Source organism: Rattus rattus, chromosome 1 (genome assembly GCF_011064425.1).
Source record: "Rattus rattus isolate New Zealand chromosome 1, Rrattus_CSIRO_v1, whole genome shotgun sequence".
Classification (NCBI taxonomy): Eukaryota; Metazoa; Chordata; class Mammalia; order Rodentia; family Muridae; genus Rattus; species Rattus rattus.
In genome coordinates, this window is record NC_046154.1 from 71,587,429 (window position 1) to 71,659,517 (window position 72,089).

The window sequence follows — 72,089 nt, forward strand, 5'->3', positions numbered from 1 at the left end:
AGTTGGAACTCACTTTAGGCATTGTGTTGGAAATTTTATCATTATTTGCAATTGAAGTATTTTTCAAATTTTAATTATACTTACCCTATGATGCGATTTGGGGGAGGGGTGCTCCATTACTGGCTTAGCATTTTAACATTTGCTCCTATTGACTCCCACTTTTTTACTGATATATGTGTGTGCGCATATTTTCTTTAGAGTTTTTTCCCTTCATTGATAATTAGAGATTAGTCATTTTATCCAAAGTGAAAGTCATTTGGTGAATAACTGATGAGCTCGGCTGATCACCAGAGCTGTAGCCCCAGGCCAGTCATCCCACCATCTCCAGCCAAGATCCAGGTACCATGGAGCTGAGGTAAGTGACAACAGTGCTGTCCTTGAACTACTCACAAAAGTACAAAGATACTAAAATGATTTTTGGCGCTATCGTTGCAGGGGTTTATTACATTATTAATACCAGAAGATGGGCTGTAGAGATGGCTCGGCATTTATGAGCACTGACTGCTCATATAGTGAATCCCAGTTCAATCCCCAGAACCCACCATGACCATCCATAACTCCAGTTCCAGGTGGTACAACGTCCTCTTCTGACCTCCAAGGGTACCAGGCACACATGTGATACACACATGCATGCGGGCAAGACAACCATACACATAAAAATAAATATGTCTTTAGAAATGTTTTAAATAGCATAGATAACCACTTACTCCATTTTACTCATGATGTCTGCAGTGCAATGCCTGTGGTTGCAACATAATTCTGACTAGTGAGCCTTTCACCCTCACAGACATCCAAGCTCAGATGACAAGTGTGTGTCCATCTTCTTACGAGCCGTACTGTATAACTGTGTCAGGTCTGGTGGATCAAGCCTTAGTGTTAGTGTCTGAGGAGCAGAGGAGATGGGCTGAGAGTTCAAGGCCATTGTGGTCTACACAGAGTGTTTCAGGTCAGCCACTGTAGTAGAATGAGACCTCACCTCAAAACAAACAAACAAGCAAGCAAGAGAAAATACATGGTCTGATGCACATGTATACTGTAAAACTGCTTTTTTGAAGAAAAAAAAAAGAACATTAAGAGAACTGTTTTCTTTATTTTTTGTTTGTTTTTAGACAGATTTTGTTTCATATCTGATTTTCATGAGTATCTGGAGTCTGACATATTCTCGAGTTACATAAACTCTGAACTTCAGCCTTAGTCCTGTGTTCCCAATGGATTCTCATTCTTTCTTCCTTAGTTGTTAAACTGTCACAGTGAACACAGCTGAGGACCTATGCTGGCCATTGGTGACCATCCCTGTCCTTCCTGCCCTGGTGGAGACTGAGATGGTGGGAGACTATACGTATGTATTTACATGTTACACACACCATGTTACATATATGCATGTGTACATATGTATTTACATCTGTATATTTGTATTACCACATGTAAATAATCAGAGAAATCAATGTAAATTCAAAATACTGGAAATAATAAGAAAACAATCTTCCAAAATTCCTATCAAATTAGAAATAAAACCTTAGTTCTGGGAATTCAGGAATGAATCCAAACAATCAAAAACATAAGGGGAAAGCAACAAGACACACGCAGTGTTTCTTGGCAGATGTGCCCGTGTTTCTCCTCACAGAACCCCTATGAAGGCTGTGTTCTCTTTAAGAGTGTGCAAGTGTCTTGGTAACTGCAGAGGGTTGGCCCTCGTGGCAGTGTTGTCAAAGGTCTTGGTCTTTTTTCCTTTTCAAGTCTATCCTACAAATCTCCTCCTGTCTTTCTCTTACTTCCTCCCAAATCCTCAGTGACAGGGACAGCTGCAGTCCCTTCCTCCCACTCTAGTATTCAGTGTGCAAGGCTGTTGCCATTGGAGACCTCCCCAGCTCCCACAAGCTCGCTCTGTCCAAGAACTTAGGTGGTGGACTTAAAGTAGCAGAAAACAGTCAATAATTAGGAAAACAGATTTTTCAGCCAAACTAAGTAACTAAGGCTTGGATTTCATATCGGAGATATTGGTTGTGCTAATTAATCAGCACAAAAATAACGGTCGGTAGGGAAACATGGCTGTGCAGACTTTTGGCTGGACCTAGCAGAAATGAACAATAGGCCCAGGAAAATGTTAATAGCAAAGAGGCATTCTAACAAAGTTTTACAGTATGTGGTTTAGGGTCCTCAGGGCGAACATATGCATTACACATCTAACCCCACACTGAGAAAATAATCTCTAATGCCGGTTCCTCAGCTACTCCTATTAAACATTCTCCAAAATAGAAAGCCTGCCAATTTCAGACTAAGAATAAATGGCTCATGGTTCCTTCTGAAACAGCATCCAAGATTCATGTTCTCAGCCTTGCACACAAAATCACTGGGGGAGGAACTGCTCTGGTTTCTGGAGAGCCAGAAAAAACTCATGTGTTGACGCAGGTCCATTGCTTTCAGGCAGGGCACCCAAGGGTCCCTGTCTGTTCATGAGGGTTTCCGTCTTGATTTCATATTAAAAGAGGCCAGGATCCACCTTTGCTTCTGTTAGTACGCAGCCAGTGTCTATGTAGAATTCATGATGCAGGGATATAAAATGTATTCTGAACTCTAGGATCTCACCTCGCAGAATACAACATCAACTTGCAGAAAGGGAGGACCCAGTCAATGTGTGACCATGGTGGGTTTTATGGTGGACCATGATGCCCTATTAATGGACCTGAAATTTGGAAGAATGGATAGTTTCTTTACATAAATTATTGCATAGTTAATAGATATTTGGTAAATGAAACTATACTGGTGAGCATATGTGAGGAAAGACATGGGAAAAATTTTAAAACTGTTTCAAACCTTTGTATGTGTGATGTGTGAGTGTGTGTGTGTGTGTGTGTGTGTGTGTGTGTGTGTGGTGTGTGGTGTGTGTGTGTGTGTGTGTGTGTGTGTGTATGTGTGATGACTGAAGAAAATGTTTGAAATGTAAAATTCTATATCAAAATCTCAGTTCACAGCTTTGAGAGTCTGATTGTTTTTCTAGCTTTCTCATGCCTGGATGTTCCCATAATGTTGAACTGTTTATCTCAGCCCATACAACAGGGAGTGAGGACCAAGCTGAAGGGATGATAGACTACTCTCAGACCTAAATTCTTTAATACAGATATAACTTAGCTTTTAGTGGCTAAAATAAGAGATGATGTTAAAATATTGCCATTATTTAATTTCTTAATTTGGGAGTTTGATTCTGTAAATACGTGACATTGACTGGATCCCCAAGGTTCTGAGAGACTCTAAATACCATCTGTCCTGGAAACACCCAGGTACTCTCCCATCCCAGGCTAAAAGAGACTGTGTTAGGAGTCCACATCTGCCCAGTGTTGACCTGCTTGTTGTTACACCTGGGCAGGTCTCCCTTGTACTAGACTAGACACTGTGAAGAAAAGTAGACAGAGCAAGACTCTGTCACTTCCCAACAGTTTCTGACCTATTCCCTCAACCTCAGAAGTAGACAGCAGCCCTACACATCAATGACTTTCAAATTATCAGTCCCACATTCAGTGTGACCTTGATTTCAAGGCTCTCCCAGGCAGCCTGTTACTCTTGCTGGCTCCTGGATGCTTTTGTACATGGCCTACAGCATGTATGACCCTGTCCCTTTGAGGCCTCTGTTCTCAGAAGTTAGAACATTTAGGCATGTTCCCATAACTGCTTTGCCTTGGGATTTGGCCTACAGAGAGAAACACTTTTTTCCCTTTTGGCTGCTTCCAAGCCTGTGTGTGGCTGCATGGTGTTATGTCTGAGTGTGAGCATAGAGAGGACAGGTCTCCAAATCCAAGAATAAACAATTACGCTCACAGAGGCAATCCAAGCAGTTTCTTTGGATGTGCTTCAAGAGGCCATGCCGGTACAAATACTATCCAGTATTTTCATTGAGTCTGAATTGGTCATTGAAAGTGTCATTTCACAAGGACTCTATTCTAAGTCAAGTTCCTTACAATATGACAGTGTACCTTTTTATTTCTAAGCCTGGCCTGTTTTATACCTTTGACCCCTTTTATGTGTAGCGAAGGGAATTACAATTCAGTTGTGCTTCACATGCTGACAATTTTGACTTCATGTCTTTGGAATTTTGCCTGGCAAATGAATGAAGGGCAGACATTAGGTTACATGTATGCTGTTCTCTACAATTAGAAAGACCCAGGGCTGTTCCACGGGCTATAACGGTATTTCATTTTCCTCCCACTGTTCTACATAAGGATCTGATTCTCAAGAATTATATCTGCTGTGGTAGTTTATTCAGAGTTTTAGCCAGTGCAAGATGGAGAGAATAAAATGAGCAGCCGGTACCTGCATTGGTATTATTCTCCCTTACGTTCTTTGTGTGTGTTTTGTCTTAAAGACTTAAGAAGGCAAAAGTGTCATTGATGAATGTCACATTCAAGTTTCCAAGAACTAGCTGGTGGGCTACTGGATGTGACAGGGATGCTACTGAATCTCACTGAACCTCTTGATCTGTCCTATATAGCACAGTTTTCTGGAAGGAGTCATCTCCTTACTCCCATTTATTATTACAATACTCACAGAAGGACAGGGAGGTAGGCTAACCTATGTAATAATAGAAAGTTGGAAGACCACTGTATAAATATGCAATATATGTTCATTTGGAGAAGGCATCTCTGAATAAAAGGAAAATGGTGGCATCAGATGAGGCAGAACTAGCAAAAATAAAGTGCAATATCGGTGCAAAGGCACCGATCTTTATTCTTGGTCCAAGACAAAGAAAATTTAAGGCAAAGGAGACATGGTGTGGCTTTATGGGCACATCCAATAACAAAGTGATGCAACATACCTCTGACCCAGATGCAATCTTCCCCTCTGTTCCAAATTACAAACAAGCTAGTCTGCAGGGACCAGTACAGTGGGAAGCCGATAAGAGCGTTTCGTCACCATCACCTGAGAAGGGTTAAGGGCGCAGCAATGCAGTCAACACATAGTCTGCCAACTTGGCACTTATGGTCATTACGGAAACTTTAAAAAATAACAAACAGGTAGACTTGGGCTTTATTCCTAAGGGATTTATGATCCAGTGGATCTGAGATGAAGAAAGAATTCTTTGAGCTTTTGGAGCGACTGTATTAGTGAGTGTTATTTGGAAGCCATTTGTCTAATTAAGCTGAACTGAGTGAGATCTACTGTCGTTCCAGTCTTCTGTAGTAATGCTATAGCAGGCCCCTCTCTTTTTTTCTTTATATAGTATTTTGTAAATCTCTTTCTAACCTTAGTTGTGAAAAAGTAGGTTCTGAGAAATTAAAAAATTTCTTTATACTGAGTGACAATACAATTTAAAAATACTGGCACAAATGTTTGAAGCTTTAATACCTCTTAAAACTGTTCCAACACAACAACCACAGTCCTACCCAGCTATGACTTCTATGAACCATAACAAGGACAAGCATGTCGAGATAAACCTTGGGTGGCAGTAGTGGCACAGACACCTTGGCAGTAAGCAACAATTATCTAATTTACCCGCTCAACAAGAAGGAAATATGCCTGCCACCAGAAACTTAGGCAACTACTTTGTGCTAGTGAAGTCATGGATCTTGGAAGAGAGCCTATAACCACCACTTTACTAAACCAGCATAATCTGAAACCCCATCCTGAGTATTTGCCATGATATCCACAGATAAGTATAGCCAAGGAAACATCTCTGTGCAAGAGAAGAAGGCTAGTTCAAAAAATCATAACCAATGAAAATGCGAGTCCTAACTGATACCTCTAGAAAACATTGGTATACTCAAGATTCAGGGAACACTGGGAAAGAGGGGTTGGGAAGACTGTAAGAGACAGAGTACTGAGGAGTTTCTGTGAGGTTGTGTCTCCAAGTGGATTCAGACTCTAAACCCATAAAGTCTTACAAACATGCCTAAATGTTTGCTGAGCAAGGGTAACATGAATCAACATGTCAAAGTGGAAGGAAAGAGGAGGCCAAAAGAATGTAAGACCCAGAGACCCAAAGTGATCTTTGTGACCCTGACAAGGACCCTGGGGTGGGGGTGTAAGAAGTTGTTGAGTCAATAACAGTATAACAGTCTCCAGGAGTCAGGCAAGTGGCAAAAGCAGGCCCCTTTATTATTGCAGGAACTGGGCAAACCTTTATACCAGACTCCCAGCATCTCATTCTCTTTCAAGTAGCCAGATGTCATGATTTCTCTTTCTCATTGGCTCACTCCATCACCTGATATAACGTCAGCAGTCTCTAGCCAGGCCAGCAGATTATAGGTTGGCTCTAGGAAGAAGTATCAGCTGCGCATGTGCCAATGTTGTAGCCGGGCATTCTTGGCTAAGTTCCTCCTACACCAGAGAGGAAGACAAACACCAAGGAAAGAAAGCCTCTAAATTAGTAGGATTGATGCTCCTATGAACTCACAAAGAATGATGCAGCATGCACAGAGTTTGCAGCCATCGAGCTAGAAGAAGTGAAGAGCTACTTCCAATGAGATCCACTTGCAAATAGAAATTTAGTTTTCTTCAAGTCTCACTGGACATACAAACTGCTCTTATTGGTAGGCTGCCTGCCCAGCGAAGATGTTGAACAGAAAACAAACTCAATAGCATCCGTGGAGTTTACTTGTCTCATAATGTTTTGTCAGGGTTTTTTTTTTAACGCCTTTTTAAATTTTATTTTTATTTTTACACGCTCCCCCGCCCCCGCTCTCTCTCCTCTTCTACAGACCGTTTGGGCATCTATTATGGCTTCCCATTCAGTGTTTTACGGGGCTCCTGAATGTGTGAATGAATGGATCTCTGCATCTATATCTGTTTCTTGTGCATTTTGGGGCCTCTTTTACTTTTGCGTTGTTCGATAATGATGGGTTGGTTTCTGTTTTATCTTATTATATTTAATTTTTTTTATTATCACTTAGAAACCCATTTGTCTTCTAATGAGAGACAGAAAGAGGTTGGATCTAGATAGGAGGGAGCTAGGAAGAAACTGGAAGGAGCAGGTGGGGAACTGTAATCGGGACTTATTTTATGAGGAAAAGAAATCTATTTTCAATAAAAGGAAAAGAAGAAATAAAATATTCTTACGAAGCTTTCACATCTAAAATAGATCAAGCATGAGAGTGTTGTTGGAGTGAGAAACCACTCCACTGCTCTAAGGATACAGAATAATGTTTGGCTTCAAATATTTGAAGTAGCCAATCATTGTGACACAGGCATAACTCCAGGACTTGGCAGTAAAGGACAGGCAGATCTCTGTGAGTTTGAGGCTAGCCTAGTCTTACATATTGAATTTCAGGATAGCCAGGGCTACACAGAAAGAATGTTTTTCAAAAAAGTAAATTGAAGCAATTTTCAATTTAAAATTTTCTGCTCATAGCAGAGTCTATTTTCTGATCAATATTAAGTATACTGAAAGCATGCTCAGAGAAGCAACATCTCAAAGATGTCACTCCAGTGTATCTTTCTTAGCCACTAGACTATTTTCCCATGAAAATAAGAGTAATTTGAGAAAGATAATGATGAGAGAGCCTGGATCCAATACAAATCAGAAGACAGGGAGATTGCAATGGAAACCTCTGAGCTAACAAAAGCGAACCAGCAAGAAGAAAACTAATATTCATTAAGAGAAAGGCGAAGAAGGCATTGAAGGAGTAATTGGATTTGTTTTTAAAATGTAGACAAGGGAAATTCAACTTGAAATAAAGAAAAAAAGTATTTAAAACTGTATGTTTCTGAGTGATTTACCTGCGCATATGTAACTGTATTGCACACATGAACAGCGCCTGCGGTTGGCAAAAGAGGGGATCTGATTCCCCAGGACCTGGAGTTACGGATGGTCATAAGCACCATATAGATGCTAGGAACCGAATCCAGGTCTTCTGTGAGAGCAACAAAGTGCTTCTGACTGCTGAGGAATCTCTCCAGCTCTCAGAAGTCGGTTTTCTAAGTGGTAGCTTTGTTATCTCCAGGAAACACAATGAGGTGCCCAAGGGAAAAAGCGTATAAGCATAGCGCTGAAAATATTTATACGATCCAATATGGAAGAAGACTGTGACCCAGGCAAATGGGATCAGGAGCCCAGTAGAGCTCGAATTCTCCTGGAGTAAGATGGATTGAAGTAGAAGTCTAAGAACAGGACACATCACAGTATCTGGGAGATATATGTATTCTTAAAATGGAGGGAAGATTTTAAGGAAACAATTTTAAAAGTTAATAATGGCTACTTTTCAGGGGAGAAAGTATTCAAAGGCACTGAGTGATTTCTCTAACCCAAACATCACCTTTTCTTGATTTTCATTTTCTTTTATATAACCCTATAATTATTGTTTTTATGAAACCACATATGATTTAAGACTCAAGTTTCAACTAGTGTATGAAAAGAAGGGTCAAGAAATTAAAGCGGTTTCCTGAATTTTATCTTTCAGCACCATGGGGGTAAGTTATGTTTGGTATGTAAATTTTTATTTGCTTTGACCCTTTAAAAATACCTTCCTAGGATTGGTTGTTTCAGGCCTACTCTGGGGCTGCATTTCACAAAGGAAAATTTACCTACTAAAGCTGACATTCTACAGGAAGGTATTAGTGAAAAGAGGCATTATATGTTTTGAAATTCTCATGTAAAATGAAGATATTTGATTGAAGGGACCTGGGATATGACAAATTGATGTAAACCACTATGTGAGATGAATTTGGTAGGAGATATCTCGAAGAATCCACTCAATAAAAGCTTACATAAGTATTTGGAATCGAAAAATGTTAATATTTCCCAGAAATAGACAGCTATTCATTCATCCTTCCAATATTTATTTGAGCATATTTTGGTCTCAGATACTATACTTGGAATTGAGGGCATGAACATTGAAATTCATATTTATTTGTTATGGAAATAAGACAAGGGTGTCTTGTATGAGTGAATCATACATAGCACAGTATCCCAGGGGCTATACGGGAGAGCTATTGGAGCAGTGAGCTTCTGCCTAGTAAACTATGTGAGCCTACGTCATCTGAACTTGGTCTGAGCATCCTTTATCCTAAGTGCAAATCCTACATTGGCCCCCAGCGAGAGTTCAAAAGCCTCGTGAACTTTCCCTCACTTAGATGCAGCTAGCAAATAGCCCTGCAAGCTTACCTTTCTCTAAGTGTAGAAAACGCTGACTACAACGAGCCCTCAAAAGAGGCTCATTTCTTTCATGTTTTCCCTTGGAACAAGTAGTTCTGTTCTCAGCTTGACTGCACTGCACTGTGGTAGTCAGAAACCTAGAATTGTCCTTACAGTTCTCTGTTCCACAGCCTGGCTGGGGGTACATGTGTTTGTTTCATTTGGGGATTACTTGATATTCCTGCTTACATAGTCTTTATCCAGTTTTTGTGTGTGAGGAGAGTTGTATCAGTCTGAAGGTATATGCAGATGATACATTTAAAGTGCCTGCCTAAAATGTCCAGATGCGTTTAGAAGTAGGAGCGGATTATTACATATATTCTCTCACTCAGAGTATGTGTATTCTGGCGGTAGTTAGGGGTGTGGGTGTTTGCATGAGTGACAAGAACAGTGTCAGAGAGGCAAATGGCATGAGGGAACATCTCTGAAATGTCTAACCCTCCCAGAGGAAACGGGTTCAGTTGTCGGGATCCAAGTTGAGCAGGTTGCACATTGGTCACTTCTTAAATTTTTTGCAACCAATGGCCAGTTTTTCTTCATAGAGGTGGTCATCCATTTTATGTCTAGGGCTATGCAGGAGATACTTAATCCTGTCACCTAGGCACTATTAAGAATATGGCCGAAAAAAGACCTTTGTAAGCCCATCATTTCATATTTACATGGAAAATTAGAGTAAAGGTAACATTTACTGACTATTCCAAGCTTGCATTAAAATAGAAAATGACATGGGACTTTCCAATAAACTACCCATAAAATAATACCAGTTTGTATCACCTCATCTCAGAAGATGGCCATGTGTGGCTAGTTGCAGCCATTCCATCTTCCCTAGCCAGACTTAGTCCACGAAAGGAGTAGCTGCTTCAGGAATGCCTGTGAAGATGAAGCCAGGTTGCTACAGTGACTTTGTTTCAGGCTGAGAGGATGTGAGATTGTTCCCTATGTGGGCCAGAAGAGGTGTCGTTCAGCCACTCTTTCCATCTTATGTCCACAAACAGAAATGCTTGACTACTGTTTCCCCATGCATAAAATCCTAATTCACGAGATGACAGTGTTGGGAAGTGAAACCTCTGGGGCTATGATTAGGTCACAGAGTTGGAACTTAGTGTCCTTATCAAGTAAGGCTTATCCTGTTTCCCCACAAAGAACAGAGCTAGGAGACATCACAATGGACCAAGAAATTAATGTCCCTTAGTGACTCGCCTGCTAGTGTCCCAACCTTGGACTTCTCTGCTCTAGAGAACTGTGGTATGAATTTCCATCATAAACTACTCAATTTGAAGCATTTTGCCGTAGCAGTCTGAATTGACTAAAACAGAGACAAGTGCTCTTAGTGCAGCCTCATTCATGAAGAAGTTGCCTACTGTTTGGGAAGTAGATTACTCTGGAAATTTCCCAGGAGGCCAACTTCAGAGGAGGATCTGGACGCCTTGGACATCCTTCAGCTTTCATGAAAAGGTGAAGAAGAATTGAGGTTGTTCCTTCTGCTTCTTGGTCAACTTATCTCTACTTTATAAACAGGACACCAAAGCAGTTTGCTCAGCCTGTCTTAGAAGAAAAGAATGGAGGCAGACATTCCATCTCAAATCATAACAAACACACACACACACACACACACACACACACACACACACAGACACAGACACACACACACACACACACACACACACAGACACAGACACACACACACACACACACACAAACACACATAGACACACACACAGACACACACACAGAGACACACACACATGCCTATATGCACACAGGCACACAGACATAAACACATTTGCACACATACACACACACATGCTTGCATGCACACAGGCAGACACAAACACATTCACACATACAGATATACACAGACAGACAGACAGACAGACAGACAGACACACACACACACACACACACACACACACACACTCATTAATGCAGCCTTATGTAGCCCAGTGGAAGGAATTTTAGTCATTCTGTTTGTGCTACATGTGACCAAGGAACATGATATCAGTTACCTGAGCAGTGCTGACTTTCCTGCTCTGTAAAAAATGGTGGCTAATAAGACTTGCTTTCCAAATCACTGTGAACAGGAATCTCAGCAGACATTAAGCTAAATCTAGCCTGTGAATGGTGTGAACTGAACTAACATCTACATAGAAGGTCATTGGGATTATTTCATATTTCATGGCGGTTTCTTACCATTGCTACAATATTAAATGACCTTGTGTTTTTTGAGTACTTGACACAGGTCTGTCCTCTCTTAACAGAGAGTGAATGTATGTTAACGGACTTAGAAATGAGTGAATATGCAAATTTCATTTAACCTGCACTTAGTACACATACATTTTTGGACTTTGGGAAGCAAAATTAATCATGATTTGAGGATGGAAGATCTGAAAAAAGAATGTTTTGGGTCATGTAGATTTAAGAATAGAACTCTTGAGGCTTGATTGCTGGGCTTAGACTAATTACTGTGGGTGTACGAGAACAGCACGTACTGCTCTGTGTACTCAGACCCTAAAGCTAGAGTGGAGGGGTAAGTACAGGACTGACTTCAAAGGGATAAATGAATAGGAAGAAGTGAGTGAATCTTTCTTAAATATGTAGAAATGTCTCTGCCATACATTGCATATACTAAGTAAATGTTAGCTCTTGTTATTTTAAACTTTCAATTCTGACATCCAATCAATACTCTTTTTAATGAAACAGCTGTACACTTCCCCCATAAGCTGTTTTTATAACAGTAAATTTATAAAGTAATAGGTCAAATTAATAAGCTTCCCAGTAAAATATGTGTATAATTTCATGAACAAACTTGTGAGTGAATTAATGAGCAGACCTAAAGTATCAATTTTCTAAGTTTTTCATGAAGCAAGAAGTCAGCTTGAAAATGGTCCCAATTCCTCCTAATCAGAGAAAAATCTGATTCCAAGATTTAATTATTTAATTATTGCATTTTCCCCTCTGCAGAATATGATAATAAAGCCACTTTCTACAGTTGTCATTCAATTTGATCTCTCTCTCTCTCTCTCTCTCTCTCTCTCTCTCTCTCTCTCTCTCTCTCTGTCTCTCTCTCTGTGTGTGTGTGTGTGTGTGTGTGTGTTATCTGACACTCCTTTTGGATAGATCCCAAGTTCTAGTTCTGGGGCACATGTTCAAAATAAGTTCTTTAACCCAGCTGTAATAAGACTGATGGTTGAAGCTCGAGAAGACAGAAACTGCATTTGTGACAGAGACAGAAGTATGCTGCACACACAGAGTTCCAAGCCGAAAGTCATGTTGGGAATTAGAATAAAATGTATGAGACAGCCAAGTTCATCTTGGAAAGGACTTTCCATTCCTTGTGTGACATCTGGGAAATAAAAGGGGACAAGCATTCTTCAAGGTTGTTATTTTGGAATTTGCCTGGAATGCACTCATCCAGAACAGGAACATAGGGTGATGGACAACTGAAGCTCTAGGACCCTGAATCTATGACCACAGATTTCATTGATTACTGAGAAAAAAAGAGAAATTGTAAGGGCTGTGTAAGGACTGTTGATCAAGCAGATGGACAGGAAAGGCTTCCTTGTCCTTAGAGAGAATCCTTGGCATCTGCCTTGAGGAAAAGGCTGGTGTCCATTTCTTGATTATTATTAGACACAGGCTTTGGAAAGAAGTAATGATTTTGCAACCCAACTTGGAAAATTACAATAAAAGGGGATAATAAAACCCATGTGATCTGAAGATCAAGGATGGGTGGCGAGTACTGGGGGATGATCGTCTAAGTCAAGGTGATGTCAGGAAGGTAGAGAAAGGGGCAGATTAATCAAAAGTATAGATCCATGAAGAAACCATATGAATGCTGTGAGTTTGTAAGACAACAAATAATTTTGCAAGTGAATCTGAGGCTTGAGAGCTAGCTCAAGTGTTTCTCTTCTTACAGAAGACCTGAGTTAATGTCTCAGCATCCATGGTCAGGGGGCTCACAGTTGCGTAAAACTCCAGTTCTAGAGGATCTAGTGCCTTTTTCTGGTCTCCAGCAGCACCCAAATACATGAGAATGTACACACACACACACACACACACACACACACACACACACACACACACACACACAAAGATTTTTAAAAGAAGTTTAAACAGTGGAATCCAAAAATGGGTGAAAATGCTGTTTGGGTTATCAAACCAAAATCTCAGTGACAAGTATGGGTTAGTTCCCTATGTGTTGGTCATAGAAGCTTCACAGTTACCCAAATCAATATAGGCTACTGTTATTGATTGCCCACCATGACTAGACGGTAAGACCTTACTTCAAAAGATACCACAAATTTTTCCTGCATGCTACAGAGATGTCATTTGCCCTTTACATAAAATATTAGGACCATGGCTCTCTACCTACTGTGTTCAGCTAATAAAATATTTAGTCCTAGTCTTGACTAGCCTCCTAATCAAAAGCATTAAGAGGATTCCTTGTTGTTCTATGACATGTGACACTGCAGTGTTCAAAATTACAGACATGACTTTTTGTTTTATTGTTTTTATAAAAGGGTTATTTTAGTATAAAACTTAAGAATCCAGTTTCAAGCTCTAGTCTACTATCCTTTGTCCCAAGAAAGACTCAATTTATGGGCTTACATGCCAGCTTAAAAGCCAGGCTAAGCTGGCTATGCCATTCATCAACTCCACTAGCTGAGTCAGTCAGTGTACAGTTCTTTATGCGTCTGAAACTCAGCTCCCTTCTCAGACAATGAGAATAGTAATGCTGATTACTTAGGGGCAGATACTTTATGAAATCTATGTAGCACCCAGCAGAATGCTCAGTGAAGAGTAACCATTCTGTAGACACCAACCGGAGACTTGCGATCAGGTGAAATTTTCATGTACAACTTATGACATGATCCTGAACTTTTTGGGACCGTGAAACTCTAGGAATCTATAATTTCTCTGTGAAACCACTGGACAAAACACTCTCCTGAGCTGCCCTCCAGCCTGGCACAGAGCCTTGACCTGAAACCATTGTTTTTAGTTAATAAGCACTTGGCCTTTGGGCTCAACTACAGCAGGGCAGACAGTGATTCTAGGCTTAAGGGGCATGCGGATGACGTCTACTGCCAGGCATCTTAAGTCATGCACTGGGTGAAGAGAAAATGTCAGTCTGCCCATGGCTGGCTGCCCACCTCACTCCCACCTTTCCTAACACCTTTATTTAAAATCCCTGTTCTTTGTCTTCTGGTTTCCAATCTTTTCTGCTTTCACTGTGTTACTGTTGACAAGAACATTTGAACCATTATTTGTATGGTAATGATCCTCAGTGACCTTGGTAGCTAATAATTAAATATTGCTAACTGCAGGGTTCCATGACACTCTCAGTGTCTGGTAGAAAGACCTGTGAATAATACTATCCCAGCCATTCCAGTACCTGTCTCTGGACCTAGAGTTTACTGTGTGTCCTGGATTAGAAATTATAGGTCACCAGTCAAGTCTGCAGAGTCCTTTTAGTTAAGATTGTTTTGTTTAAGAGGAAAACTAGCCATGATCTTGGCTATTTTAGCTCCAGAAAGACACTGTGGAGTTGTTGTATCCCATCTATAGAAAAGCTGGTGTGGCTGCCCATCAGTCAAAAATTATTTTATGCACCAGTCCAGTTCCAAAGCTCTTCTCTGTTTCCTAAAATTATCTCCAAAGATATGTGTTGAAGGCCCACCTTTCATGAGATATTTTACAGGTATAGTTTCATTCATACAGTTGTGGAAACTTCATGAACCTTGTAGACTCTAGTTCAAATCTTTAGCTTTTCTCTGAGCAGTCACACAAGCTTGGACATTATCTATCATCTCTGAATTATTTTTATTGAATTTTCTAGATTGATGTACTAATACTTGGTTGAACTGACTGTTAAATCAGCTAATATACATGAAGCATTTATAAGCTGTTGTCTTCATTAATGATATAATTTTTTCATTTTTGCTTTATAAAGTGTGTGCACACACTCACACATGCACAAGCATGTACACACACACAGACACACACACACACAGACACACACACACACCCACACACACACACACACACCCACACACACACAAACACAGAGGCATATAAACACACAAAATGTCCCAGAGAACTATCCTGAAGGTCACTGTTTTTCTGAAAAAGAAAAGTACTTTGCTACTGAAAGTAGGGACACTTGTTTATTGTTTCTGGCTTATACGGATGCAGTGGCAATAGGGAAAGAAATTATTGCAGTCATAACAATACCCTTTGCCCTTTCAAACCAGATGCTGTGCCTTGGGGATATAGCCGACAATCAGTGAGGCTCTCCTGCAAAAATTATCTCCAAGAGGTGTGAGGGCCATCACAGAAGATGACTGTGGGATATAGGTCATTATAACCCAAGAGCCCTATGTGGGACAAGAACACCTTCTACACTCAAATCTCAGAAGAAGCAGTAAGGTCTAGGTCTAGAGGGGTATTTGGTTTGTTCCTGCTAACTTGGGTGGTCTAATATTATATAAAAGAGTTAGTTTATAGACTACTCTCAAATTGATCGAGGTCTGAAGTTAGTTTCTATTAGGGTATTTTGATGAATGTGTATCATATGATAATGAATACCACCAATCCTTGGTTCAAGTAAAATGTTAATGTTTGCCTTGGTCGTGGTGTTTCTTCATACCAATGGAAACCCTAAGATAGTCTATGTATAATGAATGGTAAATAAAGATATACTTCTCACAAGTAATATATATATATTTCATTGTATATAAAGTCATTCAAATAAGATATATGTAATGTTTCTTTCTTTTCCTTGAAATTCAATCCTCTAGTCTCATTCCCAAATCTTTAGCAGACTACCTGCTGGATTCTCCTATTCCTCTATGCCCCCATCTTCAGTGGGATCGTCTCCTACAGCCTTCCTTACTACACCATCCCTTTGTCTCAGCCTCTAACTCCTGTTAGCATTCCCCAGGAATCCAATTGCCACTGCTCCCAGAAAGCAGGTAGGTGATATTCAAATCTCCACTCTCCCTTCTTCTCTAAATATGACCCCTCAATCTCATCCCTATCTCTGTAGCAGACTACCATCTGTGGCTTCTTCTCCCTCTCTGCCCATGTTTCCAGGAGGCTAAGCAGATGTTGCTGGCAAATCTCTCTATTCTCTGCCATGTTTTCTCTCTCATCAATCCCTTTCTATTTCATCTCCATCTCCAAGTGTCAACTCCCAATACCAAGAAACACATTCTAACCCCAAACAACTGTGGTTACACTGGTATCATCTCATACGCATGTCCTACATCACAGTCCACAGCCAGCACACTCTCCTAAGACACACAGAGGGCAACAGGAACCAAGAGGGTAAAACCACCCACCCAATAAAAGCAAGATAAGCTTACAGCACATAGAATTACAGTTATTCCAAACCCAGATGCCTAGACACCAGTGTAAAAACACAATAGCCATCAGACAATGTCTCCACTGCAGCCCAGAAATTCTACCATAATAGGCCCTATGAAATTTAATGTAACTGAAGCACAAGTAAAGGATCTTAAAAATAACATTTATGGATAGGTTGTGGGTCCTTAAGAATAAATTAATAGATCTATTAATTATTTATCTATTGAACAGTAAAATGAAGAGGTCAAGACTTTCTAGTGGAAATAGAAACAATAAAGAAAATCCAAACTAAGAGATGCCTAGAAGTGAAAAATGAAGTAACTCGAACAGGAATCTCAGAAGCAAGTTTCACCAGCAGAATATAAGACATGGAAGAGTGATTTTCAGCCATTGAAGATAAAATAGAGAAAATAAAATAAAAAGGATACTTCAGTAAAAAAAAGTTAAATCTAAAAATATCCAGATACAAATCATCCAGGAAATCTGGGACACTATGAAAAGATGAAATCTATGAATAATAGGAAGAGAGGAAGGAGAAGGCCCTGGTCAAAGGCACAGAAATTATTTTCAGTAGAATCATTGAAGAAAATTTCCCTAACCTAAAGAAGGAAGTGTCAATAAAGGTACGAGAAGCATACAGACAACTAAGTAGAGTAGACCAGAAAAGGAATTACCCATGTCACTTAATAATTAAAATACTAAATATATAAAACAATGAAAGAAATCTCTCAGTAAAAGAAAATCAAATAACATGTAAAAGCAAACCTCTTAAAGTAACACCTGACTTTTCAATAGAGACTCTAAAAGTCAGATGGTCTAGATAGATGTTCTAAAAGTTCTAATTGACCACAGATGCCAGCCCAGATTACTACACCCAACAAAACCTTCAATCGCAATAGATGAAGTAGGAAAGACATTTCAGGGTAAAACAAAATTTAAGAAGTTTCTATCTATAAATCTGCCCCTACAGAATGCAATAGAAGGAAAAATTCAATCCAAGAAGGCTAATAATACCCAAGAAAACACAAAAATAAATATAATTAGATCAGCAAATCAAAAGAAGTGGTATAAAAAATATACCATAGCAAAATAATGGGAGTCAGAAAAACTGCGCATTGATAAACTGTTAAAAATCAATGATCTCAAGTACTCAATGAAAGGACACAGACTAATAGAATGGATTAAAAGGAGGATCCATCCCGCTGTATCTAAGAATACATTTAAACACCAATAATAGACATCACCTCAGCATAAGAGAATGGAAAAGCGATATTCCAAGCATACAGACCAAAGAAGCAAGCTGGTGTAGCCATTTTAATATCTGACAAGTTTGACTTTAAACCAAAACTAATCAGAAGAGATAAGGAACCACGTCTTCAAGAAAGGAAAAGTCTACCAAGAGATTATTGTAATTCTTATATATGCACCAAGCCGATGGATACTCAAGTTCATAACAGAAATATTGCTACAGTTTAAAACACATATTGACCCTCAGACAGTGATAGTGGATGACATCAATACCCACTTTCACAAAAAGATAAAAAATAAACTGAGAAATGGTAGAGCCAAGTGACATCATAAACCAGTTCTATCTAGAACATTTTACAACATTTCACCCAAACAGAAAAGAATATACCTTATTTTCAGCAGCTCATGAAACTTTACCCAAAATTGACAACATGCACAAACACAAAGCACATCTCAACAGATAGAAAATAATTGGAATAATACTGTGCATGCTGTCTGACCACCACAGGTAAAATCTTGATATCAACAACAACAGAAACAACGGGATGCTTACAGTCTCATGAAAATCGAACAATTCACTACTAAATGAAAAATGAGTCAAGACAGAAATTAGGAAAGAAGTTAAAAACTCCATAGAACTGAAAGAAAACAAAGTCACAGCATACCTACACTTATGTGACGGAAGGTGATTCTAAGAGGTAAGTTCAGAACAGTAAGGGCCTACACTGTATATATGAAAAATCTCATATTAGTAGCTTAACAGCACACTGGGAAAAGGTCTAGAACAAAAAGAAGAAATAATACCCAAAGAAAGTATATGGGAAGAAATAAACAAACTCAGGACTAAAATTAGTTAAAAAGAAACAAACAAAATGATATAAAGAATCAATGGGGAAGAGGTATTGGTTCTTTGAGAAAATCAATAAAATTGACAAACCCTTAACTAAATTAACTAAAAGGTAGATATAGAGTATACAAAATAAAATTAGAGATAAAGGAGGGGGCATAACAACAAACAGCCACCCAGGAAATCCAAAGAATCATATAAAATATATTTAAAAAATCTATACCCTGCCAAATTGGTTAATTTAGGAAAAAATAGTTTTCTTGATATTTATACCACCTAACAATATTAAATCAAGAACAGACCTATAATCCCTAGTGAAATAGAAGCTGTAAATAAAAGTTTCCCAACTCCCCAAAGCCCAGGGTCAGATGAATTTAGCATAGAATTCTACCCGACTCTCAGAAAAGAATTAACCCCAATACTCCTCAATTTGTACCATAAAATAGAAACAAAAGGAACATTGCCCAATTCATTTATGAGCCACAGTTATTCTGATACTGAAGCCACAGGAAGACCCAACAAAGAAAATTACAGATCAATTTCCCTTATGAACATAGTTGAAAAGATTCTGAAAAAAAAGAAAAAGACCAAAACATGCAAACTGAACACAAATAAAAAAAAATTCAACCACCATGACCAAATAGGCTTCATCCCTGAGATTCATGGATGGTTCAATATACATACATAAAAAATGTAATCCAACATATAAATAGATTGAAAGATAAACACTACATGATCATCTCATTAAATGCAGAAAAGACCTTGGACAAGATACAACATCATTAATGGCAAAAGCCCCAGAGAGAACAGAGATACAGTGGACATACCTTAATATAATAAAAGCAATTGACAGCAAGTCCATAGCCAACACCAACTTCAATGGAGACTCAAGAAATTTCCTCTAAAATCAGTAACCAGGCAAGGGTGTCCACTCTCTCCATGACTATCATATTAGTACTTGGAGTCTCATTTAGAACAATAAGATAATTGAAGGAAACCATGAGGATGCAAATTGGAAAGGAAGAATTCAAAGTATCACTATTTGCAGAAGACATGATAGTACATGGAAGTGATGCTAAACATTTCACTTTGAAACTCCTACACATGATGATCACTTTCAGCAAAGTAGCAGGGTACAAAATTAACTTACAAAAATCAGTAGCCCTCCTACATACAAATGACAGATGTACCGAGACAGAAATGAAGGATAAAACACCTTTCATAATAGTTCAAAAACTATAACATATCTTGTGGTAACTCTAACCAAGCAAATGAAAGACATGTCTGATTAAAAAAAAACCTTTAATATATTGAAGAAAAATATCATAGATTTTATCAGAAGACAGAAAGATCTTCTGAGCTCTTGGACTGGTAGGATTACTATAGTAAAAATGCCAACCCTACCAAAAGCAATGCACAGATTCAGTAGAATCACCATAAAAACTCCAACACAAAATTTTACAGATATCGAAAGGACAATTTTGAGCTTCCCATGGAAACAGAAAAATCCCAAGATAGCTAAATCACTCCTGAATCATCAAAGAACTGCAAAATGTATCACACCTCCAATCTCAAATTGTAATTCATCTATAATAAGATAAGGTATAAAAAGATAAGGTATTGGCAAACAAAACAAAACAACAAAACAAAACAAACAAAAAGGCACATTGATCAGTGAAATTGAACTGAAGAGCTAGTTATAAGTGCACAGATCTATGGACACCTGATTCTTTTTTAAATATATAAGCAATGCATACACATTGGAGAAAAAGATACTGTCTTCAATAAATGCTGATGGTCAAACTGGATGACTACAAGTCAAGTAATGCAAATATTTCACACTTACTACCCGTCACAAAACTCAACTCTACATAGATCATAGGTACACTAAACTGGGTAGAAAAGAAAGTGGGGAATAGACTTTAACTCATTGGCACAGGAAAAGGCTTTCTTAACAGACCACCATTAGCACAGGCCCTGGGATTAACAGTTGCTAAATGGAACTTCTGAAGAGATTTTTGAAAGGCAATAACCACTATGATTCATACAAAACAACAGACTAAAAACTGGGAAAAGATTTATACCAACTATACATCTAATGCAGGATAATATCCAAAATACATAAAGAACTAAAAGAAATCTGGATATCAAGAAAATAAATACCCTAAACTAAAAAGTAGAGTATAAATCCAAACAGAATTCTCAGAAGGGGAAACCCATATGGCTGAGAAACATTTAAAGAAGAGTTCAACATCCTTAGTCATCAGCAAAATGTAAATTTAAACTACTTTGAGATTTCACCTTACACCAGTCAGAATGGCTGAGACCAATAAAACTAATGACAGCTCGTGCTGTCACGTGGGGAAATGAGGGAAATACTCACCTACTGCCCCTATGAGTGCAAACTTGTCCGGCTACTATGAAAATCAGTGTGGTAGTTCCTCAGGAAGATAGGACTCAATCTACCTCAGACATAACTATACCACTCTTGGGCAAAAGACAAATTTCATCCTCCTTCAGAGACACTTGCTCAATCATGTTCACTGGTCCTCTATCCATAATAGTCAGAAGTAGAAAACAACCGAGATGGCTGCCAACACATGAATGGCTAAAGAATATGTGGTATATTTACACAATAGAGTAGTACCGGCTTTAAAAGTAATAAAATCATGAAATTCCAAGAAATGGATCTGAAGACTAGAAAAAAAAAATCATCCCCAGTCAAGTTGACTCAGTCACAGAAAGATAAGTACTATGTGTATTCACTTATTTATAGATGATAGTTGTTAAGTCATGGACCGATGTGTTATAAACCATATAAACACTGGTTAGGTTGAGAGTATGGAGAAATAGGATAGATAGTTATGGATGGAAAGAGGGTTTGAGGGGGGAGGAAGCAGAACTGCAATGGGAGGATCAAACAGGAAGGGGAAGGGAGAGAGAGCAAGAAAGAGATTACAGGGAGGAACAGCAAAAACCATGGGCCATCGGTAGGTTTGTAGTGCAACCTAATTCAGTAGAAGTTTCCTATAATACATGTGTACACTAAGGTGACAGAGCTCCAACTGGATGTCTCAGATCACAAAATGAAGCACCCAGTCCTGGGATGTGCTACATCTAATTTTCCAAATGGGTCCCATGAGCACCTCCAAACAACCCAGGATACTGCCAAAGCTACCGTGGGTCTTTACAGATGAATGATGAAGTCAACACCTACAAGAACTTATTGAACACAGAAGAGTCAAGTCGGTGCCTGCCTAGAAACTTTACCTCTTTATTAGTGTTCATGCTATTAGATGGGTACATCGCATGCTACCAAAGGAGAAAGGTAAACATCAGTGTAGTCATAGACCCTTCATTCTACAAGAGTGATCTCCCTGCAAGACATACTAGTGCACAGTGGCAGTAATCTTGTGGGAGTAACCACCCGATATGTGATTCGAGTTAAGGCCATTCTGTGAGGAAGAACTCATAGCCAATACTGCTTAGGTGGCCAAGAACCTGGAGCTAAATAGGTCAAGGGATCTAGGGTAAAACCAAACACTACCATTCTGCTAAAGGAACCTAGCAATAAAATAATGACGTTCTGCTATCCTATAGATCAGTACTTTTCTCAGTCATCATTGGAGAAACTTCCTCCTACAGGAGATTGAAGCAAACACACAGATCCACAGCCAGACAACACGCAGAGAGCGGGCGGCCTCAGACCGCTCAGTTCTAAAGGGATCCCTCCAACCAATCCCCAGTCTTAGGACTCCGGGAAGCCCATGGAAGAGGAGGCAGAGAGATTGTAGGAGTCAGAAGGGGTGGAGGACACAATAAAAAACGACCTTCTGACATAACAGGGCTGGAATAGATGTGCACGGAGAAGCAGCATGGATGGGGCCTACAGGGGTCTGCACCAGTCGGGGTTCTTGAGCTGCAAGGGAAATTGGACACATGCCCTTGCCACTAACCCAGAAACTAACTCCAGCTAATAGTCACTTGCAAATGAAAATTTAGTTTTCTCTGAAGGAGTCTCCCTAGGGAAACAAACTACTCTTGAGGGCAGAATGCATGACCAACAGTAGGTGGCCAACAGAAAATGAACTCTAGGGTATTTTTGGAGGTTCCTTGTCTCATGATGTCATATCAGGGCTTTTTAAAAACTTTAATTATACATGTGTATGTACATGCGCGCACGCACGCACACACACACACACACACACACACACACACACACACAAACACAGAGCTTTCAGCTTTGTGTTTTTATAGAATTCCTGAGTGTTTGATCACGTGGGTCTCTGTATCTGTTTCTTGTGCCTATTGTTCGTCACTTTTCCATCTGCTTGTTTTGATCTATTCTGATGTGCTAGCTTCTTGTTTTATCTTATTTTATTTCCTTTCCTTATTGCCCCTTAGAAGCCTACCTGTTTTATAATGAAACATAAAAAGAGGGTGGATCTGATGGGAGAAGAAGGGTGCGGAAGAAATAGGAAGAACAGTATGATTTAGTATGTGAGAAAAAAAAACCCTATTTTCAATAAAATGAAAACCAAATGAGTCAGCTAAACAAACAAAAAGAAAAGGCAAACTTGTCTTTGGAGGTTTCTTTTCTCTTCATGTTAAGTTAGAGCATTAAAGAATATACTTGGTCTTTTTCCTTTTCCACAGTACAGATTCTTCAGTATAACCTTCCAATTTTGTGTTTTTATGGGATCCCTGTGTATGTGAATGGGTGTGTCTCAGTGCTTATATGTGTTTCTCGTGCTTTCCCCACCTTTGGCTTTTTCTTGTTCGGTTGTTTTGTCATATTACATTTTGTTTATTTTATTTATTTTATTTTATTATTATTCTTCATTTCCAGAGTGTGGATCTGGATAGCAGTGACAGTGGGAGTTTGGGGAAGCGGTAATCAGGATATAACGTATGAAAAAAATCTATTTTCAATTAAAGATAAAAAGGTATATTTGATGTCATGTAGTTTGTAGCTCTGGGCATAGCACTCTCAAAAAAAAAAGCATTTCTCACTGATAAATAAGCTTACATACACACAGGTTACTTTCTGTTAGCCTATGTAAGCAAGATCTGATGTTTCATAAAAAAAAATAAATAAATAACTGAGCGTAGGGAGACAGCACATTGGTAAACTTCTGGTATTCAGAGCAATCTTTGCCGTGATGTTTATAGAGTGGCAAACTTGGAAGACAGAGATCTCATCTCTCTCCTGAGTGACAGGCAGGTTTTCATATAATCCGGCATGCCAGAGGTGATGTTTATTCCACAGCAAAGAGCTGGTATCCTTACAGCCCATTATAATAGACACGGCTTCTCCAGGCACGGGTTTCTCTTCTATGGTATAATGACTGGATGTCTGTGTGTTGGTTTTATGACAGTTTGGAACAAGAATATCTTTAGCAAATGGAAGCATGGAAGGCTAACTAGTTACTTTGCAGGAGCAGCAAAGTCTACAAACAAATGACAATAAAACAACTGCTGCTTTCCCTCGAGTGAAACTTGAAGTGTTACATCCTGCATAAGAAGACTTTCATCATGTTCTTACCCATTGTAAAACTATCACACCACAGAAATCTACATGAATGTCACTGAGAGTTGTCGAAGTGGTGAGAAGCCAAACGCATAGGGTTTCCCCTTGCTTTTCCAGATTGTAGATGTTACCCAGGGGAAACAGCTAGAGGCTGTCCCCATTCTTCTAGGGTGCTCTGCTTCAGATGTACACATTAGGATGTTAAGAATTCAGGTAGGACCAGAAAGACCTAAAAGAATTTTCTGATTTCCAGACATATACCTATTATGAACAAGACATAGATAGTACATGAATGTGGTAAGGTGCTGGTTAACCAAGCTCATGCCACTCCAAGCTTCTGAAAACGAGGAAGGTGTGCCTACAGCTTACTTTCAAGATCCATTAGGTCCTGGAACATTCCAGGGGGCATGTCACTACAGAGTAAAGACATTTCCAAGGAAAGATAAATGGAGCACAGGACAGCAGTAAAATCACGAGATTTAAATTAAGAGTGCAAGTGTAGGGCTGCAGGAACGTAGCTTACATCCAGCACTGTGGTACCTTCTGGCAGCATTTTTGTGCCATGCTTGAAGAATGCTTAGCATCTCCCTTAGCGTGAAAACTTCTTGCCATCATCAGCAGAAGCAGTGGTCTCTGTCTATGCCATACCTGTAAAGATTTGGACTGTGAATGGCATTTTCATTTCATTGCTGGTGTTTGTGTTTATTTCAGACAATGAGTGAAGCTTGACTCTTCCCATTGTTCCAGTAACTAGAAGTAGAAACGCAAGAGGCCGCACAGACTGACAGAGGGAAAGGAAGGTTAGCGGAAAGGGAAATGAACTCTTCAGACTGAGGACAGTTTCCCTTGAAAATGGAAGAACATGTGTTTGGCTGCAGCTATATTTGATTTAGCATGATGACTGTCATTTTTACAGTATTACCAGTTAGAATCACTCTGAAGGGTTTCTCACAGGTCAGAACAATTGAAAGAGTCTCTAGTTCTCTCCAGGTCATTGATCCTCACCTCCACAGAGGTTACCTCAGTTGGAGACAAATAAAGGACTCTAATTAGGGCTCTTGGGAGGCACAGCAATTGTTTGAGACTGTTACTCAACCCCATGAACTCATTAACAAGCAGCTTTCTGTTTGCATAGGCAGAGAAAGAGCGGCAGGTTCATTTTGGCCAAGCAAGCATGGGCCTGAGAGAATTCATATTTTATGGGGGAGGATTATTATTATTTCAGAGAGGAATCCAGGCAGCAAACAGACATGGGTAACTGGTAAAAACAGAAGGAAGAAGAGAAAGGAGGAAGCAGAGAAGGGGAAGAAACTGGGATAGGAGAAGAAGAAGAAACGAAGAAGAAGAAGAAGAAGAAGAAGAAGAAGAAGAAGAAGAAGAAGAAGAAGAAGAAGAAGAAGAAGAAGAAGAAGAAGAAGAAGAAGAAGAAGAAGAAGAAGAAGAAGAAGAAGAAGAAGAATCCCAACGTGAAGTTCAGTCCTTAGAACGGAGGAACAAAGAAACTCTAGAATCCAGTGCGGCCACCCAGAGACAGTCTCCTGAAGGCCTGGGTGTGGCATTAGAACGGAGAACTATAGTGGCTATTTCTAATCTCTGTGACATTTTGTTCAGGATTCAAATTCAAGAAGGGAGAACTGGTTTTGTGAGTGTAAAACATGTTCTTGTTGGTCAAGGGGACAGGGAGATTTGAGAGTCCAATCAGACTGTATTCAATGGAAAGGTATTTCCTCAATGGACTGTCACAGTTACTAATGTGATAGAGAGGAGGGCAGAGCTCATGAAAACAATAGCGCATTATGTCTAAACGTGAGATACCAACTGCCCCAGATGATTGCTATTACTGTGTGTATTTGATGCTGTCTTCATGGAGCTGAAAACCATTAGGGTCCCCACGACTAAACCTACAATATTCTTGCAATACCCAAAACTGATCCCCAAAGAGCTAATGTTCTACTACTATAAACTGCTAGGTTACTACCATTTCTTTTCTGTTTTTTAAAACTCTCCATTCTTGAAATAAAAAAAAAACCTGTGTGTGTGTGTGTGTGTGTGTGTGTGCACACACACTAGCCCCTGATTTTCTCAATGTTAGATAGCTTCACATTAATAGCGACAGGATAAACTCTTCCAAACATTCTAAGAATGTGAGATATGTATTTCTTAGATTGACATGTGACTTTGGACTTTTACTTGTAAAGTTTGATATGTGTACACATTGAGGAGTGGTTACATTAATCTAAATAACCACGTCCACCACTTCAGATATTGATTATTTTTGTCGTGAGTACATGTAAAATCCATTCTCTCAGCATTGAAATAGGCAATGTCCTGTTGAATATGGTTCCCACGATGCACCAAAGAGCGTCCTGCGTAATAAAAATTTGCAAGCTTTGTCTTATCGCTTCTCCCCACTGCCTCATTCCTGGCATCTGGCAACTGCCATTCTACAAGTTTGATTTCCACGCTTTTATACATTCAACGTTTTTAGCTTTTACAAGTCAGCCTTCCTATGCCTGCCTTTTCACATAGCACCACCCCGTGAGTTCAGCTGTTTCCACAAAAGGCTTTCCTTCTTTTGAAGAGAATGCTATTCAGTTGTGTGGGTATGTGGATATACCGTACCATTTTCCTTCATCCACCCTCGGAAGGCACTTCGATTGCTTCAGAATCTTTGCTACTGTGGATAACCCTGCAGTGTACACGGAATGCAGCTATTTCTTCTACATACAGACTTAGGTTTTCTTGGATGTACCTCTCCAAGGTAGGATAGCTGGACCATATGGTAGTTCTAATTTCAGTTTATTGATGATTCCCCGCTCCATGTTCTACCCTGATACCCTTACATTCCCATCAACATCAGTGTTCCTTTCTTCCACATGCCCACCAACATTTGCTGTCTTCCATGGTTTTGATAAGAGCCATTCAAACTCGTGTGTGGTGACACACCAGACTGTGATTGTAATGTGCAAATTCTGGATTCCTGATGCTGAATAGTTTTTCTTGTATCTTTTGGGTGGCTTGACTCGAGTAATCTCAGTTCAAGTCTTCCCTTTGTTTTCCCCATTGGGCTGTTTTTCTCCTAACATTGAGCCAAGTTCTGTCTATATTCTGACGTTATTAGTTCTTTATCAAATGTATGGCTTGCAAACCCTTTCTCCCATCTTGGTCTGCCTCTTTGCCACGCTCTGAGCTTACTTGGTGCACAAACTTTATAGTTTGCTACAGTCCCATTAATCTTTTGTTTTTCTTCACATTTTCTGCCAGTAGTTACAGTCTTACCTTCACAAAATCCTGCACATACAGTGTTGTGATTCCCTGTATTTCCAGTGTCGTCACGGTTCCAGCCTTATGTGTATGTCTTTATACATGTTTGTTGAGTTTTACATGTAATGAGAAACAAGAATCCAATTTTATTTACGTTTTTGTGCATACCTTGTTGTATCAACACTGCTCATTAAAGAGGCTGTCAAAAATCAGTCAGCTATGAATCTGCAGGTTTATTTATGAGCTCTGTATCCTGTTGCATTTGTTATTGTGTCTGCTTGAGGATAGTCCTATGTTGTTTTGACTACTGTGGTTTTATAATATATTTGAAAGGCAGACAGCAGTTTTATATGGGTTCTTGGACTCCTTTTAGGCTGTAAATTGAATTTAGGATTTTTTTATTGTTTCTGGGGGAAATATCACCAGAATTTCAGTGGCATTGTACTGAATCGGCATATAACTTTGGGTCACACAGATATTTTAACTGTATTAATTTAAGTTCAAAGTGGGATGTTCTTACCCACTTTTGCCTTCTTCAACTCCTTTCAATAATCTTATGATTTTTAGTGTACAAATCTATCAGTGCCTCCATTAACTTTATTCCTAAGTATTTTATAATTTCACTTCACGTGACTGAGTTTTATTTCGTTTGTATGTGTAATAGATGTATGTATTTTGAGTGTATGCACTGTGGTACACATGTTGAGGCTGCACACTAATGTCAGTGTCTTCACAGATTGTTCCCACTTAAATCTTCTTGAGGAGGAGTTTTACACGTGATCTTGGAGCTCATCAATTTAGCTAGCCTAATCGGCCAGCGGCTATCTTGGTCTCTTTCTCTGCAGTGCTGAGATGAACGGTGTGTGCTAATGTGTGGCAGCACCCAGCTTCACTTGGGGTCTGAGAATTTAGATTTAAGTCCTCACACTTGTGTGTCATTCAGTTTGCCCACTGACTCATATCTTCATCCCCCCTTATTTAATCATTTTTTATGCTATTTCAAATGGTGGGGCTGCTCCTGATTTGTACATTTATTTTAGGTGCCACGACCTTATGGAATTAATTTGTCAGTTCTAACAGTGTTTAGAAATCTCCAGAGTAATGTTTCTGACCATGTCATCAGCAAGCGCTATTACTGCTCCCTTTTCCATTTAGATGCTCCTTGTTTTTCTTAACTAAATACTCTGACTAAGGTTCATAGACATTTTTGTTTAGCATAAGAGTTCATAAGCTTCGGAGGAGACTAGGAGGGAGAGGACAAGACAGGACAGAGAGGAGAGAGAGGGGAAAAGCCATGGCAGGTGATGTTAAGATTCTGCTCTGTGTATGTACAGGTTGTTATCAATGTTCCTAAGGGATAGATGGTACCGGGCTTTGTATGTTTAAGTGGGCAATTATATCTTACCAATTGGGTCAAAAAAAAAAAAAGAGTTCATAAGCTTCAAGCAATGACATTTAATTCCCCTTCTTGTATACCCACATTTTACATGCAACAAAAACTCTATCTATCTATCTATCTATCTATCTATCTATCTATCTATCTATCTATCTATCTATCTATCTATCTATCCACCCATCTATTATCTATCTATTATCTATCTATCATCTGTCTGTCTGTCTGTCTATCTATCTATCTATTTATCTATCTATCCATCCATACATCTATCTTCATCTTTGGAGCTAGGAAAACTAGTTGAGTGGAGTAAAAACAATACGGCAAACAGAATTACTTCAGATGACCTGAGAAGCTGGCTGCCTCCCGTCCCACCATGATACCCTCTGTGATAGGAAGCAGGCACAATGGCACACCAATGCTTGGTTCTCTACATATATTGCTAAGCTACTCAAAGAGGTCATGATGCTGCTGTCAAAGTTGAAGCCGCAATGCTAAGCAAACTTCAGCTTATCAGAAAGCAGCAACAGAGGGACTCTTCATTTCTTACTACCTCTGGGGTAGCAAGTTCTCCTCTAGGATACAGGGTCCTGAGGGGTCACGGTAATCACCTAACCAAATGTAGCTATGAAAAGGGGGTCCATGACCGAAGAACTAACTTTCAAAGTTTATTTTATCTTAATTATTTTAAATTGATTCAGATTTTGGGAAATATTGAAGTACTTTTGGCAGGACTTATGTATGTGAATCTACTTTTTCTTTCAAGTGCAAGTTTTGACAAATCTAAATATAAAGTGAGTACTTCTTGTGAAAGTGCACTGTCCCAGTGTGTAAAATCCACGTTGACTTTTAGAGACTTAGTAGGAAGTAAAATAAATGTAAAATATTCCATTAACATAGATTCGGTGACTAGGTCTTGAAATGATAATATTTTGGTATACATCAGATTAAAGAAAATGTGCTGTTATTATAATTAATTTCCTTCGTTTCTTCTCTGCCTTTCAGAAGTGTGACTACTTGCACGTTTAAAATTACAGACATGGCTCGTGTTTTATTTCTGTTGGACAGTGTGGATTGGGAGGCTTTTTGAAAACCTCGGCCATGTCGCTGAATCATTAGAATACTCCAAGACAACAGCCCCTTCCTCCAGCCCCCTTCATAGGAAGGATAATGGGATGAATTAAAAAAAAAAAAGTTTTAGCCTTTGAGGAATTATGGGGCTAGTGAGGTGAAGCCAGGAGTACAGGCCAGGTTGGGAAGGCTCTTATCCTTCCCTTCTCCTCTCTGCCATGCAATACCATACAGCTTTCGCTCAAAGAGGTGGAGAGCTGCCATGCTTTGTCTCTCCAGTCTTCGTAACACTGTTTCTGTAACTCAATTTATAATCAAAGGCAGAGTGCACAAAAATACCTTCTTGTCAAATGCCAATTAGAGGAGTACTTCAGTTTGTAAAAAAAAAAAAAAAAAATGAACAAGAAACCCACTTACATGAGCAAACGGGGTTGTAACAATGAATGCTAAAACATAAATATGAGAGAGGAATTAGGTCTCCCAAAGTTCTCGGAGTATTGTTAGCAGAAGCAAGAGTTATCTAACAGGACTAACTCAACCTTAAGACATCTCAGAATTGCATTCACCCCATTAACAGCATTCCCCATCCCCCCAGCATATTGTTGATGTTATTAATTTCGAATCAGCCAGTTCCCCTTCTTCTCCTTCTTTTCCCGTCTTCTCCACGTGGCGGGGCACAGGGTCACCAAGCCTTTCTTCATCCCTGGATAATCGAGAGCGAAGCATGCTTAGAGTAGATGCAGGTGAACCATTCTCACAGGCATGCTGTCCTGTGAGGGAAAGACGCACAGAGAGTGAGACAAACATTTAGCAGATCATTGCTTCCACAAGATAGGTGCCAGCTGCGCGTTGAAAAGCACAGCCATCTGCTCTGTTCCTGGGTCAACCTTTTCCTCTCACAGGTTCAAGCACGTGGGATTGGCGGAGCTCAGAGCTTCACTAGTGCCTAGGACAAAAACAAAGAGAAGAAGAAAAATGTGCCTGGAGCACAGCATGCCCACTTTTCCCAGGGGAATCCTGAAACCACCTCCTTGGATGTATTTCCTGTGTCATCACACAGGAGACAGGGGAGAAGGTGTCCCTGCCAAAACCACATGATGGGTATTCTGTGGCCCAGCTTTCCGGCTCTCCCCAAGTTCTGCCTTCCCCGTTCTGACCTTCCACTCTGCAGAGAACAGACCTGCCAGAGAGCCTTGCTATTTTTACTTCTCTGCGAGGGGATCTCAGGTTACAAATTATATACGGATGAGGTAAGTTCCAGGTACGCGGACTCATGTTTCCAATTTAGCTTGGCACTGATTTCGAACATTAAACAGTCCCGCCCCAGCTCTTCCTGTTTCCACTCTCCTCCCTTCTTTGGCATCTCATTTCATCCTGCTTCTTAGGGTCACTTTCTTTTCCTGCTGCATCCCTCAGCTTTCAGGCTGCTTGAGGGCAGGTGGGGGGTACCAGAGGGAGTTCAGTTCTGGACAGATACAATTGATTCCTACTTCCCATTACTGAGCTGTAGCAACAGTACACGCACCTTCTTCTGGGATGGTGGATGTTTGTGGTAAAGTTTAGAAGTCTCCCATTGCTTTCATCCGTGCAGTCACGGTTAAGCCCCGAGACAACTTGAAGAGGTTGGGACTGCTGTAATTATCTACGAGTTGCAGATTTAAAAAAAAAAAAAAAGCCAGACTCAGAGAAGTTGTGTTTTGACTAGAGCACATAGATGAGATGAAGTGCAGAAATCAAAAGGATGAATAAAATACTTCTGGCCGGTTGTCCTCCTTCAAAACACTGGTTCTCTAGAAAAAGAACACCTCTCCCTCCCTCCTCTCTAAATTTCCCCTTCCTTCCATTATTCGTCAGTCTCAGCTCTGTTGGACTTTAGTTGAAATGTCTCCTCAAAGTTACTCCAAGGGCAAACACATTGGGTCTTTTCTGCATTCCTTCTTATGAATGTGAAATGTTGATGTGAATTTAATTAGAATGGAAGTTTTAGGAGTGGGAGCCACTAAATTTAGGCTAAAATAAACAGGGGTTATTGAGAGTCTGAACTCAAATGCCTGCTAATTTTGTTTCTAAAAGCTAAAGGTATCTATTAAATGGTATACCCATCCTTAAGGAGTTTATAGTATAAGATGTACAGAAAAATTTTAAAAATGAAACATTATTCCCAACCAGAATCTTGCAATCAAGGAGAAAACTTGAATTTCTCCTAGGAAAAGAAATAGCTTTAACTTAAACACACAGCTTTGATTTTTTTGTCACATTGTGCATATTTGTTACAGACGTAGACATTTGCATATATCCATGAACCCAGAGTAGTGTTGAACTATTCCCTCAGCTTCTCAGGGTGCCTGTTAAGACCCCTTGACTGTATTATTGGAGCCCTCTTAAAGGTGGTTATAGTTTCTTGTTCATGAATTCTTCCTTCTCTTACACGCGCAGTATACACAGTACATGATATAATAAAGTGGGCATGGGATGATGCATGTCCTGGGCATGTTTTTTAAGTGTGTGTTTGTGTCCCTGTTTCAACATTTGTAATTTGGACATGACAAGTAAGGCTACATTAAAAGTCTGGGGTCAGCATGACAAGAGATAATCTCGAAAAACGGCACAGAATGACTTTAGTAGATAATGTTTAGTAATGCAGGCTAGGAAAGCTGCAAAACATGTGACTTGGAACAGAGACCTACCTCCAACATATACTGATGCGATGGTGACCCAAATGGTACGAGAGCAGCCATTAATTTCTTAATTGCGTGAGAGCAGAGGGAGAGGGGAAATGGGGAGCATGAGTATGTATGGGGGAGAGAAACAAGAGAGAAGCTCTGGAGGCCAGCAGAATGAGTGGAAATATACAACCTTCGTAGAGTCCACCTCCAGTAGAAAGGCAGGCCATCAAGTGAGGTTATCATTCCAGAGTCAAAAATTCTGACCCAGAATTATTCCTGTCTAAAAAGAACTGCAGGGACAAAATGGAGAAGAGACTGAGGGAAAGACAATCCAACAACAGGACCAAATTGGGATCCATCTGAAGGGGAGGCTCCAAGGCCAGACACTGTTACTGATGCTGTGGTGTGCTTGCAGACAGGAGCCTAGCCTGTCAGTTCTCTGAGAGGCCCAAGAAGCAGCTGACTGAAACAGACATAGATACTTACACCCAACCATTGGACTGAAGTCAGAGACCCCTATGATTGAGTTAGGGAAAGGCTGGAAGAAGCTGAGGAGGAGGGCGGCCCCATAGGAAGACCAGCAGTCTCAACTAACCTGACTCCTGAGATCTCTCAGACACTGAGCCACCAACCAGGCAGCATACACCAGCTGTTCCACCCAACACATACAGCAGAGGACTGCCTGGTCTGCCCTCAGAGAGAGAAGATGTACTAATGCTGCATAGACTTGAGGCCTAAGGGAGACCTGGCTTTTGTGGGGGGCAGAGAGAGGGGAAGAGGAATGGGATGAGGAACTATGGAAGGGGGGCCTGGTAGAGGGGCAAAGGCTGGAATGTATAAAAATAAAGGTAATATTTTAAAAAGTCGGATCTAAGGCCTGTTCCCTGAGACAGAACCCATACCTGCCTGACACTGTTAAAGTCACCAAGCACCTGAGACTAGATAGGTCATGTGTCTAGATGAAACCTACTATTACAATTCTGCTAAAGGGACATAGCAGTAAAATAACACCTAATGACATGTTGTAATTCCTGCTGATCAATGCCTTGATTCATCCCCATCAGAGAAGCTTCCTTTTGCAGCAGATTGTAAGAATCAAAGAGATCCTCGACTGGATGGTGTGTGGATGGTGAGAGACTTTAGAATACTCGTCCCCAAATGGGATGTCATTATCGAACATCTTTCCTCAAAGTTGAGGGATCTATGCAGAAAAGGAAACAGAAAAATTGAAAGAGCCTGAGGTGGTGGATAACTCCAAGGAAATAGCATCTTCAGGACACAAGAAGTCTGATATAGAAAAGCATTCAGCGATAGTGATAGCCCGCACAAGACCTGCACAGGCTCAAGCCAGCCAAAATTCCAGCCCTGACAAGGGGAAGTGGACACAAAGTCCCAATCCTAATAAGCCATTGGCAACTGGTACCTGCAGGAGAAGGGCACTTTTCTCATGGAATCTCACTAGGTATATCAACCACACTCTAGGTCAGGTCTATGCTCAGAAGTACTTGGCCACAGAATGGACTCCAAGTTCAAGTGTGCCTTTTGTTTCATTTAGGTATTTTCTCTCTTGTTGCTTTCTTTCTTTCTTTCTTTCTTTCTTTCTTTCTTTCTTTCTTTCTTTCTTTCTTCCTTCCTTCCTTCCTTCCTTTCTTTCTTTCTTTCTTTCTTTCTTTCTTGTTATTTTTTGTTGTTGTTGTTTGTTTTACTCGACATTATTTGAGAGAGAGAGAGAGAGAGAGAGAGAGAGAGAGAGAGGAGGGAGAGAGAGAGAGAGGGGGGATGGAGAGTGAAATTGGGAAGATCTGGGACAAGTTGGGAGAGAAAAATAATATAATCAAAAAATATATAATCCTATAATTGAATCAACCCCCACCAAATAAAAGACACGCTGGGGAGATGTCTCAGCAAGTGAGCCCCTACAGTACAGAGCGAGGGCCTGATTGTAGGCGTTCACAATGCTGTTGAAAGCCAGATGCAGTAATTCACATCTGTAGTTTGAGAATTTCTGCAGTGAGATGGGAGGCAGAGACAGGGCAGTTCCCAGAAGCACGTGGGCAAGCAACTCTGGTGTATGCAACAGGGAACAATAAACAGATCTCCTCACATAAGGTGGTAGGAGAGGATCCACACACAAAACTGCTCTTGGATTTCCACATGAGTGCTGTGAAGGGGGACACCTGTACTCAGGGAAAGACAAAAGATGCAAAGGCTAACGTATATGCTTAATTTTTATATAAGGGTATTTAAGTAGCATATGTGTGTGTGTGTGTGTGTGTGTGTGTGTGTGTGTGTGTGTGTGCATAAAACCAGCACATCAAATTATATATTGCATAACTAATTCTCAGCCATCTTGATTCTCTTCAATTTCCCTTAACAGTCACTGAGCGAATTGTCGTTTCGCATGGATGAAGCAGTGAGTTCACATAGACGAGAGCGCCCTAGTGGTATTTGTCATCTCTGGTCTGCTTTCTAGCACAGATCAGGCAGTATTTGGGAGAGGGGAGTAGGTTCTGTATTGGAGAACAGCAGAGAATGTGATGAGACGCCATGAGATTAGCAAGGTAAATAGAGCCAATTCAGAAGACAGGCTTCAGAGCTACTGGATTCCACCAGTCTATGTCGTGTCTTCCTTTCCTCTGAATCACTTGCAGCCCTGGGAGGGAATTTTAGGTGTGATAACCTCAGTTTGTCCTCTCATTGTGCTGGGTCTTGGCATATCATTGTGGATGATAGCCTCTTCCAGACTGACTCACTGATTCCTTGGAAAAAGAAGGAATGGGAGGGGTGCCTGCTAATCCTTTCTTTCATTATTGTTTTTCCGTATGATAGAAAAGCAAAACATGTCTTCTAATCTGAGCATTGTAGTACTGAGATCATCCTATTATCTTTTATTTTTGTGCATTTTTCTTAATGCACCGAGGTATAGTTTATATAGAATAAATAGTCCCATTTTAAACAACAGTTTGATGATTCTGGCAATTACACATAGCTGTACAACCAATGTCACTGTCGAGTTCTCCCGTGTTTTAAAGATGGCCCCTGTTACCCAACCTCTCTACAGCTGGTCACCTGGGTAAGATACTATCTATCTTTAGTCATCCTGAGTTCCGCTGATGCCCTGTAGTGTGGTGATTTGGAGAATCGTCCCTGTTCATTGCTTTTTATAGCTGGATACACTGCAGAGCTGATGACCATACAGTTTCTTTACATAGCAGACTATATAAAGATGCCTGTGTGCTTTAAGGGCTGCTGTTACTAATGCTGCTGCCCCCACGAGCCTTCGAGCATGAGTCATTTTGAAATACATGTTTGTTTATTTTAAACCAGTATCTACAAAAAGGGTAACGGGGTAAGCATGTATTCACTGTCATAAATGCCGGGCTGTTTTCTCAATTGCCACTGTCAGTGGAACCAGCAAGGTAGGCCAGTGCCACTTGCTCTGCAGTTCCCTCATTTTCCTAACATTTACCGATGCTCCATAGCTCGTCATCTGTTTACCGGATGCTCGCCCATCTCCTTTGATGAATGTTGATTAAATGTTTTGCTCACCAATCCCTTCTTAGATTTGCATTCTTGCCAAGCTAAGTATACTGTATTCTAGACACAAAGGTTCTACCTCACACAAACTTTACATTTCCTGCCAGTCTGTGTCTATGTTGCTCTGCTCCATTAATGTGGATGCATTTATTAATTTTTTTCCTTTTGCTTCTGCATTTGCACTCTTTCTGATTGGCTTAGGATAACAGTTATTTTGCTTACAAAAATGTCTTTCCTAAGTTTGGCACTTGAGATCTCATTTTCAACTCGTTATATTTTCTATGATGTGCTTTATTTTTGTTTCTGTTTTGTATATATTCAGTTTAATTTTTTTCTTATGAGAAAGAGATGTAGTTATTGTAGCACTATGTTTTAAAAAATATTCCTTTTTGGTTGAATGATCTTGGGAGATCTTTGATTTTTAAAAAAACATGTAGTTGATGGTATGTTTGATCTTACTCCAGAGTCTTACACATTGGTCTGTGAGTCTATATATGTGTAGTGGAGCTTTTTAATATGCCCTAAGTAAGTAAGTATCCCAACTTGTTTCTCTTTTTCAAAAATATTTTTCCTGTACTATTTTATTTTAATTTCTGAATACAATTCAAGACCAAGTTATCAACTCCGTTCATAAAATTTAGGGTAATTGGTGTGTTTAGTCTATTAAAATGTAATGTGACTATGAATGTGCCTCCATTTGGGTCTGCCTTTTTATTGTTCAGTTTTATTAATCCATTTTATTATCTTCCCATAGTCCCTTTTTCCAGATCTTTGGAGATTATTTGAATTCTTTTTTGGCATTTAATTTATTGTTTTTGGCTGTTTTGAGTGTTTGGATGTTAGTGTTCTGGTTGTGATATCTTAGTTTAGCCATTCACGGTATTTCCATTGGGAAAATAATCATCACAAAACAAAACTTTTAAAGGCAGGATTAAAATATAAATGATAGAGCATAGATTATAGGAATATATTTATAAAATGTGTGTCTGGCAAGTAAATTATAAGATTTATATTAAAAAATAAAGCATCGAAACTCCTACAATTGTAGGAAAAGACAAATGATCTAATATGGAGCTGGCAAATTCTTTGCACAGACAGTTCCCAAAGTGCATATGTGAATGGCCAAAAGACACATGGAAATATATTGAATATCACTGTATTAGTCAGGGTTTTTTAGAGGAACAGACTATAATAACACATCTTAAAAGAGGGTTTATTAGGTTGGCTTATGTGATAGTGTCTGGGAAGTCCAACAGTGACTGTCTCACACCAGAGAGAACAAGAACAAGCTCACTTCCTAAGCCAAATGCTTCGAGAGTCCCAATATGGAGCTAAGGGTATTGAAGATTGGAAACCTAAAACTGAATACTATTATCCACGAAGGAATGCAGCCATGCCAGCAACAGATTAGATGACTTTGCCAACAAAAGTGAAAGCAAGCAGGCAAAAGCAAAACTTCCTTCTTTCATCTTCTATCCAGACTGTCACTGGTAGGTGCACATTAGGATGGATCTTACCACATCAAATAATCTGGTTAAGAAAACCCCTCGTAGGAGTATCCAGTGGCTTGTCTTTTTAGTTGGTTCCAGGTCCAGACAATTTGACCACCAATATTAATCATCAAGGAAAGAGAAAAGAAAAAATCAACATCACAGTAAAATACCATTGTTTACCCAATAAAGCTATGCTAAAGAGATTGGGGAGTCTGAATCATGGCAAGGGTATAGGGTAAGGGTATAGCACACAATTGATGGGACTGTAAAGAGGTCCGACCACCTTAGAAAAAGCAATGACTATTTATTATAAACTAAAGAAACAACTAATTGCTATTCTACCATACCACAATCAAGTCTTCTCGAGATAAGTAAAAATATATGTCTACAAATATATAAACATTTTGGGACAGCATTTTTCATAATGACCAGAAATGGGCATAGCTCAGTAGACCATGAAGAGAGTGGCTAAACAGACGGAGGTTATCAGCCTTCAGGATGCTGTTCATCAATGAAGAGGAACGAGTCATACACATCAGGGATGAATCTTAGAATCATGCCAAGCTAAAGCGTCATTGTAAGATTCCACACATGATGTTCTAGAACAGCCAATACACACTTGTGCTAGGAAAAAAAAAAAACCAATTGCGGTTGCCAATGGAAGGGGATACGAGGTGAGAAGAGACTGGCGCAATGAACTTTCAATGAAGATGATCTCTGTCCGGGTGGGGATTTCAACTCTGCAGCTATCTATTGGCACTTGAAGGTCTTATTGTGGTTTATAGTTCCAGAAGGATAGCATCCATAAAGGTCAGGAAGACTTGGCATGGTGGCTGGTCCAGTCTGTGCCTTGCTTTCACATAAAGGATTTCCAAGGAATTTTTTTGGGAAAAGAGATTATTATTTCATTTATGGATTGAAAGATAAGATGATGTTAAATTGGTATTAAGAAGCCGGCTGATCACATTTCCATTCATGCACAGGAAGCAGAGGAGGGAGCAAGGACTAGGATGAGACTAAACTTTGTAAGCCCTCCCGCAGTGACTTATTTTCCTCCAGCAAGCTACCTCTGAAGGCTCCATATCTCCCAAACAGCACCACCCACTGGGAAATGAGATTCAACTACGGGAGCCCATGGAGGACATTTCTCATTCAAACTGCCACAAAAGTTATATGCAAATGCTTTCCTCTAAAATATAAAGAATTGTTAACATCAATTAATTCAATTAGTATTTTATATTAAGAAATACTTGTTAATCTTTGGTTTCTGTTGATATCATCTTGGATAATTTTAATGCATTTGAAGCACTACAGAACATTAGTGGCTGGGGCAATAGGCATGCATTTTGTGAGCTTAAAATGACTCTAAGCTTCAGATTGAAGATGCCTTTAAAAAAAATTCTTAGACACAAGCTTTTCTTAGGAAAAACCAGGGAGTGTAAGGAGAATCATGTAAATCATCCTTCAAGCATTGTTTGTATCATGTCTTCTAACATCCGTTTGAAGACAGCAATTCACACAGAGGAATTCAGAATTAAGAGGGAAGAAATTACTTGATGCTAAGGTAGTGTGTGGGTCACTAACTATTGGGGTGACATGAAGAACTATGTCCAGGGTGGGACCATGGTTTCACATGAGAAAATTTCCAAGGAATTTTGTGGGATGGAAGAGATTATTATTCATGGATTAAAAGAATGATTTTAAATTTATACTAAAATAACATGAACGAGAGAGAAGTGAGTAGAGGTATAGAAAAAAATTCTGGCCTGGCCAGTAGTATATAAGGATTGAAGTGAGGCATGAATCAAAAAAGAATTGGTTACATGATCATTGTTCTCTTGAATTTGTTTGAAATTTTCTGTAACAAAATGTTTCCAATAAGACAAAAATCATGCATTAAATTTATTACTTTTATATATGGAAAAATGCAAGTTCTGAGATGGTGTGTTGTTGGTTCTGTGATGACATAGCTACTTATTGACCAAATAGAGCCAGGATCCAGGCTAATGTTTTCTTGTTGATGTGGTTATCAGTTGCTTATTTGGTAATTCCTCAAATATTTATTTAATACTAGGTTCTGCACAAGTTATGGATAAAAGAGAGTTTCTATTGTCTCAAATCCCCTATTTTATTGTGTCAGTGAGAGATTGCAAGGATGAGAGCATGCTACATTATAATGGGGTTCTATGCAACCTCTATTAGAGAATAGAAAAAGAATCCCTTACCGTGATTGAGGCTAGTGCATAGAGCATTCCAGGAAGGAGGTAGTGAGAATGGTGAGCAAAGGGCACTGATATGTAGGAAGCCAGAGCGTTATGTTCTTTTGTGGAGATTTATGTGACCCCTATGGCTGAGAGATAGCTCAGTAGGTAAGAGCACTGGCCGCATGAGGAACAGAGTTCAAATCCTCAGCACTCATGTAAAAGACATGTGTGGCCTTAAAAGCCCGTAACTCTGGAGTTTGGGCGTAGAGACAGCTCCTAGAAGCTCACTTGCCCCCTGACCCATCCAAAGCCATGGGCTAGATCTCAGGAGAGAAGTATGGAGGCTCTACAAAACATTCGTTGGGATTTAACACTTTGAAGATTACCCAATTACAAAACCCATCTTGCATACTCAGTAAGGCACAAGACATTAGGTCTTAGTTCTGACAGAATGAATTAGAGGTAAGATATGTTTGAGAGACACCACATGGAAGCTACAGAAAACCTCTGAGCAGAAGAATGATTTACATGTCAGAAGGCTACCCCGCAGAGGGATAAGATCAATATACAAAGTTGAGCCAGGTAGATCCATCAACAAGGCTGCTTGTGGAGCTATAGGATGTATAGTGAGTTCCAAAACCATCCATCACAGCAACTACAGGACTGATGAAAAATGATGTGACTGGACTGAGATCCACATGCTCCTGTTAGTCTGACTGGAAAGGATAAGAAGGTGGTCCTTTCCCAGTGTCTGACTAGAGTGGGTGCAGTGATATCACTGGTCTCATGCAGGTAGGTTTACAGAGAGTCAGAATGAGAATGGTCATGAGGGCAAACATGAGCTCACTTAGGTTTTGTGTAGCATGGGTTCTTTCTGGAACTCTACGGAGACATGTGCAGAAGGCAGGTCTGGAGCTCAAGAGCACAGAATTAGCTAGAGATAGAGAAAGTGGGAGCAACTCAGGATTGTATTCAATCTCTTTGGTAGACCATATAATTTTAACATTAGAATTCCGAGTCCAGAGAAGTGGAAGCATTGAAGATACAGTTAGAAGGGGGACCAGGAGGGAGGGAACAATTGAAGGGAATTTGGGAGAAGAAGGTGAACATAATCACAGCTGAGGTCAAAAGTGGCATTCTACTGACTGGAGAAAACACCAACTATGGTTGGCATTTGCTGGGATGGTGCCAGTGGGGCACTAGAGGAGAACCTTAGCTTTGGATTGAAAGTTGAATGGGATCAAGGGAGGTGGAAGGAATGTAGGTAACACTGGAAGCTTTTTCTGGGAACAAAGCACTCATTTATTTTAGGAAAGGAAAAAACAGGTGCACGTCGATCTTGCACACACACACACACACACACACACACAGAGAGAGAGAGAGAGAGAGAGAGAGAGAGAGAGAGAGAGAGAGAGAGAGAGAGGCATCCACTACATAATTAAGCACCCTGGCCTGGGGAAAGCCATGCTTTGTGACAGGTATGAAGTTTCTCTCATCTGTATTTGCAATAACGGATGTGAATTTCACATTCCTTTTGTTGAAAATGCATGGACCAGTCTTTCCTTGTTAATTTATGGCATAGATTAAATAATTTAGAGTAAGTCTATATAAGAGAATTTAGGTGCAACAGCCGTGTGCTTAAAGTAATAAATATTAATTTTATTCTCTGAGTACCCATGTAACCATGGTGAGGGTCCATGTTCATGACAGAGGCCTTCCTGTGGGCTTATGGGCATCAGGAGAAATAGCCTTGTGACTATGTATGAAATTTTAAGCTCACAAAATATGGTTAACTTATCAGACCTTTCTTCCAAAGCTTTCAAAATCAAAACTTTAAGAGGATATTGACAGACTACTAAATGTGAATTTTAAGACAAGCTGTCAAGAAAACCATATGGTAATACTAATTTTTTTCCATGATTAATTTTTTTCTCCAACAACTCATGGGGTTTTGAGAACAGGTTTAAAATGCTTATATGATTATTTTAAAGTCCTGTTTTCTATTTTATCTGTTTATACCATAACTCAAGTACTCCTCTTTGAACTCTACACATGGTTCCATATTGCATTCTATTTCCGTCTGAGAGAGCATCTATTACACTTCTTCAAGCCCTTGTAACTTAGCTGACTTGAGGCAGGGTTTTTAAAAAGAGCTTGTTCTTAACTTCTATTCTGAAACTTGCTGACACCACCGCCCTACCCCCTTTCTCTCCCATTTTCATCTGTGAATTTGAGAACATTTTTAGGCTGACAAGAATCATGGGAAATAAATGAAATGCAGATGAGTTTTATAGCTGTGCCACAGCCAAAATTTATATTTTTCTGAGTAAAGAAAATGTTTTAGGTAAGGGCCGGAAGGAATGTCTCCAGATGGAATGTAGGAACCTTCGGAGGGGGAATGAAGGACTGACCTGCCATGGTGGCTACAGCCCCTGCAATGTGTTCCCACCTCTAGAACTTACTTCCCTACACCCATGACTCCTGTGTATGTTGAAGTCCTAACTCCCAAGGTGATGACATGGTGGGGGCTTTGACACTGGCAGCTTAGCTTTGCCATCTTGAACAGGGTTAGTACACTCACAGAAGGAACCCCATTGAGTAATCTTGCAAGGGCCCAACAATAAGGTGCAGAGATGAACAAGGAAGTGGACTTTCACCGGACACTCTATCTTTTCTCTCCTCACTATTGAACATCCCAGTCTTCAGGACTATGAGAAATACATTTCTAATGTCTGAAAGCTTGAGAATCTGCACTTTACTGTAGCAAACCAACTCCAGTGGATGCTTAAACTTTGGCAAGAGAAGTTGTTTGCCTTAGTCTGACACAGAATGCTAAATCCATGGCTTGCCTGTGGAAATCCTGGAAAGCAAAGGCTATGTTTCCATATGGTCACTTCTATTTCAGACCATATACTGAGATTCCAAGATCCCAGGATTTCAAAACAATGTCTTTTTTTTTTAATTATTATTAACTTGAGTATTTCTTATATACATTTCGAGTGTTATTCCCTTTCCCGGTTTCCGGGCAAACATCCCCCTCCCCCCTCCCCTTCCTTATGGGTGTTCCCCTCCCAACCCTCCCCCCCTTGCTGCCCTCTCCCCAACAGTCTGGTTCACTGGGGGTTCAGTCTTAGCAGGACCCAGGGCTTCCCCTTCCACTGGTGCTCTTACTAGGATATTCATTGCTACCTATGAGGTCAGAGTCCAGGGTCAGTCCATGTATAGTCTTTGGGTAGTGGCTTAGTCCCTGGAAGCTCTGTTTGGTTGGCATTGCTGTACATATGGGGTCTCGAGCTCCTTCAAGCTCTTCCAGTTCTTTCTCTGATTCCTTCAACGGGGGTCCTGTTCTCAGTTCAGTGGTTTCCTGCTGGCATACACCTCTGTATTTGCTGTATTCTGGCTGTGTCTCTCAGGAGCGATATGCATTCACATTTTGATCATCCGTCTTGAGTTTCATTTGTTCTAGGCATCTAGGGTAATTCAAGCATTTGGGCTAATAGCCACTTATCAATGAGTACATACCATGTATGTCTTTCTGTGATTAGGTTAGCTCACTCAGGATGATATTTTCCAGTTCTATTCATTTGCCTACGAATTTCATACACTCGTAGTTTTTGATAGCTGAGTAATATTCCATTGTGTGGATGTACCACATTTTCTGTATCCATTCCTCTGTTGAAGAGCATCTGGGTTCTTTCCAGCTTCTGGCTATTATAAATAAGGCTCACGATGAACATAGTGGAGCACGTGTCTTTTTTTATATGTTGGGGCATCTTTTGGGTATATGCCCAAGAGAGGTATAGCTGGATCCTCAGGCAGTTCAATGTCCAATTTTCTGAGGAACCTCCAGACTGATTTCCAGAATGGTTGTGCCAGTCTGCAATCCCACGAACAATGGAGGAGTGTTCCCCTTTCTCCACATCCTTGCCAGCATTTGCTGTCACCTGTGTTTTTGATCTTAGCCATTCTCACTGGTGTGAGGTGAAATCTCAGGGTTGTTTTGATTTGCATTTCCCTGATGACTAACGATGTTGAACATTTCTTTAGGTGTTTCTCGGCCATTCGGCATTCCTCAGCTGTGAATTCTTTGTTTAGCTCTGAACCCCATTTTTTAATAGGGTTATTTGTCTCCCTGCGGTCTAACTTCTTGAGTTCTTTGTATATTTTGGATATAAGCCTTCTATCTGTTGTAGGATTGGTAAAGATCTTTTCCCAATCTGTTGGTTGCCATTTTGTCCTAACCACAGTGTCCTTTGCCTTACAGAAGCTTTGCAGTTTTATGAGATCCCATTTGTCGATTCTTGATCTTAGAGCATAAGCCATTGGTGTTTTGTTCAGGAAATTTTTTCCAGTGCCCATGTGTTCCAAATGCTTCCCTAGTTTTCTTCTATTAGTTTGAATGTATCTGGTTTGATGTGGAGGTCCTTTATCCACTTGGACTTAAGCTTTGTACAGGGTGATAAGCATGGATCGATCTGCATTCTTCTACATGTTGACCTCCAGTTGAACCAGCACCATTTGCTGAAAATGCTATCTTTTTTCCATTGGATGGTTTTGGCTCCTTTGTCAAAAATCAAGTGACCATAGGTGTGTGGGTTCATTTATGGGTCTTCAATTCTGTTCCATTGGTCTATCTGTCTGTCTCTGTACCAATACCATGCAGTTTTTATCACTATTGCTCTGTAATACTGCTTGAGTTCTGGGATAGTGATTCCCCCTGAAGTCCTTTTATTGTTGAGGATAGTTTTAGCTATCCTGGGTTTTTTGTTATTCCAGTTGAATTTGCAAATTGTTCTGTCTAACTCTTTGAAGAATTGGATTGGTATTTTGATGGGGATTGCATTGAATCTGTAGATCGCTTTTGGTAGAATGGCCATTTTTACTATATTAATCCTGCCAATCCATGAGCATGGGAGATCTTTCCATCTTCTGAGGTCTTCTTCAATTTCTTTCTTCAGTGTCTTGAAGTTCTTATTGTACAGATCTTTCCCTTGCTTGGTTAAAGTCAGGCCGAGGTACTTTATATTATTTGGATCTATTATGAAGGGTGTCATTTCCCTAACTTCTTTCTCGGCTTGTTTCTCTTTTTGTAGAGGAAGGCTACTGATTTATTTGAGTTAATTTTATACCCAGCCACTTTGCTGAAGTTGTTTATCAGCTTTAGTAGTTCTCTGTGGAACTTTTGGGATCACTTAAATATACTATCATATCATCTGCAAATAGTGATATTTGACTTCTTCTTTTCGATCTGTATCCCCTTGACCTCCTTTTGTTGTCTGATTGCTCTGGCTAGAACTTCAAGAACTATATTGAATAAGTAGGGAGAGAGTGGGCAGCCTTGTCTAGTCCCTGATTTTAGTGGGATTGCTTCAAGTTTCTCTCCATTTAGTTTAATGTTAGCAACTGGTTTGCTGTATATGGCTTTTACTATGTTTAGGTATGGTCCTTGAATTCCTATTCTTTCCAGGACTTTTATCATGAAGGGGTGTTGAATTTTGTCAAATGCTTTCTCAGCATCTAATGAAATGATCATGTGGTTTTGTTCTTTCAGTTTGTTTATATAATGGATCACATTGATGGTTTTCCGTATATTAAACCATCCCTGCATGCCTGGGATGAAGCCTACTTGATCATGGTGGATGATTGTTTTGATGTGCTCTTGGATTCGGTTTGCCAGAATTTTATTGAGTATTTTTGCATCGATATTCATAAGGGAAATTGGTCTGAAGTTCTCTTTCTTTGTTGGGTCTTTGTGTGGTTTAGGTATAAGAGTAATTGTGGCTTCATAGAAGGAATTCGGTAGTGCTCCATCTGTTTCAATTTTGTGGAATAGTTTGGATAATATTGGTACGAGGTCTTCTATGAAGGTCTGATAGAATTCTGCACTAAACCCGTCTGGACCTGGGCTCTTTTTGGTTGGGAGACCTTTAATGACTGCTTCTATTTCCTTAGGAGTTATGGTGTTGTTTAACTGGTTTATCTGTTCCTGATTTAACTTCGGTACCTGGTATCTGTCTAGGAAATTGTCCATTTCCTGCAGATTTTCAAGTTTTGTTGAATATAGGCTTTTATAGTAAGATCTGATGATTTTTGAATTTCCTCTGAATCTGTAGTTATGTCTCCCTTTTCATTTCTGATTTTGTTAATTTGGACACACTCTCTGTGTCCTCTCGTTAGTCTGGCTAAGGGTTTATCTATCTTGTTGATTTTCTCAAAGAACCAACTTTTGGTTCTGTTGATTCTTTCTATGGTCCTTTTTGTTTCTACTTGGTTGATTTCAGCTCTGAGTTTGATTATTTCCTGCCTTCTACTCCTCCTGGGTGTATTTGCTTCTTTTTGTTCTAGAGCTTTTAGGTGTGCTGTCAAGCTGCTGACATATGCTCTTTCCTGTTTCTTTCTGCAGGCACTCAGCGCTATGAGTTTTCCTCTTAGCACAGCTTTCATTGTGTCCCATAAGTTTGGGTATGTTGTACCTTCATTTTCATTAAATTCTAAAAAGTTTTTAATTTCTTTCTTTTTTTCTTCCTTGACCAGGTTATCATTGAGTAGAGCATTGTTCAATTTCCACGTATATGTGGGCATTCTTCCCTTATTGTTATTGAAGACCAGTTTTAGGCCGTGGTGGTCTGATAGCACGCATGGGATTATTTCTATCTTTCTGTACCTGTTGAGGCCCCTTTTTTGACCAATTATATGGTCAATTTTGGAGAAAGTACCATGAGGAGCTGAGAAGAAGGTATATCCTTTTGCTTTAGGATAGAATGTTCTATAAATATCCGTTAAGTCCATTTGGCTCATGACTTCTCTTAGTCTGTCTACATCTCTGTTTAATTTCTGTTTCCATGATCTGTCCATTGATGAGAGTGGGGTGTTGAAATCTCCCACTATTATTTCAAAACAATGTCTTAATCATACTTCCTGGGCATGCGTGGATCTCATCTCTGAATGCACCTTTATGAGTGTGCACTCCAGGACTAGAGATAAATGAAGGGTTGGCAGAAGCATGGCTCTTTACCGGGGACTACTATGAGTGGCATGTCAATGTCTTGAACTAGGTTTGAGCACACAATCACATAAATCCCATTGCTAAGCCTGGCAGAGCTGAAGGGAGAAGGGTAGGACCAGAGCTGTATGCCCCATGTTCCACTGTGGAACTCTGAGGAGTCTGAGGGTTCTTTATAGATACTGAAACTCAAGGGTCATCCTGAATGTGTTTCCTCAAGGAATATGAAATATATTTTATGAAACAGATTTTAGCTTTATTTTCAAAGCTTCATCATTTTGTAAAGGACTTCAGTTTACATTTCTGTCCAGGGCTGTGTGTCAGATATGACACCATGCAGTGTCCTATTCATGTAGGCACAATTCTACATTTAATTTCAAGAGAGGAAAGTCCATGTCACCGCATTGGAGACCGAGATTCAAACTCCATTTCTTTGCTGCGCTAACCTGCTTTGAATTCTAGGCTAGCAACCTTGGAAATCTGATCAATTCTGATCGTCCCTTCCCTAATGGCCTAACTTCTACCTCTTTCCTGGGCTTTTGCTGATTGTTATTTAATTGTACCTGTAATGTTTGTTATATATTATATAATTTTGTTGTATATGAATTTATAATATATGTTCAAGACGTTGTGAGACCTTCCTAACTAAGCAATAGTGCTGCCTTGATTATTTTTTAGTGCCATACATGGGTCAGTTATGTCTCCAAGTCTGCTGTGAATATTAATTATGGCACTTCATGATACTAGACTTTTACTATTCGTGCATAAGGAAACTGAGTCTCAGGGGAGTTCACTTATCTATGCAAGGAGCTAGGATTGGGAGCCCAGACTCGTGTGGATCAGAGTCCTCCCTCCATCCCTTGGGCTCACTGGTTCACATGCTGCTTGAGGCAGTAGGCCGCTGTGCTGGGGACTGGTGGGCTATGCATGGTCCACCTTGGGCCATTCCCACTGGAAATGCAAGCCTTGTCCTTGCACTAATCCTCCCACTCTAGTTATAGTTTAGGGTTGGTCTTACTCTCCTTTGGCTCAGAGATGAGCTCTGCATTGTTTTGTGACTTAGGTTAAGATAACATTTTCTGGTTGAAAAAAGAAAGTGATCCATCTCAGCTGGAAATTTATCACCAAGTACAATCGTTTCCTACAGTTTTTGTTTTGTTTTGTTTTGTTTGATGGACAACTAGACACAGTAAATAGAGCACAACATATTCCTAAAACTGTAACTCTTATCCCAAGAACATCTGAATGAAGATTTTATAAAAAATATTTTAAAAATGCATTACGACTTCTTAACAATCTTTACAGAGTCCATCACTGTTGTGAAATTCAGCATCCCGTCTGAAAGCAATTGAGCTGAGTTTTAGACTGGCTGATCTCTGATGAACTCTCAATTGAGCTGATTTTAGATTGAGTGATCCTTGATGACCTCTCAGAATTAGTCCTCTGCCTAACCTAGCCTTGATGATCAGGAAATTGTGCCCATTAAAGAAATGCCAGGGAATGTTAACTGCAATGGCAAGTTAATTTTTTCCCTGCTTTTCTTTTTTCCTTTACACAACTGCAAAGCTTTATTCATCCTTAGGGCTGGAGTGAGGTTCACTGGTGCCTCCCTCTACCACGCTGTCATCACAGGCTTCTGTTAATTTTCCCCCAATTGTGATAGCTCGCCCAGTCTCTTTTGTCCTCCATTGCTACCCTCCGTTTCTCCTCTGACTGGGTTTTAGGTAACTATGCACTTGCCTGGGTAGGCCATGCCAAGCATTAGAGCAGAGTACCACAGCACCTGGTGATTTTGACCAGCACCCAAAGCACCATTTTGTCTGTGACTTTTGCACCAGAAGTCACACGTTAACTTTTTTTTACCCAGAATCTTTATAGGAAGACAGAGCCAGCGGGCTGGACTGGTTTTCCTTTACTATTATGTACTGATCATGGCAAGTGAAAAGGTAAATAGGGAGCCTGGACCAGGACTGAAAACTCGAGCCTAGATGATGCAAATTGGAATTTTATTCATTGTGTCAATGACTTGTCTTCTAATTTAATCAGTAAGCACGTAGACTGGCTCTTCTGACTGGCTGAGTCAGCTTTTGTACATGATATCACATAATTCTCATGACAACTTCAGTTACCTCTTTCAGGTTCAGTGACTGAAAGAAAAACCCAAGACTGTGTGTTCTTAAAAACGTTGAAGCAGAATTCAAGGGCAAATTCTATCTTTGGGACTTTTTTCTTATACTGTGTGAGACTGTCTCTGTGATGACGGTTCTTGGTTGTTAACTTGATATCTGGAATGAGCTACAATCCAGAAATAGAGGGCACACCTGCAAGTGATTTCTTGCTTGGTTTTAAGTGAATTTACTTCTAGTCCAGATCTTTGAGGTAAGAACACACACACCTTTAATTCAGATATTGAGGTAGGAAGACATACCTTGACTCTAGACCACAGCTTCTACTGGAAGTCCATGTAAGGACATAGGAGAATGAACCTTTTGTTCATTACTTGCTTGCTCTCACTTGGTAGCACTGGCATTGAAGCCTACTTCTTCAGGATTCCAAAATCTCCTGAAGACCAGGTGATACATCAAACCTTGTGGACTGAACAACAACTGGATAATTGGACTTTCTGTTCTAAGATAGCCATTGTTGGACTAGTTGGACTGCAGGCTGTATATCATTCCAATAAATCCACTTTACAGCTAGAGATTCATTCTATAAGCTTTGTTACTCTAGAGAACTCTAACCAATACACTGTCTCAAAATGAAAAGTGGGACCAGGGGTATGTAGCTCAGCTGTAGAAGATGTGCCCAGAATGCACAAGGTTTAATTTCTAGTATCAAAAATCATTATAATTATAAAATTTCTTAAATGTCACTGGTAATTACAGTGATATTTTTGTATGTTTACTTAAAACAAGATTTTTAGAAAGTGCTTTATAAATCAATAATCAAAATCAAATATTTTGATTTGATTTTGAATATCAAAACTAAATAATTGTCCAGAAAATAATATTGAGTTGAGACTTCAAACATCCACTAACAAGTATTCTCAGCAGGAAAGATTATAACAACATCAATTAACATATTCCTGGTGCATTTATTTCAAGGAGTATATACTATTTTAACAATTATTATTGTAACAACCCACTTTTGTTATTAAAATGTTTTCATAGAACCACATCTGTATATCTAGTCAAACATCTTGGTCAATTTTCCTTAAAGTAGCATTAAGCCATTTTCAAATTTTATCCTTTATATTTTTAAAAAAATATTTTTATTGAACCAAAGTCCTAGGAAATTTGGCAGTGAAAAAGAACTCAAGAAGCCAACCACCAAAAAACCAAACAACCCAATCAAAAAATGAGGTATAGAACTAAACCAAGAATTCACAACAGAGGAATCTCAAATGGCTGGGAAGCACCTAAAGAAATGTTTAAAGTCCCTAGTGATCAGAGAAATGCAAATCAAAACAATCCTAAGATTCTACCTTACACCAGTCAGAATGACTAAGATCAAAACCTCAGGTGACAACATATGTTGGCGAGGATGTGGAGAAAGAGGAACACTCCTCCATTGCTGGTGGGATTGCAAACTGGTACAAACACTCTGGAAATCAATTTGGAGATTCTTCAGAAAATTGGAAATAGACCTACCTAAAGACCCAGCAATACCACTCTTGGGAATATACCCCAAAGATATCCCACTATGCCACAGGGCACATGTTCCACTATGTTCATAGCAGTCTTGTTTGTGATAGCCGGAAGCTGGAAACAACCTAGATGTCCCAGGACAGAAGAATAGATACAGAAAATGTGGTTCATTTACATAATGGAATACAACTCAGCTATTAAGAACGAGGATATCCTGAGTTTTGCAGGCAAATGGATGGAACTAGAAAATATCATCCTGAGTGAGGTAACGCAGACCCCAAAAGGACATGCACAGTATGTTCTCACTAATAAGTGGATGTTAGCCAAAAACAAATGTACAGAATACCCATGATACAGAACTCAAAAAGGTCAACAAGCTGCAAGCTGAAGGGCCCAAGTGAGGATGCCTCAGTCCCACTTGGGAGGAAGAAGAAAGCAATCACAAATGGGGAGGGAGGGAGAGAGGGAGGAAGAAGGGACAGGGAAGGGAAAGGGGATGGGGATGGGCAGAGAGGGAAACATGATCGGGTATTGGGTGGGGGAAAAGGACTGAAGCCCTGAGTGACAGTGGAAACAGGCAACCTCAGGAGGAAGGAGGTTGGGCATATTCTCTAGGAATGTACCAGAGACCTGGGAAGTGAGAGACCCCCAGGACTCAAAGAGGGGACCCCAGATAAAATGCCCTACAGTGGGGAGAGGGAACTTATTGAACCCACCTCCAGCAGAAAGACTGGGCATCAAGTCGGGGATGGGGTTGGTATCCCACAGTCAAAACTCTGACCCGTAATTCTTCCTGTCTGAAAGAAAAGCAGGGATGGAAATGGAGAAGAGCCTGAGGAAAGAAGGTCCAGAGACGGCCCCAAGTTGAATCCAGCTCAAGGGGAGGCCCCAAGACCTGACACCATTACTGAGGCTGTGGGGCTTTCACAAAAAGGGACCTACCATGACTGCCCTCCAAAAGACCCAAGAAATGGCTGAAAGAGTCAGAAGCAGATATGTGCACCCAACCAATGAACAGAAGCTGCCGACCCCTGTGGTTGAATTAGGGAAAAGTTGGAGGAAGCTGAGGAACAGGATAATCCTGTAGGAGGACCAGCAGTCTCAATTAACCTGGACCTCTGAGATCTCTTAGACACTGGATCACCAACCAGGCAGCATACACCAGCTGAGATGAGGCCTCCAACACATATACAGCAGAGGACTCCTGGGTCTGGGTTCAGTCAGAGAAGTTGCACCTAACCCTCGAGAGAGAGGAGGCCCCAGGGGTTTAGAGGTCTGGTGGGGTGGCTGGGGTGGTTGGGGTGGTTGGGGTGGTTGGGGTGGTTGGGGTAGTTGGGGTGGTTGGGGTGGTTGGGGTGGTTGGGGTGGTTGGGTGGTTGGGGTGGGGACATTCTTGTGGAAATTGGGGGCTTATGGAGTGGACTAGGAGGGGAATAAAATCTGACATGTAAAAATAAATACATTAATTAATTAATTAATTAAAACACATGTTAAGTCATTGAGTGCTCTTTCTGTTATTATACATGGCATTTGTTGCAGTTTTTATCTGTACCCAATTTAGCATTACAGGTCTAAATTTCATCAATAATTTTCTTCCTTATGAAAAAGTTTTAAAGTATAGAAATGTGTATGTATAGATAGATTCTTTATAAAAACCTAGATAATCTGACTTTAAAGTTTCTGAAAGAATGACAAGGAGAAAAATGCCGAAGATTATAATAACCAGAGGTTACTATATGGAACAGGCATTACGTCTATTATAAATCTACCATAGCTACAATGCCATAGTCCTCGAATATGATATAGATAAATCAATAATGAAATAATAAAAGCTATAAAGGCAGATACATAAAATAATTTACTGTGTAATAAATGTGGCATTGGGCACTCTGGTCTAACTGACAAATGGTACTGAGACAACTAGGTAGCCCGGTCACATAAAGGAAATTTATATGGTTCTTAATCCTATGAAAAAAATGTCCAATTTTACACACAACAGAAGTGCATATTAAAACCCTTATAAAATATTATTTTTCATCCATCAACTTACAATAGAGACACGAATGAGGACTTTTAAAAATAAGATATATGTTTAGATATATCTTAGAAAGAGGGTGTGAGATCCTCTGGAGCTGGACTTACAGGCAGTTGTGAGTCACCTGGGCGGATGGGAACTGATCTCAGGTCCTCTGCAAGAGCAGCAAATCTCCTCAAAGACTGAGCCATCTCTCCAGCTCCTTGAACAAGGGTTTTAAGAACCAGTTTTTCCAAGTATTGATGGAAGTAATAATGTGAATGGGTACTACTTCTACACAAAATTTATTAAAAATTTTCCAATTCACCCACTTATCTGAGTGATTATATTTTCCCAGAAATTTCATACAACTGATGGCAAGAGAGTGAGATTGGTATTTACTTCCATATGCACACTGTTAAACCTTCTGAATTTTATATGTAGTCATAGGCCTAAAATTCAACTTAAAAAAAAGATAGTGCCTACAACTTGTTTTTCCCTATTCATTTAATTTTCAGTCAGAAACAAATTTAGCACATAAAATTTCGGTTCTGCACTTTATTTCTTTTTTTCTATAGTCTAATGATTTTAGGTCAGGCTTTCAAATTTCCAAAAAAACTTTCTCAAGTGTCGTTTAGGTTGTTGCCATTTTCATTTATTCTCGATTTAAATTGGGAACTAATCCATGAGGAAACTGCGAGACATTCCCATGTGGTAGATACAGACCTACATCACGGACAAAGCAAGATCGAAAATTACAGAATGGCCTCAGCTTCAGACTAGCCGTCACGTGACAATGCCCCTGCAAGATAGCATGGCTTACTAGGACATAAAACAACATGCTCTTTCTTTCCAGAAGCCTTCCCATGACTCCTTTCCTTTATGATCTGTGAGCAAAGAGATGCTTTGGAGTAGATGGAGATGGCGATAAGATACCAGATACCAAATATGTACAACGTACAGGCTCCTGGCAGCATTGAACATGTTTAAGCAAACCAGATCCTGCAGAGAGGCCCAAGCAGGAGATTAATATTTAGCCTAATCTTTAACCTCTTAGGTGAGAGAGGATCTTGTTTTCAGTTGGAATAAAAAAAAAAGTGATTTGAGAGGTTGCCTTTATTTTTGTGTTGTTTTGATAGTATACTTTTCTTAGGATTTCTATTGCTGGAAGAGAGACCATGATCACAGTAACTATTATAAAGAAAAGATTTAATTGGGGCTGGCTTACGGTTCAGAGGTTTAGTCCATTATTGTCATGGCAGGAAGCATGGCGGCATGCCGGCAGACACGGTACTGGAGTGGAAGCTGAGAGTTCTACATATGGATCCTGAGGCAGCAGGAAGAGGACCCCAGCGACACACTTTCCTGAATAACTCCACACCTACTCCAACAAGGCCATAAGTCATAATATAGTCACTCCCTAGAGACCAGGCATTCAAACACATGAGTCTATGGGGGCCATTCCTATTTAAACCACCACCAGGCTCATCAAAAGCAGCTCAGGGGAGGGTTTATTTACCTTCCTTGAGGAGACCATGGAGGGAGGCTGCTCACTGGCTTGTTTAGCTCCTTTTCTTATATAACTCAGGCTAACCTGATCAGGGATAGTGCCACTCTCCGTGCCCTGTGCTCTCCCGTATCAATCAGAGATCAAGAAAATGTCCCCAGGACATCCTCACAGGCCATTCTGATGGAAGTAATTTCACAGCTGAGATTCTCTCTCTTAGGTTTGTCTAGGTCCATGTTGACAGTGACTAACTATGATTGCCGCTATAAATAGTAGAAACATTAACAGAGTTTGATAAAACAACATTTCTTTAAAGTCTTCTTTAACTTCGAATAACTCAGAGTAAGGGTGTTAGAATTATTTATGTCCCTGGAAAATTAAGAAAATAGAACAGCTTAAAGAATTAACTGTTTCATTCAACAAGCACTTACTGAATGTCTGCTTCTCACTAGGCTTCAGGCTATGTCAGCATTCACTCCAGGAGGACATGTCCCTGCATATCAAAGCACACTGGCATCTGTTTAATCCTTGTGTTTTCTCACTGCATTGCCAGGTAGGTGGACTGAATGAGTATGGGTGTTTGTGAGGACTTTCACACAGAGCCCTGGGACATTCAAAGACTTCAGCTTTGGAGAAGAGCTTAAGGAAAGTTTTGTTTGGTCTGGTTTGTTTTTTGTTTTTAACCAGCAAATGGTGAAGTTTATTCTTACAGCTCCCTCTGTATCCTGTGCCATTAAGATGCCAATTGATTGCTAATTGCTCTGTATTATACATAAGCCTGCTACAAACATGTTTAATGGCATGCTCTTTGTTGTAATTTAGGAGCAGCGACTGCTGTCTGTCTCTTTGTTCTTCAGAACTTTTTTTTTTCTTCCCTGAGCCTACAAAGTGTTTGGCTGGCATGCAAGGGCCTGAGGAAGCTTAAGCAGAAACCAGGTCCCATGAGGCATAATCCTGCCACACCCTAAAGTGGATAGAAGGCTGTGTTTTACCTATGTGGAAGGCACGTCAGTCAGATTTGTGAGAAGTGCAAGCTAGATCTGCCAGAGGAGAACGCCACTTGCCGAGGACAAACCTGGAAACGGCCATGGAAATCATCCTTTCCCTGCATCCAGGCTGGTTGTGAGCACTTAGTATAGAGACTAAAGTGAAGCTGACAGCCTTGCCTGCTGCTTAGTGGGGCTTCTGCATTTTGACCTTCAAGAATTTTTTCTATATCTGTATCTGATAATTGAGTCTAAAGCAAAGGTTTAAAGATGTTATTAAAAAGTAATAATTATGACGCCTAGCAGCTTGAATGCTGAGAGATATAGAAAGGTAGAAAATGTTCAACATTAAAGGAAAGGAAGCTTCAGGGCTCGCCATGGCTCCTTGTAGAGAATTCAGGAGGTTGACTTAACTGAGCCACACTGAAGCAAAGGGTCAGCTCATTTCATGACTGGTGATCTTAGTTTCAATACATTAGTTACCTCTTCAGATCTTTTCTGTTTCTCATCATTTGATTGTGGCAGTGTCTTGTGTAGCACAGGCCTTGACTATTCCCTTTAGCTGACGATGACCTCCAAGTCCTGATCCTACTGAAGCTAGCTAGCTGGGATTCTAGACACGCACCACCATGAGCTCCTCAGATCCTCACAGTTTTCTTTTATTTAATTTCTTCAAGATTTTGTTTTGAAGACATGCCCTATCTACATTGTGTTTTAGAGAACTGTGAGAACTGGTCAGTCCCCTATCATGTTTTGTCACCATAAAGCCCCTGGTAATGTCATCCTAAAGCCAAGTCCTTGCTTCGCTCCTGGTTAAAGCCTATTCCTTATTTCCTAGATTTAAGGGATGAAGCACCTTCTTTATCAAAAGTAGACCTATTTCCATTTGTTGTAGATGCTCCTGGTTCCCCATGGGACTGCCTTTCTCCGACTAGTGCATATATGTTCCATCTTCTTGGAGTATTCACTGTTAACTTGTAGCTTCCCCTTCCCTGGAGAATTACTATTGCTAAAGGAGAGCCTTTGTATCTTGTGAGATACATTACCAGCCTATAGGCAATGACTGAGGAAACATAAAAGTCAGCCTTTTGTCACAGAGCCAAATCTGAAGAGAAATTCATGGTCCATGGCTCCTTGTCAGTACAGGCTACAGTTAGATTTAACTGGGACCACATTGTGTTTCACTTTCTTCTGCCTTACCTTGGTGCCTTCATTCCTCTTCCCTTGGGAACATAAACACAAGAATGCCTGTGTCAGGCCCTGCACCAGGGGAACCTGACAATCACCCTCATTATGAATGTTTATGGCAGGTGGGTAAGACTCTGGGAGTGGTAATGTGATTGGAGAGGGCTTAGCACATAATTTACCCTAATAAGTGTTTGCTAAATGAATGGATTTTCCAGGCTTGCTGTTTGGATTAAAGGTACCACAGCTATTATCAGAAAATCTATTTCCCAAGAAGGCCCAGCTCACTGACTCACTCCTAGACTTAAAATGGAATGACTAGGAAAATTTCATAAGGCTTATTGCTGAACAGAAAGAAATTGATGATTGTTAATGATGTTAATTAATCAACAGGGATTATTCCATGCCAACTTTTCCCAGCATGTCACTGAGTCCTCTGTCTGTGGTAAGTCTGGTGAGAAATCAATGGCAACAGACAACAACAAAACCCAAAGAACCTTTTATCTTTTAAGTCAAATGTTTTCTCAACACAGTGAAAGGAGTTAGTGTAACAAAACCATTGGAGAAATTATAAGACACCATATAATCCCATGGGAAAACATATTTCATAGGTGACAGATTCTGAAGAGGCTCAGAGAAGTAAATGTGGGTGTTCACCAGTTCAGCAGGTCTGGGGATAGGGGCAGGAGAAAGAAGTCATTCCAAGCTGGTGAAGCAGTAGGAACAAAGGTGTGGAGATAATTTTGAGGTTGCCAATGCTTGCCAGCACATAGAAACCTAGAAATGTTCCTTTCATCTTTGTATTGTAACGAGCATTTGCATTTCTGCTTAATTACTCATGCATTTGTTCAACCAGTTCCCTACTCTTTCTTGAACACCTGCTCTATCCAGGAGCTCCCATAGCTTGGGAATAAAGATCCCTATCCTGGCTTTCAAGGAACTGGCAGGTCAGCCATAGGCCATTGTAATACACAGTGGCCCTAGTTCTGTAGGAATAACAGGGTGCTGAGAGAAGTCGGGAGAGGCAAGAGATCCATACCTGGAAGGAAAAGGCTTCCTTGGTAAGTTACATCTATTTTGTACCCTGATGGGTAGATAGAATTCAGCCAGCTATCAGGGTCCAAGGCAAAAAGCTCTGGAGTTGCTTGGGACATTGAGAGAATGGCAAGGTGAATGGTATGTTTGGAGGGCAGACTAAAATCTACATACTAAGCTCACATAGCAAGGGTCAGGTGAGGCATCAGCTTGAGGAGTTTGAAGAATAAGACATGGACCTGGATGCTAACAGATGCACCGCAGCTTCATCGTCTCAGTAATTGATGGGGGGAGAGAGGAAAGATGGGGTAATGGAGGTCTGTATTTTGTTAGGTTGCAGAAAGAAGAAGCATGACCAGTGGAAACATGGGGACCTCCAAACAGGAATCAAGGGTTTCCAGATTTCTATAGGTTCTCATAAAGGTAAGGAACTTAGGAGGAAAAATATAATTGTGGGGAAGACTAGGACTCGGTTTGCGACCTGATGAGTTGGAAAGTCTCAAGACTCTTACACTCTTACACGGGTGGATCTGGAAGTTAGAAGAGCGTTGACATGCTGATAATAGATTTGGAGTGTCTACTATGAAACACAGCTCCTTATGCTACCATGCTTAGTCATCGATACTCTTCCCACCACATCACACCATTGTGCCAGGTCATCACCATCCTCCTCATCTTACTAGGAAGTTTTGCTTTGTTAGGAGAAAATAGGATCTTCTCAGAAGTTATACAAAAAGTTTTGCAAATGTGTATTTTCCTGGTGCTGTGAGTCACAGGTTTTCGTGAGGTTTCCACTGGTTTCCTTGACTCTCTCCTCTCTAAAGTAGAAAAACAGAGAGACTAAAGCTGAATGTCTCTTCTATCTCACTTTCTCTTTGTGTGTTTACTCAGGAATTAGTTTTCATAGTTTGATCCATAAGGTGTTTACCTCCCCATTCCTTGGTACTAGTTTTGTAACAGGTCATTACCTAGTTATGATTTAAATTCTTTTTATTGGGATTTCTCAACTTCCCAACACATACGGCTCTATGTTTGCCCTAAACTGATATCGCTTTGTTGATTTTTCAATTTAGTTATATAAATCTCCGACTCAATTTAAATATCCTATTTTTTACTAAGTTAAAACCTTTTCAGGTTCTAGAAGTTGGATGTAAAAAAGTAGAGTATGGCCCATTCTCTCGATCTTTCCTGTTTCGGGCAGTTGTGCTGTACGGCAGCATTAGGAGGGTGAATGTGAATGGAAAAAATTGGGTTATGCAACTGCAGCTGTTCAAGGTATCAAGCTCTCCTTTATCAGGTACTTTTCCTGGCTTCATCTCCAGGCGTAGTAATCAGCCCCTGGTTAGCTACTGTGGCACTGTAGGTGATATTTGAAGCCCATGTATCTATCTCATTGGGGACTATAGTATTCACCTGTCACTTCTGGTAGATAACCCTCTGTATCCTCCTTAGAGCAGCCCCTCATTACTGTTCATTCTGTATTGGAGACCTGAGCTGAGTCTATGGGAAACCTGGAATCATTCCTCTTTTCTCAGCATATATGAAAACTAGAAATGAGGCAACCTTCCTAATTTGTGACGCACCTATTTACTTTGTCTCAGAATCCTATGTCTAAGATACTTTATGCATCTTCCTGGGATGTGGTACCTCCAGGTATAACAAAGTCCCATCACAGTTTCTTCTTCCTAAATTTGCTTTCAGATTTGAGAGGTGAATCCTTGGAGGTGTACCTGGCTAGGGTGGGGAGGGGACATGAACCAACCTCCTTCCCATCAAGTACATGAGAGGGTAAATACTAACCATCTCAGATCTCCTTTCTTTATCCCTTCTGACAGATGGTCTATAATTCTTCTGAAATGTCCTTTTGTGAGCAAACCCTGTGTCAGGGATGGTCACATCATAGTTTCCAGCTTTGAGTGGTCTCATCTTGGTGACTGGCAGGAAGGGGTCTCAGCATCTATCACTCTTTCATTTTACTATCTCTTATTTGGTACACAAGATACAATTTCTTATCCACATATCCTTCCTGACTAACTTCACTTCAGTGAATTTACAAGGTCAAATCAGATAGCCTCAGACTGGATTCTAATGTCATTAAAAATAAGACATTTTAAATCTTAGTAGCATCCAATGAATAATGTAGCCACTTCCTAAGTCTTGTTCTAACACACTTTCATGCCATAACATACTTACCTGTTATATCCTCTCTTTATTTTAATCAAATCTCTTTTATTTGTCCTTTACATCAACCTCATGTCGCATCTTTTCTGTAGTCCCTAAAAAGAATCTCCTAATCTCCTCTGTGTGCAACACAGAAGTATTTAATCCCTGAGTTCTGAGAAATTGTGAAAGCCCTCCTGTTTAATCCACAGTCATTATAAGTCTAGCAAAGCACTTTGAATACAGCAAATGTTCTACTGAAATGGTAGGTAGGTGGAGTTAGATCATGGCAAGAGCTTAAAATAAACACTAACGTAGTTGGGATCTATTTAATATTTGGAAAAAGAGGCATACAGATCTCTCAAGGTCATTCAGGTTTGCAATTCGTAAGATGCTTCCAGTGTGATGTTTCAAAAACATATTGACTCCAGCAAAGCACACTGCTGGAACAGAGATGCCCAGATGGGGACTACCTGATGCCAGGCTACCCTTGAGTGTCAGTGTCAGAATAACACGCTAAAACATGAGCTCTGGCCCTAAAAGGCCATATTAGGACACAGATCTAAAGGAGATCAAGTATGGGTGTTCCCAGAAATAAGCACAGACCTGTGTTGTGCTCTAATCAGGCAGCTGAGGTGGTATGGCCATGTACGGGGCCAGTTTTAGCTGTACATGGTGAAGCAAAACACAAGGTAACCTGAGCCAAGTCCTGCTGGGCCAATGGGGTCCATATGGACACAAACAGGCACTTGAGCGTCCTATATTGCATAGCCATGTGGCCAGGGCCACCAGGCATCTGAGCATCTGTGCTTCAGCAAAGCAGAACTCTGAACAAACTTCATCTTCAAAGGTGGCTGCAGACAGAGGGCTTCAAAAGGGTTCAGCAATCTCTGGGTAACACTCAAATCTGGCTACACTAAAAAGTCCTTGTGCGCACGAACAGAGGCTTTGCTGTTCTTTAAAGAGCTCATTTGTCATGCCTGGACCTTATCAACAATGCAATGCCAATAGACACATGTCGTTCCAAAAATTCTTTGAAAGATCATCTTGACATATCTAAATTTAATTTGATTTGCTAATTTTCTAGAGCCAGGTCAAATAATGCCAGCAGCATGGGCCTTAACCTCCCCTCAATCCACCTCCTTCCTCAAACAAGGCAGAAACATGCCTATTCAGATGATCTAACACTCACGTCAACCATTGATACCTACAAGGTCACCTGCCCAGGCAGATTATACATCTTCACCAAGCCCGGGGTCCTATACACTCTCCTCCCCATGCTCTGCAGCCTGTGCTGGACCATGCAGCTGTTTTGGGTCACTCTCTGCCCTACCAGCTACACTGTAGGTAGAACAGCTGTGGTCACAACCTAGTCCAAGAGTTGCTGCCAAGAGAGGGATGGAGATAGCCTAGGGAAAAGCTTTGGAGAGGAGGTTAGGAATGTGGGAGGAGCCATGGATAATGGGCACAGCTGATGTCACTTTTTCAAGAAGGCAGGAACCCCTCTCCTCCACAGAGAGATGAGCGAAGGCAGCTGCACGCTGCTGAGGCAGCAGCGAACATAAGCTGGTAGAGCTTGGCTTCAGGAGGAGCAGCTGCTGTGGTCTGGAGGGCAGCACCAGGTCACTGGGCCCTGGTCCAGTCCCCATACATCATTGTAAGGGGCGAATATTGGTCATAAGGAGTTGGCAAAGTTTTCCAGGCCATTGTATTTGTGAACTAATGTGTTATCGTGTGTGTGTGTGTCTTGGGGGACACAGTCTAACCTTTTTCCAGTATGCGTGAAAATTAAGAACTTTTTTCTTTTGTAATTTCTGGCCAGTAGGAAAAGCTGAGTATTGATGGCACTGAATGACACCTCTAATGCCCTTGTCCTTGCTTTGAGAGCCTATGCTCTCACTGTCTGTGAATAGCCAGTACCCTGAGTACCCACAGAGTCTCATCTAGACCACTTCATCCCATGCCCGATACAGACCCTTTTTTTCTAACTAGTCCAAGGAGCACAGCGGGACCATGAACCCTCACTCTTTTGGAATACATTTGATGTTTGAGAATCAATGCATGGGGCTACAGCTAGATTCAATTCTGGCCATTAAATGCCAACTGAAGATACAGGGAATGTGTGTTTAACATGGGAGTTTGTGTTTAGTAAATAATTAAAGAAAGGACTCCACTGGTCATTAGGTTTTACTATATTGAGTATTCAGGCTTTTCATTACATTTTAAAAATATTTTAGATATATTAATAATATAAACAATACATTTCAGTGTCACAGTTCTACACATTTATAAGGTGTACTTTGAACATACACTGCCTGCCTGGCCTCCTCTTTCTCTTGTCTTTACCCTCTCACATATGACCAATGTTCTTCAGTAGTTCTTCTAACTCTCGACCAGGCCTTCATTAGGAGCTTCTGTCCACACAGCCTGAGACACTGTGACTGGGCCTGTGGCTCCAGGAAGACCAGGTTTCCTGATAAAATGAACAGATACTGAGTGCCTTTATCTTTGACGAACATCATGAAACTTTGAAACCCTATGCCTTTTCCTTCTTTCTGTCTTGGACGTCAGCAGATGTGTCCTTGGCTCGGTATGGGATTGGCCATTCTTTGAGTGACTCCTTGGCCATCTTCTCAGCAACAGCTGCCTTCCCAGCTTGACTTCAATCTCCATAAATGCTATAGATAAATCCATAAGCTGCATGCACCTGTGCCTGGCAGCTGGAGATTATAATCTCTCACCACGTGAGAAGGGAGTAGGCAACAGAGCTTTAAAATTAATATTTGAATTGAACTGTTACTCTTGCAAAAGTTACTCCCATCAAAGTTCTTCTCCCAGCATGATATTTGGATATCACCATCTCAAATAAGTTTTCACACTAAAGTATGAAGGACTACCAAGTGGTCAGTCAAATATGTGGCTCTCGAAGCAATGATTTTGGAGAAGGGGGCTTACTTACTTTGATTTCCATTTTCTGAAATTTCCGTACTAGCAGGTCCATAATATTCTGAGGGCATTTTTATTCTTTCCTTCTTATGGATGAAACCAACTTCTCCAAAGACTGAGGTTATAAGAAGCCTCTGTAGAAACTCTACTTTTCTTTGAGGGTTAAATTTAGCAATTGGGTCTCCTACAGTACCCATAGCTATGGAAGCTGACTCCTCCCCTCCACATACTCTGCAGGATCCCTGTAATTAGCTTTGTTCAGACTCATTACAGTTACCAGATAACATAGGAAATATTTTCCAATTGAAATGTCTCGTTTTGTGCAAGATTCATAAGCAAAGAGTTCTGGCATTTCTAACATCATGGGCTCTCCACTGAAACTCAGGTTTTACTGTCACAGGTTTATGTTCCAGCTCCCTAGAGTTTGCTTGCATTGAGTCTCTTTTTGTTTCCTTTCTGTTACTGTGATAAACACCATCACCAAAAGCAATGTATGAAAGAAAGGATTTATTTTATCTGATGCTTCCACAGCATAGTCAACCACTGCACAACGCCCTGGAAGAAACTCAAGGCAGGCACACCTGGGGTCAGAATCCAAAGCAGATAGAGATCATAAGTAAATGCCTCTTACTGGCTTGCTCCTCGTGATTTGGCTAGCTTGCTTTCTTATACAATCTGGAAACCACCTTTTCATGGGTGGCACTGCCCACAGTGGGCTGGACCCTCCCACATGAACCACTAAGCAAGAAAAATTTTCATAGGCTTGCTTACAAGCAAATACTATGGAGGCATTTTCTCAATGCTTCCCTCTTCCTAGACTGAGGGAGTCTTGGAAGGTGTCATGACAGGCAGAGAAAGAATCCACAAAAGGGTGAGAATGAAAACTGAGTTAAGGTCAACTTCATTAACCTGGATCAGACTTTGGGAAGTCTGTGATGCCAGGTGGCTTAGTTTCTAATATAATTTTGGAAAATACATTTCTGGTATAACACAATCCCCAGTACACAAGGAGGCAAAAATTACATCAAAACCCAACTTAGAGTGCATGGCATTTCTTCCACAAAGATGGGTTCTGGAGTTAGGACACCTGTATTAGCTTAAGGGCCTAAGGGAGGATGTGGCAGCCTGGTCTTGGCCATACAGATGGTGGAAATTTCATTTGGGTTATTAGTCACCACTTGGTACTGGTTGTAGGAGCTTGTGGGAACCTTTGGCTATATAAATAATTTAAGAGTCATTTCTAATCCTGATTGTGAGAGCCTGGGGGAGACCCTGGCTATACAGGCAATGACAATGCCATTCAGATTGGTATCCACCTCCAGCCCTGGCCCGACAGATAATGCAGATCAGCAGACTATTAGTCACCTCCTATCTCCATCCTTTTAGAAAAATATGTCGACCTTCCCTTTGAAGGGAAAATCCTGGGTGTTTAACATTTGTGCTTTCCCTGGAGATCCGTGGGCCAAAAGGCTTTCCTGTTCCTAACACTAGATGACCCCAGATTGTGTCAAACTGACAAAAATCTTACCAGCACAAAATCTAACTCTAGCGCACATTGCTTGGTCTCAGTAGCCTTCTGGGTTCTTGGCACAAGCCTCTATGATCTTGTCACTCTTCCATCTATCATAACTGTAAAAACAGTACTATGTGGATGTCACTGACAACTTCTGCTGACAGCTCAATATGTACCCTGCCCCTTTGGACCACACATGCTGCCTCAGCCAATGTGTGCCATCTGGGCTGACCCTAAGTGTCTGTTTTTCAGGCAGGGAACCCCTCAAGTGGCATTTTAATTTCAAATAAATGCATTTTCACAAGAGGGAGCCCTTGATGAGTAGGGTCTTGCCCTCGGGGCCCCTTTCCTGTTGGACTAATGCAGAAAGAGTCTTCTCTTCACTTGTGCTAATTGCTTTAATAGATACAGTTGCTTTACTAGCATCCATTGTCTTTCACTCTGCCACTCCCCAATTTCCCTGCCAGACAGCACTGTTTTCATATCTCCTTGGTCCACTGTTGCCCTGTTTCTCTGTAGGTTTGGTGAGAGTACTCAGCAGTAGCCTTGCCATGGTCTGAATAATAGTTATTCTGCATTGAGATTTTGTTAGCCAAAACTAATCGGTCCATTATGTTTGCATTCAGCATCATCAAGGACACGGGCAGAACACAGCTTTAGCCTCTGTCAGGATATAACTAACATGAGTGCCTTCCAGCCCTGAATCTGTGTTCACTGAGATTTCAGGGGCCAGACTTGTACTCTTTGTATCCCTTTCAACAGTCGACTCTTCCAGACTTCCACCAGAATGGCCCATTAAGCTGTGCTTACATCCTTCTAGAATTTTTCTAGCCTGAAGTTCTAAACTCTGCAATGTATTTTCCATAAAGCAGTTCCAGGGGCCAGTACTCATTTTCTACCTCAGTTACTTTTCTCACTACTGTGCCAAAATAAAATACCTAATAACAGCAATTTAGGGTTTATTTTGGCTTACAGTTTGAGGGGTCATCCCTTATGGTGGGATGCCATGGCAACCAGAGCACATCTTTATATAGTATGTGCATATGGGTGGGTTTTCTTTATATACAGTTTTGACATCTTAAAATCCTCACAGTGGGAAAGCCTGCTTTAGGCCTAGGACAGAGGCTAGTTGATTCTTTAAGGTGACTGCAGGTTCAGAAACTCCTTTGATATGCATATGAACCATTCTAGAGCCATATCTCCTTCATGGAGCCCTGGCTTTCTTGGAGGCAATGATCCCAGGGCCAAGGGCCAACCAGCCAGGAAGCACTAGGATATTTTAAAGCCAGTAAAGATTATGCAAAAGCACTCATCCTAAAGTGTTGACAGCCTCGGTCTTCTTTTCCATGGAAACTCCAGTGGAGGCTCTGTTGGAGACTTTCCCCCATGCTTGTCTTTTGCCTCCTGCCCATTCTGTGTCTTCCCCATGTGGTGCTACGTGGTCTGCTGTGTTCTTTCTAACAGCTGTGAGAACAGGGAGATTAGTTTTTTTTTCTCTGAGCCTCGCCTCTGTCCTCTCCATGTCTGCACCTGACAGCACATCCCACCCAAGAGCCCAGAGCAGTTTCCCACAGAACTGAACTTATAATTTGTGCGTGTCTTTGTGGCAGCGGGGATGGCTGTTTGGCAGGCAGCATGTGAGTTGAGCCTGAGAAGTTAAGAGTCAATGTACCCTTTGCTCCTCACCGGTGGGCAGAACACAAACTCGGGACATGCAGCTGGGGGAAACTCTAAACTTCAGACTCCCAATTTGTGAATTTGTGAGGCTTTAGAATAACCGCTGTGACGGCTGGTACTTAGTGGCAGCTGATATCATCTGCCAGTTTTGCATATATTCCTCTTCATTTGTGAGGCCTCCCCACAGATGTTGTATCCCTTGTGATCACACCTGCAAACCTAAAACTAGCTTTTTTTTTTTTTTTTTTTTTAATGGGATAGCAGATGTTTAGAAACTGGAAACAGTTATACAATTGGACAGGAAAAAAAAGGAAAAAAATCTGTTCCGCCTACTACTTTATCTGCACAAATGCCAAAAAAGCAACTCCCCCCGCCCTTTTTTTTTTTTTTTTTTAACCAGGGGAACAAAAGATGAGGAACCCTAGCCTATTCACATACAGAAACGGAAATATGGAGGGAGACTCTGACATTGCATTTCTATAAGTAATGATGGTTTGAATTCCAGCCCTGAGAGAGTCAAATCACCTTCAGTGTATGGTTGCACGATAGTCCCGCCTCCGTAGCAGGAAGTAAAGAAATGCTTTTTAGTCAAACGAAGGCACCACATTTGCTGATGCAAAAATGTATCACTGTGATAAGAAAGCTAATTAAGCAATAAGACACAACATGACGTGAGTTACTGTGTAATAACTCACGCCTTTCATGCATTGAGACACAAACCTGAAGGCCAAGCAGCCCTCCAGCATCGGAGCTTGAATTATGCTACAATAACTCAAGCCCTGGAGTTTTCCACTGAAGTGGGGTTGGGGGTGGAAGTGGGAGTTGGGGGTGAAACAGGAATGAAAACCAAGGACAAACACTGATGCTTCGAAAGTAAGAGAGAAGGAAAAGGAAGTCTATTCGTATCCACTGCTCTTCAAATATCATGGCAAGCTTTTGGAAGAGAAAGATACTAGTGAACTTTAATCGCTGTTTATAGCTTTGACTTCCACTCTGGAGCTGGCTGAAGACCAAGCTTTGCCAGAAGTCTGGGTGTTAGGAAGTCCAGCAGCTCAGTGGGGTCTCTGTGACATGAAGGGAAAAATTGTTCACTTATTTATGACTTTGGGCATTTCATGTACTGCCTCTCATTCTGGGAAAATGTGCATGCTGCTCTGGTGAGAAACAGTGGTCCAGTAACACGTCTCCCATCCATGAAAACGTCATTTCTTTTGCTATATCACTCACTACGTGAAGATGAGCAGTAAGTTTCAGAATTGATCCAACAAAGAAGGCCCGATTCCTCAAACTTGATTCTGACCCGAAGAACCGAAGACTGTATCATCAGTATAGAAAGCACAGCTTAAGTGAAATAGAATGAGCCCATTTAACATCCTACTCCAAAAGAGGGAGAGAAATTAGGTCCTCTGAGAGATTGCCTTGCTTGCTGGTCTTCTCTTTCGTGTACGTATTGATTTAATGAATGATGATGTACCTAACAAGTCCCAATTAGTGGATATGGTCCTGTTAATCTCACAGCTGGATAGCTTGACAGCCAATCAGATTGCTCTTTGTTAAAATCCAATTTAGCAAAAGCGTATCTATGAAGGTGGCAGCAGGACTTCCCTCTATCCCAATGTGGGCATGTGGGACTGATTGAGATTGACAACAATGTGCCCTGTCCAGCCCCATTCCTCTCAAGCTGCAGGCACAGCAGCCTCTTTGCTTCCCTCTCTCTCCCCCCCTCAGAACCTTCATCCACAGCCTGCATGGAGAAGAGCAGTTCAGCAAATCTGCCACTTCAGACTGTCAAGTTTGCTGGTAAAATTCCAAAATTCATAGTCAGACCATGCCTCCCTGCATACGACAAACATATGGTATTAACGAATTTTACCCACGCTGTACGAAGGCAACCACTCCAGAATGTGTTTGTTATTCCTCGAGTTACTCTGTTGCCTTCCACTGTGGCACTGATATTACTCCTCTTTGGTCCTATCTGAAATGCATATTTTAACATTAATTTCTCTTCCTAAATGGAGCATAGAATTCTTACATTTGTGATAGAATTCTTACTTGACTGTGATGAGTTACTGTTGCTGTCTTCAGTGGACAGGTGGGAACCTCATCCTTTCCCCCAATCAGCTTATAAGTATGCATTCTGTCCTTGACTAACAAGGGTTCCAGAGGGACAATGTGTTGATCAACAAAGATAGTCTGCAATGAAGAACTTCAAGCTTTCTGTCAGGACCGCGTGATAAATGACTTGGGTTTTAAGTCCTATTGTTGACTATGATGTTTCGGTGTAAAAACAGCTGTCTACAACATGTGAAAGGGTACGTTGGGCTGTTAGGGTAAAACTAAGCAAGTAGGTAGCTGGCCAGCTTTGACTCAAAGGTGGTTGTTTTATAACCTGCAGTGTTAGGAGTCTAAGGAAGACAAGTTCGATTTTGTCCCCTCTTTGGGGTGTCCAGAGCTGACAAGCAGTAAGCTCAGGACCTAAGGAGATCATCAGAGCAGGGAGCAGATCAAGAACTTAGGGTTGACTTAGGGTTGCTTTCAGCTACTGTCATTAACGTCACTTTGAGAAAGTGATTTGCCATCTCTGAGCTGTACTTTCCCTGTGTTTGCAAGGGCAATGGCACTGACAAGGGCAGAGTATGGTAGCCACTCACGTGTTTCCGCTCTTCTCTCTCCACTGAGCTCATAGCTAGACCTATTTCCCAGTTTTCCTTGCTGGGGTGTGTTTCCATGTGATTAAGATCTCTTCAGTAGACAGCATGGGAAGGACTGGCTCGGATCTACTGCCATGAAATCAGCAGGCCGATTTTTCCGTAGTCACATGGTGGCGAGGCCTTCAGCCCAGGAACGAGGCTAAAACAAAGCACAGGGTTTGGAGAAGCAGCAGGAAGAAGCTCTCAGTCCTGGACTGTTGTGTGGAGCTGTTGTTCCCTGATGAGCTGAAACCCTGGCAGGGCTTGTGTTATAGCAGAGAGACATATGTTGTCCCTGGAGATGTTCATGCCAGTGTTTTCTTATTTCATTGGCTTAGTCCAAACTAAACACTACACTGTCTAACCCACAAGCTTCTTATGGGGATATACAATAATACATGTGAGGTGCTTGGCATTTAATGGGTACTCCATAAAAGAGAGCTTTTATTTGTTTCATTATTCAGAAGGATTATGGCAAAATTGGCCTTTCCCTATCCATTTGCTCAACTGTGGTAGGAACGATCTTCACAAAACAAAAAATCGGATTATGTCAGTCTACATTTATTTTCCATACATCACCATTATACTTATTATTATAAGTGTGTGTGTGTGTGTGTGCTTGCAAAGTATATATGTTTGGAGCACACATATGCCACAGCATATGTGTAGAGTTGGAAGAACAGTTATGTAGAGTCAGTTCTCTCTTCCTACCTTTACAAGAGTTATGGGAATTGAACTGATGTGGTCAGTCTTGCTTAGCAAGCGGCTTTACTTGCTTAACTATCTTGTCAGCCCAGTCATCCTCCATTTCAAACTGATTAGCAAGCCGGTTCTTAGCTCTTTAGCTACAAACTGGAGTTCTTCCCTTAACCTTGAAGGCCCTTGTGATCGGATCATCGCTGACTTCCCAGCTGTATCTCATGGCTGCCTCTCTTGCTTTTTCCACTAATACACGCCTTCTTGCTGTAATCCAGACATGCTCTCATCAGTGGAAAACCCCAGCATAGTTTATTAAAAAAAAAAACCTATAAACTAATAAAGACAACCTAAGAGACAATTAGGGACATGAAGAAGCAAATTATGGAAATAAAATAGTTAACAATTTATAGAAAGTTATTCAACCTGATTTTAAATAAATGAAAATTAAAATAAAAATGTTTAGTTTTACAGATGATGCTAGAAATGATTAAAAAAGTGGCCATTCATTCATTGTGAACTACTAAGTTGTATAAATCTTCTGTTAAATACATTTGACTAAGTCATTTACTTAGTTACGCTGAAGCTTTGTTGAATGATGGTTTGCTGAGTCCTCTTCAGCCCCAGGGACTTACCTGACTGGGGGCTGTAAGGGAATAAAGAAAAGACAAATAAAAAATCTAGGACTCTGGTGGACTGGGCTCTCAGATGGAGAAACCACAGAATTCAGGAACTCGGTGTGTTTATTCCACAGAGTGGAACAGAGAGGCGGGATCATTGCATACAGCTGAACAAGGAGTCAGCGTGTATGGTACACAGCTGGATCGGGAGGCCGGTTAGCAGATCGCAACAGGAGCAGGCTCTATAGGGGAGAAGTCTGCCAGCCATAAACATTGAGGGGAGAAAGCTATGATGGACATTTGCCTAGCGATGTATTCTTCTTACTTTTAAGGATTCCTTATTAATTGATTTTGTTTTGGATATATTGCCATTTTTTCCATTGGATTATTTTTTTTTTCTAAATAACTTTTATGACTGCCAGGAGCCCTGTTGATTTCGTCATTATTCTCTGTGACTCTTTAGTCAGTTTTTGATTAGTTTGTACAGTTTTCAATTGACTCTTGGGTTTCCTATGCAGAAAACATAGGCCTCTATCATGGTTCTTTTTATTGTTACAAGCCACATCTCCCCTTTCTTTCCTCTATGTGACATACTCTCTGGGTTTGCATGTGTGTAAACATACACACCCATGTGTGTCAGCATGGAGGCTAGAGGCTAATATCAGGTGTCTGGTTTTGCTCTCCACCTTTGGAGACAGTTTTCTCACTGTATCTGGAGCTCCATGCTTAGGTTATAATGGCTGCCCAGTGAACCTTAGAGATCCACTCATCTCAGCCTTCCACACTAGCTCTGGCAGTGCAGATGGCAAAGCCACATCCAGTGTTTACATGGATGCTGGGGATCCAAACTCAGGTCTCCATGCCTATAAGCATTTCACTCACTAAGAGCCCCTCTATTTATATATATCCAGCCCCTCTATTTCCTCCTCCTCCTCCTCCTCCTCCTCCTCCTCCCCCTCCTCCTCCTTCTCCACTCCCTCCTCCTCCTTTTCTTTCTTCTCTCCCCCTTCTCCTTCTCCTTCCCTTCCTCCTTTCCTCCTCTTCCTCCTCTCCCCCTCCTCCTCCCCCTTCTCCTTTCCCTTCTTCTCCTCTTCTTCTTCCTCCTCCTCATTCTCCTCTCCCCCTTCTTCTTCTTCCCTTCTCCTCTCCCCCTCCTCCCCCCTTCTCCATTCCTCTCCCCTCTTCCTCCTCCTCAGGTTGTCTAAATCAGTGTCTCTGATTCACTGTTATGGAATGCTTTTATCTATCTTTGGAAAACTCTTCTATCCTTAGCCAATCTTTCGTTACAGTTGATAAACATATTCGTGTGGCTACTTGTTGACTTTTGACATTTTTGTTTGTGTGAACTGAGTAAAAGACATAGTTAAGCAAAGCACTGAAGACAGATGTTTAAACTTGACTGGCTTTCCACTAACTGAGGGACTTCCTTTCTGGATCAGATAAGTCTCTAATTCTGAAAAAAGGTCTCAAGTTTCTTTGTGCTTCTCGCCATGTAACAAGTACTTTCACAACACATGTAACACCTTGCCCATTGCTTTTGAAAGCCTAAGTCAGGAGTCAGTCAGCAAATTATGGCTGACAGGCTAATCTGATCCAATGCTTTTCTCTGTAAATAAAGTTTCACAGGAACACAGTGACACCTGTTTACTTACATATCACCAATGCTAGCCTTTATATTACAGAGGTGGCTATGCCACAGGAAGGGCCTAAATATTTTTATGTGATCCTTCTAAGAAAAACTGGCAATCTTATATGAACATTAATCTAAATAATAAACCACACCATATATTTTAGCATTTTTCTGACAAGTAGTACACATCCTCTCATTATGGGTTTTTCACAATGAAGACAGAGTGCAAAAGACATGCACGACATACCATCATGAAGTGCTATGACCTTCAGACTTAAATAAATGTAGTCATCTCAAAAGCAACAATGACATCAAGTAAAAACAACTCACACAAGGCATTATATACACTAATGGTAAGTTGATGGTTTTGATTTTAAATAACAACTGCATTTCATAATGCTATAATAAAAAAATCCCTAAAATTTTGACAAATAGCTCTCTGTAATTTATATATATTAATTCTAGATCACTACTATTTGAAGACTGATTTTTTGAGAATTCCTTTCATAACCACAGAGTAGCTTAATCATTCCCACTCTTCATGCTCACCTCTAGTTTCTTCCTGTTTCTTTCCATAGCTTTCTCAAATTAATGAGTTCTTACATTTTTAAAAATATGTAACTCAGTGAGTTCAATTAGTTCGGTTCATATCACGGGGGAATAAGAATGACCACCGATCGTCCTATCAAGGATTCTTGTTACTGAAGCAAACCGATTCTTATAGGTTCTCAACTAGTAGTGGAACCTTGTGAATGCTTTACTCATCTATCCTGGAATACATGCACAGGCTTGATCTTGTGCAGGTCTTATAGAGGCAACCATAGCTATTGAGAATTTGTTAACATCCCTGTCATATCAAAGAGACACTATTTCATGGCAGTCCTCTTAGTCCTGTGGCTCTTAATACTTTCTCTACCTACCCTTCTATGATAGTGGGAAGGGGTGTTCTACGCATTGGCATTCTGTAACCATGTCTTTGTATTTAATCTACTGAAGTTTTCTATAAAACCTCTGCTACTAAAAAAAGGCTTCTTTGATGAG